Raw genomic sequence first — 57,804 nt, forward strand, 5'->3', positions numbered from 1 at the left:
ATAAACAGCTGCGCCATAAGCGCATGATACGCCCGACGTCTTATGTGGAAGTTATATGCAAAAATCATAAATAGTTTCTGAGAAAGTTTTAAGCAATAACCATATATACATGTAGTTTTTGAGACACGTCAGGAAACCCCCCACCCTGGTTTTTTTTTTTACAAAAAACTAAATATCACTAATATAAAATTTTGAATCAAAACCAAAAAGTATACAGATCTTTAGATTAATATAACAAAAAAGTGTGTTCAGTTTTAAGCAATAATCATAAATTATTTTTGAGATACGGCACAACATGTAAAAAAAACCTCCCCTTTTTTACAAAATACTCAATCACTCAAAAATGAAATTTTGAATCATCAAAAAGTATACAGATCTTTAGATTAATATAACATAGACATGTGTAAAGTTTTAAGCAATAATCATAAATTATTTTTGAGATACGGCGCGACATGTAAAAAAAAACTCCCCTGTTTAACAAAATACTCAATAACTCAAAAATGAAATTTTGAATCATCACCAAAAAGTATACAGATCTTTAGATTAATATAACAAAGACATGTGTAAAGTTTTAAGCAATAATCATAAATCGATTTTGAGATATGGCGGGACATGTAAAAAAAACCTCCCCCTTATTTACAAAATACTCAATTACTCAAAAACGAAATTTTGAATCATCACCAAAAAGTATACAGATATTAAGATTTATATAACTAAGAAGTGTTTAAAGTTTTAAGCCATAATCAAGAATCGTTTTTGAGATACAGTGCGACATGTGAAAAAAAACACACCCCTGTTTTAGTTACAAAGTGTCGTAAATCAAAAAGTTTAAATCTAATTTTCACCAAAAAGTATACAGATCATTTGACCATCATAAGAAACAACTATATTAAGTTTCATCAAATTTGGATAAATCGTTCTCAAGTTACGGTGCGACATGTTTACGCCGGACAGCCAGACAAACAGACGAACGGACACCGGACATGTGTACTTTTTTTTCAAGTAGTCTCTGAACCATGAAAATGAGGTCAAGGACATTGAACATGTGACTGACGGAAAGTTCGTAACATGAGGCATCTATATATAAAGTATGAAGCATCCAGGTCTTCTACCTTCTAAAATATAAAGCTTTTAAGAAATTAGCTAACGTCGCCACCGACGCCGCCGCATCACTATCCATATGTCGAGCAAAAACAAGCAAAAGTTTTAAAGTCAATAGACCATGGCTGTGGGGGCAGGGCCAAATAACCTCCATGGAAATGAGATACCGGTATGCCAATGCTTATACAACTGCATACCAAATATGATTGATCTACCACTTGTGATACACCATAAACTGGACCTGATCACAAACTAATACATTGTTGACGGAAATAGCATATCTATGTCTCACTTTTTGATTCCGTCAAGGAAAGACAAAAATCTTAATACATGGCTAGATTTGGCATATCAAAGAACTTCATCTATTCATTTTTTTATGAAATCATACCAAGTTTAATTTTTGGCCCTCTGGACCTTGTGTGAACTTATTTAAAAATTTGTAAGGGTTCCGCGGAACCCAGTGTCTCGCCTACTTTTGCTGTAAATCGCAGGCTCAACAAAAATGAGGAAAAAATCAATAAAAATATTCTTCTTGATACTATCTTATGATTGTAAGAAGCTTCTGTCCAAGTTTGGTAAAAATCTATGATAGTTTAATGAATATAATAAATGTTTTAAAAACTTTAACTGCAGACTGTATGTAATGTTACCCGCAGAAAAACTAAGTCCATTTAAAAGTAAAATACGGAAAAAATGGATTTACTTTTTAACAAAATTTACCTCTTGATACTATCTAATGATCATAAACAAGCCTCTGTCCAAGTTTGGTACAAACCAAGCATAGTTTAAGAAAGTTATTAAAATTCTAAAAACTTTAACCACAGAGTGAATGTAATGTTACCCCGCAGAAAAACTAAGTCCATTTAAAAGTAAAATACGGAAAAAATAGATTTATTTTTTAACAAAATTTACCTCTTGATACTATCTAATGATCATAAACAAGCCTCTGTCCAAGTTTGGTACAAACCAAGCATAGTTTAAGAAAGTGATTAAAATTCTAAAAACTTTAACCACAGAGTGAATGTAATGTTACCCCGCAGAAAAACTAAGTCCATTTAAAAGTAAAATACAGAAAAAACAGATTTATTTTTTTACTAAATTTACCTCTGGATACTATCTTAAGATCATAACCAAGCTTCTGTCCAAGTTTGGTACAAACCAAGCATAGTTTAAGAAAATTATTAAAATTCTAAAAACTTTAACCACAGAGTGAATGTTATGTTTCCCCGCAGAAAAAACTAAGTAAAATACAGAAAAATTTGCAAGGGTTCCGCGGAACCCAGTGTCTCGCCTATTTTTGCTGTAAATCGCAGGCTCAACAACAATGAGGAAAAAAATCAATAAAAATATTCCTCTTGTTACTATTTTATGATTGTAAGAAAATCTAAGTCCATTTAAAAGTAAATTACAGAAAAAACGGAGCAATCTTTTTACAAACTTTACTTCTGGATACAATCTTATGTTCATAAATAAGCTTCTGTCCAAGTTTGGTACAAACCCAGGATACTTTAAGAAAGTTATTAAAATTCTAAAAACTTTAACCACAGAGTGAAAGTAATGGTTCCACGCAGAAAAACTAAGTCCATTTAAAAGTATAATATGGAAAAAATGGATTTATTTATTTACAAAATATACTTCTGGATACTATCTTATGATCATAAACAAGCTTCTGTCCAAGTTTGGTACAAACCCAGGATAGTTTAAGAAAGTTATTAAAATTCTAAAAACTTTAACCATAGAGTGAATGTAATGTTTCCCGGCAGAAAAATAAATAAATCCATTTATAGTAAAATACTGAAAAAATGGAATTTTATTTTTACAAAATTTACTTCTGGATACTATATTATGATCATAAACAAGCTTCTGTCAAAGTTTGGTAGAAATCCAGTATAGTTTAAGAAAGTTATTAAAATTTCAAAAACTTTAACCACAGAGTGAATATTTGTTGACGCCGCCGACGACGCCGACGGAATGTAGGATCGCTTAGTCTCGCTTTTTCGACTAAAGTCGAAGGCTCGACAAAAAACGGATTTATTTTTTTACTAAATTTACCTCTGGATACTATCTTAAGATCATAACCAAGCTTCTGTCCAAGTTTGGTACAAACCAAGCATAGTTTAAGAAAGTTATTAAAATTCTAAAAACTTTAACCACAGAGTGAATGTTATGTTTCCCCGCAGAAAAAACTAAGTCCATTTATGAGTAAAATATGGAAAAAATGGAATTTTATTTTTACAAAATTTACTTCTGGATACTATCTTATGATCATAAACAAGCTTCTGTCCAAGTTTGGTAGAAATACAGTACAGTTTAAGAAAGTTATTAAAATTTCAAAAACTTTAACCACAGAGTGAATATTTGTGGACGCCGCCGACGACGACAACGACGGAATGTAGGATCGCTTAGTCTCGCTTTTTCGACTAATGTCGAAGGCTCGACAAAAATGGGGATAAAATTCCAAAAACTAAATACATGTAAGGTTAGATTCAGCATATGTAAGAATTAACCCCAAGAATTCAAGAATAAAACCCTATTGAAATTGGTCAAGAAATAAGCAATTTATACATAGTGTTAGAAAAGTAATATTGTTTTTTGGCCCCTTTTTCCTTAACAGTTTGAGCCATAATCCCAGATCCCAACCATTCTTTTTTTGGAATGGAACCTTCTAATAAAATTTCAGAAAGTACCATACACTTACAAGTTATCGGTTATTGTCTGGAAACTAGAAAAATACTTATTTTGACTTCTTTTGGGCCCCTTGTTCCTAAACCATTTGAACCAAATTCCCCCAAATCAATCCCAACCTTCCATTTGTGGTTTCAAACCTTGTGGTTAAATTTTATAGTGATTCATTAACTTAAACTAAAGTTATTGTCCAGAAACTAAGTATCTACGGTCAACAATGACATACATGTGAACTTCCCGACGGGAGTACAAAACTCCCGTTTTCAGGGGTCGCCTCCTGTCCTCCCGTCGAAGAGGAAAAACAAGTGATAATAGTTTGATTGAACAATCATAAGGTGTTGGATTATCAATTACTCTATGTGGCTTCTGTTTATGGCACAAGCCAAGGATGGTTAAAGGTTAATACCGATAAATACCGGCACTGATAGAAAAGGAATGTTGTTGTCTAAACATTTATAGGAAGTTTTATGATGGCGAGAAAAACATTTATTGTATATGAAAATACTGGAAAGAGGAATGGTTTCAGCTCAATTTGAGCTGTTTGCTACACAAGCTGACTGAAAAAATATATAAGCAAAATGATTATTTTGTACACCATTATGTGTTCAAAATGCCAAAACAACAGTTATCTCCGTCTCCAAAGACACCAGTTTCAAAACAACAGAAATATTTGACAAAGTTCAACAATGCCTGGAAAGCTGACTTCAAATGATGCCAATTCACTTCCAACAGGCAAGACCAGTGCAAAGTAGACTTTAAAATCTGTTATTGGAGCCATAATGACATTACCAGACACAGTGAGACCCCTCCTCACAAGAGTTTAAACAATGACCAGTTTTCTGTCATCATATTAGTGCTTTTAACCATGCATAGTATACCCATTGTTATTGTTTGTTTTAATTTATTATTTATTTTTTATGTTATAAATGTATAGCATATACCTCTCTTATATCTCAAGCCAATGACAATGAAAAACAAATAAAAAAAAATCATCATCAGCAATCAACAATGTAAAACAAAAGAAAAAAAAGATTCTCATCAGCAATCAACAATGTGAAACAAAAGTAAAAAAAGATTCTTCTCAATTAATCCTTAATATATATGCAGACTTTAACTAATGCCATTCACAAGGAAGATTGAAAAAAAAACAAAAAAATCGACAGATTTTTACATCATCATGATCATATGGTTAGTTTTACGCGGAAAAATATGTCGATAATATGTCGATAAAAAACCTCCTGATCTGAGGTCCAAACTCCTGACCAAAATTTCCAAATCTCCTGATCTGAATTTTACAGTCCATCACATGTATGCATTGACGACAACAATATATGAACGCAAACGCAAAGTTTTTTTGCAGTCGTATAAAAAGCACTTTTTAAACATTTTTTATTAATATCTCAAGAGAAATAACAGTTCTAGTGCCAAAGAAACGAGATTCCCGTCAATTTATATTTACCATGTTGACAGGGGATATAACTGGTTAAAAAAAGATGATCAGGAGCTTCATAAAAAATGTGGCAAGAATTATATACACGAGAGTATTAACTAGAACAAACTGACAGAAGCATAGATGGACAGACAGTATTTTTATGTCCCTGCAAAGCTTAGTAAGTCCAAATAAAATAATATGTGTGGTTCCAGTTACATCTGAAAAAAAGTTAGATAGGTAGGGATTTTTTGTTTTTATTATTTAATGGGGTTTTTTTTTACATTGAGTCTATGGGAGCATCATTCTGACTTCAACAGTGCTTAATGAAAAATAACAATAAAATCTTTAGGGTAGGCTAATTTCAAGACGAAAAAGTAGGGAAGGTAGGGTCACTGGAACCACTCATATATTTTTAGTGTTTGCGATATCAAATAAGATTGGGTTGAATTTTTACATCAAATATTGATGAATTGAATGATGGTAGTTTCAAGAAGAATATAAAATTCTGTTGGAAATACTAGTATATGAATTGGTTGGACATATTTTGAAATTAAACAAAATTTTACCAGTGTCAGATTCTGGGATACACATACATACAACGAAAATGTCTCAAAATAATCATTTTCTGCATAAAAAAAGGTCCCATAAAAATTTTGACTCTATTGGCTTGGTGACAGTTGGCATTCATGTCGTTTTAGTTTAAAGGTCAAATTTTAGTACGTCTGAAGCTGTCAAACTGAATTGTACACATGCCCCAAACACAGAATTGTAAATACATTGAGTTAGAGCTGGTAGAAGTTTCTTTAGTTTTGATATTATTTGTCCCACTAGCAGTTCACAACACTAAGTCTTCTGATACAGACAATGATAGGGCGTCTCATTGGAGGGTTCTGATCCCGGATCCCGCTTACTGTTTTGTCAGATTCCCGTATCCCACTTACACTATGTACATAAGCAATTCTCATTTTTTTGTCATTTCCAGGGTCCCGCAAGACCTCATTTCCCGTTTTCACGACGCAAATATTTGACATTCACGTGTGACGCTTACAAAAAATCGGCAATCCCGCGTCACGCTTAGACCCCAAGGAGACCCACATGATAGAGTAGGTGCGATTAGAATTTATTGTCTTAAAGAAATGCACTACAAAATAACTGTTCTTGGGCCTATTGCTTACAGTTCAAGAAAAACAGACTAAAACGCAAAAACTTAACACTTATATACAAAGTATGAAGCATACAGGTCTTTCACTAGCTAAAATAGAGCTGTTAAGAAGTTAGTTAACACCACAATTGCTGCCAGATCATTATCACTTTGTCAAGCTTTGTGGTCAAAAGTTACAGTTAGACAAAAATGGTACACCACTTTTCCAAAAATATTATAAGTAACCCTTCCCATCTCAGGAGTAAACCTTAGTAGTTATGTTAATATTTTTGACCACATTTCATGTTAGTATTTAGAATATTTTTGGCACTATTCGTTTGTTAATATTTATGTATAATTATCAGATCGTCAGATTCTGGGATACACATACATACAACGAAAATGTCTCAAAATAATCATTTTCTGCATAAAAAAAGGTCCCATAAAAATTTTGCCTCTATTGGCTTGGTGACAGTTTGGCATTCATGTCGTTTTAGTTTAAAGGTCAAATTTTAGTACGTCTGAAGCTGTCAAACTGAATTGTACACGTGCCCCAAACACAGATTTGTCAATACATTGAGTTAGAGCTGGTAGAAGTTTCTTTAGTTTTGATATTATTTGTCCCACTAGCAGTTCACAACACTAAGTCTTCTGATACAGACAATGATAGGGGGTCTCATTGGAGGGTTCTGATCCCGGATCCCGCTTACTGTTTTGTCAGATTCCCGAATCCCACTTACACTATGTACATAAGCAATTCTCATTTTTTTGTCATTTCCCGGGTCCTGCAAGACCTCATTTCCCGTTTTCAAAACACAAATATTTGACATTCACGTGTGACGCTTACAAAAAATCGGCAATCCCGCGTCACGCTTAGACCCCAAGGAGACCCACATGACTAAAACGCAAAAACTTAACACTGAGCAATGAACTGTGAAAATGAGGTCACGGTGAAATTAACCAGCGCAACTTACAAATGTATATGTACATCATGAAATATTTCAATACACCAAATATAGTCATGAAAGTTGACATATTATGTTAGAAAAAAAGACAAAAACTCAGGAAGTTTGACCAGGGAACCATGAAAATGAAGTCAAGGTCAGGCGACACCTGGCAGCTATAGATGAACACCTTACAATCCTTCCATACACCAAATATAGAAGACCTATTGCATATCAGTAAGAAAATCAGACAAAAACACAAATACTTGCAAGAATGTGTCAACAGTACACGGATGCCCCACTCGCACTATCATTTTCTATGTTTAGTGGACCGTGAAATTGGAATAAATTCTCTAATTTGGCATTAAAATTAGAATGATGTTATCAAAGGGAACATGTACACTAAGTTTCAAGTTGATTGGACTTCTACTTTATCAAAAACTACCTTGACCAAAAACTTTAACCTGAAATTTGCACTATCATTTTCTATGTTCAGTGAACCGTAAAATTGGGGTCAAAACTTTAATTTGGCATTCAAATTAGAAAGATCATATCATAGGGCACATGTATACTAAGTTTCAAGTTGATTGGACTTAACTTTATCAAAAACTACGTTAACCAAAAACTTCAACCTGAAGCGGGACAGACGCACAGACAGACGAAAGAACGGAGGCACAGACCAGCAAACATAATGCCCCTCTACTATCGTAGGTGGGGCATAGAAATATAACCATTGAAATGAGGCTAAGGTCATATGACACTTACAAGTTGGACATGTACACCTTAAAGTTCTTCCATAGACAAAATACACTAGACCTAATTTTGTTCATATCGGAAATATGGGCTTAACCACTAAAACTAAAACCTTGTTCATGGATTCATGAATTGAGGTCAAGGTCAGATGAAAACTTTCTGACAGTAAGAGGACCTTGTTAGGTACACATATATATATATATATCAAATAGTTTTCCTATTACTCATAATTTAAAGAGAAAAATTAACATCACAAAAAATCTTATTTTCTTCAAGTTCATGAGTAGTCATGTGCACTGAACCATTAAAATGAGGTCAAGGAAAATAGACATGTGACAGACCGAAACTTCCCAATATAAGGCACCTACATGTATATATATACAAAGTATGAAGCATACAGGTTCTTCCCATTGAGAAAAGCAGGGGTCCAACTATTTAAATGAATTGATCATCCAACAAAAAGGGGTGGTTCAAACTAGTAGAACCCCCTTTCTACTTTGGATCCATCACTGGCAGTTAGTAATCATGAAATCTCTGATGGATAGCTGGATATCATAAGTGAGGAAGTAAAAAAGGTTCATGTGCAGAGCACTGACAATCTCTCTACACGATGCATAAAATATAATGTTGACATTCTGACTAAATGATTGGGTTAGTAGTTTATCTTGAACAACCAAACCGATACCCCATTTTGGTAAGTGTTTTACAGACATGTGGAAAAAGCCCTGTAGTATACATGTATATAAAAAAGATCTGGTATGATTGCAAATGAGACAATTTATCCACAAGAGACCAAAATGACAGTTATTAACAAGGTCACGGTACAGCCTTCAACAATGAGCAAAGCCCACACCGCATAGTCAGCTATATATGTATAACAATGTAAAACAATTCAAACGAGAAAACTTACGACCTTATTTGCTTAAAAAATTAACAAAAAACAAATATGCTGACTTGGGACAGGCACATACATAAATAATGTGGAGGGGTTAAACATGTTAGCGGGATCCCAAACCTCCCCTAACCTGGGACAGTGGTATAACAGTACCAGAGGCAGATTTATGGGGGGCGGCCCCCCCCCCCTTTTTAAAAAAATTTGGTTGCTTTATATATAGGGAATCCCTGAAGCGTGACTGGAGTGGGCCCCCTCTTAGGTCAGTCAGTGGCCCCCACTTATGAAAATTTCTGGATCCGCCACTGAGTACAGCATAAGAATGAACTATAACAATCAGTTGAAAAGGCTCAACTCATAAGATAGACAAAAATGCAAGTGGACGTGGCTGGGTTCTTGTATATCCATATATTTCTATTTCCCAGTCACTGTTTTATGACATTGCCAGCCAAATTAATTAAACTGACAATTTAGACAACAAAAATTACTATTTTAAAGGATAAAACTCATTCAATTCAAATTAATCCTATTATATAAAACAATTTTCTTTTCAATGTCAAAATCGATTCACACGTACGTGTATGTCATACTCGGTCTACTCGAACGAATTCAGACAATTCTTTGGTTAAACCAGACACTAAATACAATAACATTATGCATATTCAATGATGCCATTTTCCCGTCTTATCTTTATTCACAAATTGTTTTTTTTTATAAAGTGATAACAAAAAGTTTTCGACAGTTACTCCTGAGAGTCACTAACCAAACTAAAATTGACATTCCGATATTGTGTAATATTTTAAATCTTGATATTTATACTGGTAACAATACTATATGCCATATCTTATCTTTAAATCTAAAGAAAGAATAAAACCTACCTTTTAGACGAAACTTTCAAAACAAATGTATGAACCCGGGTATGAACAGTCCTTCAGTTCAAAATGGATACGCCGGGAAGAGTTGCCGGAAAACTGTTACTTATAAATAGAAAATCCCGCCAATAGTATCCAACAAAAAACAGAATGCACGTGATGCCATGAACCGTGAAAAACGGGGGTTTCCCCGAATAGAGAATAATTAATCATTAATTTAATCTAATGAAATTGGCAAAAAGAATAGAGAGTAAGGAGTGCTGAAATATAAACTGAATTGGAAATATGAGAAAATTAAAGAATTGTGGGAAAAAATCGGAAATATGAGAAAATTAAAGAATTGGAAAATTTGGGAAAATTAAAGAATTGGATAAAGATATACCTTATGTACAGAAAAAAATGCAATAATGCTTCACAATATATCTATCATAAATTTACACTAGTTTTTGTTTTTGTGCGATTTTTTCAAAGGTGGAAGTACCTCAAACTTGAAAAGCTAATTTTGTTTTCTTTCATTGACCACTCAAGATTTATTAGATTTCGATCAAATTCTATTACGGCTTCTATCGGAGTTACCAATTAAATTGTGACCGTAAACCATAAAATCCGGCGAATGAAGCACATAAAAATTATGCACTTTATCTGAGACTACTATAACACATAGTAGTCTCAGACTTTATTGATAGTTGCTCCATCCATTCCTGCGATTAGTTTACTTTACTAACCTATTAGGAGCTATTATACTGCAACTTGAAGTCTTTTGATAAAAAAAAAATTAGTTAAACTTTTTATAAGGCATGGGGAAAGAATATTATCATTTTGAAATTGAGAATGGAAATGGAAATGGGAAATATGTAAAAGAGACAACAACCCGACCAATGAACAGAGAACAGCCAAAGGGCAACGCAGCGACAAAAATTCGGCATCTGGAGCTTAAATAAAAATGTGTAATGGTTCACAGTACTAATTTGTCTGCAACACCAAACATGTCATAATAAAAAATTTAATAAAGATCAAACAGTTATAGCATATATAAAAAAGAAGATGTGGTATGATTGCCAATGAGACAACTACCCACAAAAAGACCAAAAAGACACAAACATTAACAACTTTAGGTCACCGTACGGCCTACAACAATGAGCAAAGTCCATACCATATAGTCAGCTGTAAAAGGCCCTGATAAGACAATGTAAAACATAGTGTTTGTTTGAACTTTGATATTTTTTATTTGTCACAAGGTTGTTTCAAGAGAAAAAAATACTCCATGTCCTTTTTTTTTTATTAAGAAAAATGTGAAATTAGAGAGATTATTTATTAATTTTTAATAAATTCTTATGTTTTAATTTTTTCACGTTAACAGTTGTGCATAAATATTTTTATCAGTCAGGATCCGACTTCGTCAAAAATTTCTCCCAATTACACCAGCCCATTTGTACAATTGTAAAAAAAAAATTGAAGGTATTATACAGTGATGACGCACTGTCAGTTTAGATACTGAAAACGACAACGCTATAACGATCCTTACATGCAAGTTGTATTTTAAAAGACAAATATATCCAGTGCACTAATTATTTAGCAGCATTTAAAGTACTTTTCTGCCTTTAGTCAACTTGATTTTTTTTTCTAATCGGTTTTCCGGTGTAGTTTTCGAAAGTCACCGTAAAAAAACATAAAAAAAATCAATTGAATATTTCGTGGAATGGCAGACTAAATATTTTCAGAGGTTGAAGACTTATAACCATAGATAACTTATACTAACAATTTTTTTTTACGTCATGCATTTTTAAGATACACTTGAAAAGTCTGTCTGTCAAAATTTGTTATTCGAACACACCTACTATGTTGTTATGACTCATCGGAAAGGTATTTCACTTGACCGAGGTATTTCATTTTTAGTACTTAAATTTTTTAATGATATCAAATCAATCTGTAGCCAAAATATGTTAAAGTGATAGAATCTGAAGCGAGATGATGTATCAAACATTTTTGCTTTATACGTTTTCAAGGCAAAATAGTCAACTCAAAGACATCCGAAAACATTAAAAAAATGCACTTGTCAGACTTTCCCTTTATGATGAAATTATTGCCCATTTTTTAAGATTTAAAAAAAAAATGTAGTGGGAGAGATATACAACGTGAGGACACATTCCTCTGATGTTTCAGTCTCGTTGAAATCTCTTTCGGGATTTTTGTTTATGTAATACAAGTGGAAAATATCAATTAATATTTTTTTTTATATCATTGGCATTTAATTTAAAAAAAGAAACACGATCAATTGTATTGAATTTAGCTTTAATACTGAATTATTAAGTGTTGATATTTTATTCATTATATCACAGTGTTAGTGTGTATGACTCCAGCTACTAAATGCATGCCCTAAATTGTTTGCACCAGATTTAGGCGCAGAGTTAATTTGCGTCAAAACGCTGCGGTGTATGCACATTGAATGATTCATTTTGGAGCTTTAAAAAAACTATATAGTTTTTAATACATTAAAATTGTTATTTATGTATGTTAACGTTTGTTTTTGTTTCATTTCTGTGTTTCTGATATTTTGTTGTTTTCCACATATAGTAACAGTTTATGTGTTTCCCTCGGTTTTGGTTTGTGAGCCAGATTTGTTTTTATTTTAAGCGATTTATGACTTTTGAAAGCTGTATATTGGTGCCTTTATTCATTAGCCATACTGCTTACCATACGCGTAACTATAGCTACTGCAGAAATATTGTTTAAGGTAGATCATAGGTATATATTTCTTGAGATAGTCTTTATTAGAATGTTCTTATACTGGAAGATTTTGCTATGCTTTTTTCAAAAATATAACAACTATAGGTTACCTTACGGCCTTCAAAAATGAGCAAATGGCTACACTGCATAGCCAGCTATAAAAAGAACCCGAAATGACAAACGTAAACCAATTCAAACGAGGAAACTAACGGCCTTATTTATGTACAAAAAATAAACGAAAAGAAATTAGACAGAGAATGGCAATGGAGAATGTGTCAAAGAGACAACACAACCAAAGAGTAAAAAAAAACACAGACGAAGTCCACCTATTGATCTTCAACACAACGAAAAAATCCCCGGAGGCGGACTCCAGTTGGCCTTTAACAAAAAATGCGTACTAGTTCACTGAACATGGACGTCATACTAAACTCCTAAACATATAAACAAACTAAAATTAAAAAAAACTAAAGTGTGTTGCTTTTGACTATTTCTTTTAACAGAAATTTCACCTCTTTCTCGATATATTAGCAAGACTAAAAAAAAGTATGCTGACTAACAATTGACAGCTAGTTCAAAGCAGGTTATTTTGCGTAGCCACAAGTAGGTAGAAAAATACGCCACAGAATAAAGCTATAGGATCAATGCCTTCATGATGGTCATTTTTGAACAGGAACTTTAATGGATTGAGCAAACAAATTCCTGTGTCTTTTCTATGCGGTACATGTTTTACTCATTTTTGAAGGTCGTACGTTTCAGAATATTAAAAACTAAACTAAATGTTGCTATTAATTTAAGCTCACCTGACCCGAAGGGCCAAGTGAGCATTGATGGAAATGTGTTATATGTCAAATAGACAACAACCTGGCCAAAGAGCAGAAAACAGCCGAAGGCCTTCAAAGCAGCGAGAAAATCAGGCACCCGGAGGTGGGCCTCATCTGGCCTCTAGGAATTTAACACCCAAAGGGCCAAGTGAGCTTTTCTCATCATTTGGCGTCCATCGTTGTTAGTCATCTCGTCGTCGTCGTTAAATTTTGAACTTCTTCTAGAGAACAACTAAATGAAATGAATCATGGCATGCTCCTTGGAGGTGCTGACCAAGTGTTGTCACGTTGTACCTGATCCATCATCCAATATGGGCGCCAGCGGGGGACTCTGCTACGAAATATATAAAAAATCTAAAGTTTGATTTTTTTTGTTCAATCAATAATGAAAGTGAAATAACAATTCTCTGTTTGCAGCCAAAACGGTTTAATTTTGTCAAATTACGCTAAGAAACATTGATAATTAGGTTTTCACTTGCAAGTGAATGAGTCGACCTCTTTAAATCCAAATTCATGTGAACTTCAATGTAACCCCTAGCTAGAGATTGACAAAACAGGCATTGTACGTGTACTGGTTATTTAAAGAAAAAGAATGTCAACAATGAAAGTGAAACTACGGTAAATCATTTTATTACTAATTCGATGCACATAAAATCATTCTTATACGGTTAAAAGCAATGAGAAACATATATTTTTAATTTATAAAATAAAATCAAACAGACTTATAAAAATCCAATTGCACGTGTTGGTTTAATATATCTATATATTCATATCTTTATTTATGTTTACATCGCTTATATGGTCATCTGAGGTCAAATCGACAGTTAATTAGATGGCGTCTGGACTAAATTACACACAAAACGAACCTATATTTTATCTACCCCATGCTCGGTAAACTGTTTATTTTAGACTTTTGATAGTGTGGATAAATTTGTTACATTGTTATAAATCAAATATGAGAATTTGAGTAAAATCGGTGACCATGAATTTGACAGCTAGTGCCCCTTTAACATAGGACCCTATGAACAATGCATACAAATGTCTTCTTTTAGAGAATCACGAAATGGAATAAAACCAAACATGGCATGACTATTCATAATGAGCAAACATGGCATGACTATTCATAATGAGCAAACATGGCATGACTATTCATAATGAGCAAACATGGCATGACTATTCATAATGAGCAAACATGGCATGACTATTCATAATGAGCAAACATGGCATGACTATTCATAATGAGGTGCTGACATGAAAGGAAAACAAATGGACATCAAACGTTTTTAATTTTTTGAATTATAGACTTCACATAACTTTTATATATCTAGGTCCTGCCTGCCATGTCTTCAATCTTTGCTAGATGCATCAGTTTGTCTGTAATTTGGTCTCTTGTGGCATGAGAGTTGTGAACTTGTCTAATTGGAAATCATACCACATATTCTTATTTTCAAAGTGCTACAATATCAAATCAGTAAAAATACAGAATTAAAGTGACATGCCAGTTTGTGTGCGTATTTCAAAAGGAAAGTTGCTCAAAACAATCCTGTTAGACAAGTTGGGAACAACTCCGCAAACGAGGAGAAATCCCTCAACGTAATGACTATCCCTTTTACGAGGGATACATTCCAAGTGATATTTTTGTTTGTTTGTAAAAAAACACTTCTCCGAGTACAAAAAGGGCACAATCTTATATTATTTGAAGAAACTTTTCCCGAAGAACTATACATTTATTTAGTATTTATGGTCAAAACATGTCCAAGAACTTTGTTATATTCCTGGACTTTATAAAATTGATAGAAGAAATGGGTTATATGTCAAATAGACAAGAACCCGACCAAAATGCAGAAAACAGTCGAAGGCCTTCAACGCAGCGAGAAAATCAGGCACCCGGAGGTGGGCCTCGTCTGGCCTCTAGGCATATGATGTTCAGTGGTTGTCGTTTGTTTATGTGGTTCATAAGTGTTTCTCGATTTTTATATATATTACACCGTTGGTTTTCTCATTTGAATGTTTTAACACTAGTAATTTTTGGGGCCCTTTCTTTATAGCTTGCTGTTCGGTGTGAGCCTAGGCCCCGCGTTCAAGGCTTTAATGATTAACTTTTGTAAATTGTGACTTGGAGGGAGAGTTGTCTCACTGGCACTCATACCACATTTTCCTATATCTATGTACTAATTCCGTGAAATGGACGTAACACTCAACTCCAGAACATATAAATGAACTAAACTTAAAAACATACAAGACTAACAAACGCAAGATGCTCTTGACTTATAACAGGCGCAAAAATGCAGCGGGGTTAAACTTTTTTTAAAATATCAATCCCCTCTATACCTCTAACCAACGTAGAATAACAAAATACATAGCAATATCCTTATTATTAAAAATAAGTGGACCCTCTTTTAGAAAAGTTGTTCGAAATATATTGAATTCAAGTTTCCCCTTAAGTTAAAAAGCGAAGTGTTTCTCTTTTCATTTCGACAACAGCAAGATGACTCTTTGTCTGAGAGAAAGTCCTTCAACGGCGGTACTCCTAACCTATCAACCGTTGCATTACATGTAATAAAAACCATCTGGATTTAAATGAAATAAAACCGGTCAAAATTTTCAGAAACTCAAAGACATGATTACAGAGATTTTCGTTACACAATTTTTAACATATGATAGTTTTATCGTTTGAATTGTTTTTTGTCATTTCGGGGCTTGTTATAGCTGACTATGCGGTATGGACTTTGCTCATTGTTGAAGGCCCTACGGTGACCATTGTTGTTAATTTCTGCATGTGTCATTTTGGTCTCTTGTGTAGAGTTGTCTCATTAGCAACCATGCAACAGCTTGTTTTACTGTAGATCACTCACTTGTTGGTCAATAATGTGCTAGCCTTTAAAGTTTGCAAAAAATATCCTAAACGACCTGTATAATCCTAAACTAAAGTCGAGCGCACCCTAAAAGGTGCAATTCAAGAAGTGCTTTTTAATACTTTTTATTATTATTTAATATCTTTTTAAAATTCATATATATTTGTTAAAGCGGAATCATTGATAGCGCTGTATGCAATATGACTCCGAATAGTCAAATATAGGAGTACAAGGAGAACGGTAGCAGCAGATTTTTTTTAATATAAAATTCCCATATGTTTAGCCAGATGTCTCAGTTTAGCAGGAAACATATATCACGTATTACCTGTCTCTGGTTTGGCATTGAACCATAAAAGGGACACATCATCTTGATGACTGCTTACAGAGGCGGATCCAGCCATTTCTAAAAGGGGTTCCAACTATATGATCCATTCAAATGCATTGATCGTTAAAAAAAGGGGGAATTTCCAACGAAAAGATGTCCCATTATTCCGATTTTATCTACTACAGTTACTCAAATATAAGTCTTCCGGGCATTGTAAACGTGTTTCTCTTACAAGGTACCCATTTATGCCAAACAATATTGCATTGAAATTAACCTTTATATCCACAATAAACCTAAGGAATATATCAAGCTAAAATAAAAAAATAAAAGTGTGCACTATAACTTTACCATAAAGAGTCTGTTGCAAGTAACAGTTTGATTCTGGCCTTTGTAGACAAATTTGGAAAATGTACTACAAATTTAGGGTCATATTGAATAGAATTTACCATAGACATTATATAAGGGTATGGATGGGGGTTTAAATAATTACGAATAATGGGCAAACAATCTCAAGAATAGGGAAAAATTAACCCCAAAATAAAGAAAAGAGAATAACAAGCAAAAGTATAAAGAATAAAGAAAATTGCCTACAGAATACAGAAATGACGGACCTCCTATACAGACCCTCTTGAAGGCAAGGACCTCCTATACAGACCCTCTTGAAGGCAAGGACCTCCTATACAGACCCTCTTGAAGGCAAGGACCTCCTATATAGACCCTCTTGAAGGCCACACTTTGACCAATAATAGTTTACATTTTAGTCAGTGTGACTTGGATGGAGAGTGGCTCAAAGTTGTCTCATAACTTGGCATTCATATCACATCTGTTTATATCTAGTCAATTATGTATTTAGAAAATTCACCTGAATCAATGATTGATTAACTTATTGTTTCTTACTTAATGTCCAGTGGCAAATATTTCTAGATATTTAATGCTAAAAAATTGGTCCAAGAACTAAACCTTAGTTTATTGAATGGTTTTACACTGGTAATTTTGGGGCCCTTTTTAGCTTGTTGTTCGGTGTGAGCCAAGGCTCCGTGTTGAAGGCCGTACATTGACATATAATGGTTTACCTTTTTTTTTAAATTGTTATTTGGATTGAGAGTTGTCTCATTGGCACTCACACCATATCTTCCTATATCTCGTGACTTTGGACATTGAAATGAAACCAAGAATTGGTTGCATCCTGTTAATTGGTATAAAAGAAACTAATCCGAGTACAAAATCCTGAAGTATTAGAAAAAGCCAATGTCAACCAAGACCTGGCATATGAACAATATACACCTCACAAATAGTTAATAGACCATATACAGTGGCGGATCTAGGACTTTTTATAAGGGAGCACTGACTCACCAAAAAAGGGGGGTCTCCAGTCATGCTTCAGTGAATCCCTTTCGATCAACCAAATTTTTCCCACAAAAGGGAGATAAGATAGGGAAAAAAGATAGATGTACTAAAACACACAATTTTATAACATAATGAAACAATAATATGCAAATAAGATAATCAGATCATTTTTAATATTTTCCCTATACTTTATTTTACAATCAGTATGAAATGCAAGCTGACAGAAACACATCTGATGCCTAAAATTGGAAAAAATAAAATGCTTCGCTGAGTGCAGCCTGATACGACTGCAGAGGTTGAACCCTGAATAATTAGGGCAAATTTAGACACAATATTCAAGCTTGATACTGTATGAGATCCATACACATAAAAACAAGTTACTGTCTGGTAACTAGAAAAATGGTTCTTTTAGGCCCTTTTTGGTCCCTTATTCCTTCATGTTTGGGAAATCAAACCAAAACTCAATCCCAGCTTTCCCTTTTTTATATGGAACCCTAGGGTACAACGTAAGAGAGATCCATAAACTAAAACACAAGTCATTGTCTGGAAACTAGAAAAATGCCTTTTTTGGCCCCTTTTCACCACTAATTCCTAAACTGTTAGCCCCATAACCCCTAAACTAAATCTCAACCTTCTAATTGTGGTAGAATTTCAGAGCAATGGAAATATATATACACAAGTAGTTATCCTGAAACTAGAAAAATGCTTGTGTGAAATTGAACCTTTTTAAAAAAATTCATAGAGATCCATTCACCTAAAATAAAGTTTTTATCCGTAAACCAATGTGTCTTCAGACAAAGAGGAGGATGAGGAGGACGCAGACAATGATATGATACTATTATATGATCCAAAAAAAGATTTTGCGGCCATATAAAAACTTTAACTAGTACATGTAAATGAAATAACACTACATTGGCCAAGAAGAACAGTTAATAAAGGTAACTGTCTGTTAACCAGGTTTACTGTGAAGACGGATTGTCATAAAATGTTACTTATGTTGGTTACTTCATTTTAAAAGAAATAATTAAGATGTTCATCATAAAATTTATTTTGTATCTGCTTTATAAATCTTTCATTCTAATAACAATGTGCTATATGACATAATATATAGAGTTTATGTCAAGGAGACAGAAAACAACCAAGACAGACAAATCAAGACGTCTATGAGGGTCTTGATGGGGTCCTTTGTTTCAGGGTATGGCTGTCAGTGATGGCCGTTTCATCCTATGGGCATCGTGGCAGTATGGCCTTTATGTCCTGCATGGCTTCATTTCTGTATTATTAAATTTTTCAGGTAATTTTTCTCTATTTTCTATGTTTTGCCCATTATTCTCTATTCTTTATTTTTGTTTGCTCTGATTTTCACTATTTTTTTTGGGGGGTGGGAGGGATTTAATCTGCCCATTTTCCCCATTTTCCCCCCATTCTGTGAACTTCATCTAGTCTCTTGTCTATGTTATAACAGTTATGTTGGCTTTTAAATATTCATGGCTTTAACTTTTATTACATAGTACTAGTATGAAAATTGAAATTACGAACTTTCAAGTTTGAAAGATATAAACTTTAAAGTGTTCTATCAGTTATTAGGTAAATGATAATTCAATATGACTCAATGTTCCCTAGATGCTGTGTTATATTCTAAGGACAAAATCATGCAGGGGGGCACAAAGTGTTGACCCATAAAAAAAATTGGGAGTGGGGGAATAATACAACTATATTTGTTTTCCTATTATTGGGATCACACCCTTTTATCCTCTTTTCGATATTGTACACTATACACTGCAACAGCAACAAAATAACAAAATGCTTTACCTTAGGGAGAGCTTTTTACATCATTTAAACAAAAAGCATTAAATCAGACAAAAGGTCTGTCAATAAACTAAAACTTTTCATTAAAAGAGAACTAATAGGACATATATAATTTGGGATATATCCCTATTTAAAAAGATTAAACAGTTGTTTGAACTGGAATTAAAAACTAGAGGCTCAAAGAGCCTGTGTCGCTCACCTTGGTATATGTGAATTAAACAAAGACAGCAGACAGTTCATGACAAAATTGTGTTTAGGTGATTGTGATGTGTTTGTATACATCTTACTTTACTGAACATTCTTGCTGCTTACAATTATCTCTATCTATAATGAACTTGTCCGTGTAGTTTCAGTGGAAAATGTTAGTAAAAATTTACAAATTTTATGAAAATTGTTAAAAATTGATTATAAAGGACAATAACTTCTTAGGGGGTCAATTGACCATTTTGGTCACTTTGACTTATTTTTGAGTCTTAAATTGCTGAACATTATTGCTGTTTACAGTTTATCTCTATCTATAATAATATTCACGAAAATAACCCAAAACAGCAAAATTTCCTTAAAATTACCAATTTATGGGCAGCAACCTAACAACCAGTTGTCCGATTCATCTAAAAATTTCAGGGCAGATAGATCTTGACCAGATAAACAATTTAACCCCCATGTCAGATTTGCTCTAAATGTTTTGGTTTTTGAGTTATAAGCCAAAAACTGCATTTTACCCCATGTTCTATTTTTAGCCATGGCAGCCATCTTGGTTTGTTGGCCGGGTAACAAAACACAAATTTTAAACTAGATACATCAATGATGATTGTTGCCAAGTTTGGATTAATTTGGCCCAGTAGTTTCAGAGAAGAAGATTTTTGTAAAAGATCATGGAGATTTACGAAAAAAGGTTAAAAATTGACTATAAAGGGCAATAACTCCTAAAGGGGTCAACTGACCATTTTGGTCCTGTTGACTTATTTGTAAATCTTACTTTGCTAAACATTATTGCTGTTTACAGTTTATCTCCATCTATAATAATATTCAAGATAATAACCAAAAACAGTAAAATTTCCTTAAAATTACCAATTTAGGGGCAGCAACCCAACAAAGGGTTGTCTGATTCCTCTAAAAATTTCAGGGCAGATAGATCTTGACCAGATAAACAATTTACCCCATGTCAGGTTTGCTCTAAATGCTTTGATTTTTGAGTTATAAGCCAAAAACTGCATTTTACCCCTATGTTCTATTTTTAGCCATGGCGGCCATCTTGGTTGATTGGCCGGGTAACAAAACACATGTTTTAAACTAGATACATCAATGATGATTGTGGCCAAGTTTGGATTAATTTGGCCCAGTAGTTTCAGAGAAGAAGATTTTTGTAAAAGATCATGGAGATTTACGAAAAAAGATTAAAAATTGACTATAAAGGGCAATAACTCCTAAAGGGGTTATCTGACCATTTTGGTCCTGTTGACTTATTTGTAAATCTTACTTTGCTAAACATTATTGCTGTTTACAGTTTATCTCCATCTATAATAATATTCAAGATAATAACCAAAAACAGTAAAATTTCCTTAAAATTACCAATTTAGGGGCAGCAACCCAACAAAGGGTTGTCTGATTCCTCTAAAAATTTCAGGGCAGATAGATCTTGACCAGATAAACAATTTACCCCATGTCAGATTTGCTCTAAATGCTTTGGTTTTTGAGTTATAAGCCAAAAACTGCATTTTACCCCTATGTTCTATTTTTAGCCATGGCGGCCATCTTGGTTGATTGGCCGGGTAACAAAACACAAATTTTAAACTAGATACATCAATGATGATTGTGGCCAAAGGTTTAATTTGGCCCAGTAGTTTCAGAGGAGAAGATTTTTGTAAAAGTTAACAACAGACGACGGACGACGGACACCAAGTGATGAGAAAAGCTCACTTGGCCCTTCGGGCCCGGTGAGCTAAAAAATGTCAATATGAATACATATGTAACTTCAAAACAAATACGATTAGGGGCTGTTTTACACTTTTAATGAGGTGAAAGTTTATTTGTTGTTGTTTTTTTGCTCCTGGTCGAAAGCCTCACTTTAACTTAAGATGAAAACACAGCAATGTTTTTGTGCTGTGTTTGTACTGATTTTTACTATTTCAATGTCAAGAAATGAAGAGCCAATATCCTTTGCTTTTCTAATTCTGGATCTGTGGATCCAATGCTGGTGTTGACAAGGCTTAACGTTTGATATTTAATGTTTTTAAAACCATGACGCAAAATGATGGGCTTTGATTGTGATATAACTATTAATCTTTTTAACACATAACATTAAAATTTATGAAGTAACAGTTATAACTAATAAACTATGAATAATTTGTGTTGGATCGTCAGTTATGCTTCAATTATTTATAAATTGTAACTTTTTGGTAACGTTACTTTTGGTTGCAATCCCTGATCCAGGAAATATGGTTGCGTAAATTAAAAAAAAATGGTACCTTCTGGTTACAGAACATTTTGGATCATTGCTTTCTGGAAGCTTTTAGGTCCAAAATGCACCAAATGATTGTTTTCAAGATGTTATGTATGACCTTGAAGTCTATCAAGTTCTTTAATTGAGAGATTCGTTTTACTTAGCAATAAAACTAATGCAATTTTTGTTTAAATGGACCCATTGAAGAAGCATTTTCTGACCTCTTTGATATTTGATTATGAACTTGAATATAAGGCCATTATTGTTTTGAAAAAGTTATCCTTGTCCTTAGTCAGATTGAGGTCAGCCAGTATAAACTTTGATATTTCTTGAAACAATTCCATTGCTGAATAAAATGTAGTGAATTTGGCCAGACACTAAACTGAATATCATTTTTTTTACTAGAGGTTGAAACTTCGGAACATGGACATTTTTTTAGATACTTTTAAAGTAGACTAGATAATTTTTTAGTTCTTTTTTGGAATGACAATATGAGAAATTTTATTATGGGTGAATATAAGTATGTTGTTCCATAACTAGACACATTTTTCTCAATTTACCTTATAAATACCAATAAAATAAACCATAACAATAAATAACTTGCATTTCAATACATCACAAAGTTAACAATGATGTTGAAGAATCACAATAAAATAATATATAGGACTGTTCACAAACTTCAACCATGACAAGTTAATTTAGTCATTATTCATTTCTATGCTTTAGCTGCCTGACACATTTCACATTGTAATGAATTGCCTCCATTTTCATAAGTACACTGTCCACAGTTCCACTTTGGGCCACCACCTCCTCCCATTCCTCCAAACCCTTGACCTCCCTGTCCTGGAATTCCTCCAAACCCTTGACCTCCCTGTCCTGGAATTCCTCCAAATCCTTGACTTCCTTGTCCTTGACCTTGCCCCATCATTCCTCCTAGACCTTGACCTCCTTGACCCATCATTCCTGCCAGACCTTGACCTCCTTGACCCATCATTCCTGCCAGACCTTGACCTCCTTGTCCCATCATTCCTGCCAGACCTTGACCTCCTTGACCCATCATTCCTGCTAGTCCTTGACCTCCTTGTCCACCTCCCAATCCACCTTGACCCATTAATCCTGCTAAGCCCTGTCCCCCCATACCAGCTTGGCCCATCATTCCTGCCAGCCCTTGTCCACCCGCCCCTCCCTGACCCATAAGTCCTGCTAGCCCTCCCCCTCCTCCTTGTGCCATCTGATTCAGTAAATTCATTCCACCTCTTCCTCCTCCCTGTTGAAGCTGAGCTAAAAAATCCATACCGCCTGCACCGCCTGCCTGTGCCTGTTGGGCTCTCATCTTTTTTTCTTTATCTAAAATGATAATGAGATGATGCAATTACGGCTGGAATGGGAGGAAACTTGACTTAAGGCCTAAATATAAAAATAACATTTTTTGACAATTTCAAGGGTCAATACAATCTTCATGCAAACAATTTTTAAAATCTAATTGAGTTACTTATTGACACGTTTTCATGTAGACTTAAGATTTTACCTAGACTGTATATTTTTTGTTGATTTTTTTTCTGTACAAATTACTGCTCGTAGATATACATCTTGTTAACCTTGACCCAAAATGCTTTTATGCAAAGAAGAAAGGTCATCAGATAGATTAACAAACAGAAGGATTGACTGATTGATCAAACAATGATGAGGGAATAAAAATCAATAATATGCAAATATTACCATCTTACTATATAATAGTAAAATACTTACATAAATCCCACTCATTTTTTCTTAGTCTATCTTGTTCATCAACTGACATACCTAGATAAGTTAAAGCAAATTCAATGAATTAGCTACAAGGAAAAGCAAAATTTAGTAAAATAATACAAAAAATGGTGTGTTAAGGACAAGCATAACACAAGTATGGTGTAATTTAACCTAAGGATGAATTATAATGGACTCTAAAGAAGCAAATCTTATTTTAAGGATTCCTGCTTCAATTTCAAAACTCTCTATTCTTTATGATTAAGAATATTTGAACTGAAGTTAAAGATAGTGTTAATATAGTTATAAAAAAAATTGATATACTAGCTGCAGCTCACTGAGTATTCAAAAGTTATCTTTCTGAAACCAAATTTTACTATGCTCACTCAGAGATAAGTTAAAAGGCACAACTCTCTAATAGTAGTTGCAGCAGGGAACAGTTAAAAATTTCACAGGTATTTCATGGTAAGTAATACATTTGACATCTGCAAAGCCTCCCACCCCTGTCTAATTGTATGCAGAATTTCCTCTACAAGGACCAAATTATCTTGAAATTCTTCATCAAATAAAGTGAAATGTCAAAACAGGCTTACAAAGAAGTGAACATTTGTTTTAAGCACTTATATACCCATTCCAAACCATTAAATATTAGATTAGTAATACCTTAGAGCCTTTACTATGGTTTTGTACTTCAAGGGAAATAACTCTGAATGCTCAATATTTTTTTTTATTATTTAAGAATTGAATGCTATTTTTGTAAATTTATTTGGATGTAAAAGCGTTGACCAAAGTACATTTTGTATGAAGCACAGAAGTGCTTCATACTATATATGTGCCCACCGTCAACGCTTTTACTAGCTGCAGAACTGTAGCTCTTAGGTCTTTATGTTATTTTTTTACTATTTGCGGACTACGCTTTTACAACCCTATAAAGTTACAAAATGAAGCATTCAATACTTAAAATTACATTTTTTAGTAAGGATCATGAAATCGTGATTTTTATCAAGTCTTATTTAATTAGTCTGTGCACTTTATTGTGGGACCGCAAGTCATCATGAATGATCAATTTTATTTCCTAATGCAACGGTTTCAGGAATAGCATGTGATGTGCAGTTAGCCAATCAGAATAATGTATTATAATGAAACATACATCTAATGTAATTATTTTTCAATAATTTAAGGTCATTAGCAGTAGTTGAACTAGACCAGTACTTCATTCAAGGGATTATTGGTGCAAAGTTAAAGGTTTTAAAGTACCATTCAAAAACCATCATACTAATTGGGCGTAATTGAAGGGCACAACAATAGGACTGTAATTGTTGCAACTGTGGAAGTCAACATTCACCTGCATTTCGTGGTAGTTAGTAATAATGCAAAATCAAATGGTACTAATCAAAATGGAAACTTAAATAAAAAGGTTGGGAACAAGCTGTACAGGACAAACATATGGAGAAGCTGCATATAAGATTTTTTTTCAGAAAGCATGACAACTCATATAGAAATTTGAGCAAATTCTTTAAAGTTAAACATCATTTTCTTATGAGAGATGACTTGTTAAAGATTAACATAATACAGAATGCTTACGTAAAAGCTGTATTTCTCCTCTTATAGATGAATCATTAACATTAACATACTCCATTTTGTCAAGGTCAAAATTATACCTGTAAATTTTTATATAAACTTGTTATTAATCAAAATACAAATGAATATAATTATTTTTGGACCTTCAAATTCATTTAAAAATTATTGATGCAAGCTATACTTTATTGTAGTTTTAACATGGGTAGGCATTATATTCGTGATTGTTTTTGCCTGAGCGATAGTGAGGGCTAAAATGATAGGAATATAATGCCCACCCATCTTAAAACTACAATAAGGTATAGCTTGCATCAATTATTTCGATTCTGATTAGGACAATTATGGTAATTTTTATGTCCGATGTGTATATATAAGTGTATATCGTTTGTGTAGGCTATTCCATGTACCTCTATTGTTTGTTTGTAAAGAGCAAACGACTGGCACTGTGATTTTTCAGAGGGAGGAGTTTGAACATCCAACATGAACAGTGTTGTATCTGGGTCAAATATGTCAATTTCAGAATGCAACACATTACAATCATAATAAATGAATTAGTAACAAAATGTGCATCATTTAAAAGTATACAAGTGTTTTAAATTAATGAAATATATCAAATGCATGCCAATTTAATAAAATTCATTATTCAGCAGTAGTCAATATACACAAGTGCAAGCAAATTTTATTGGATTTAGAGCATGGCTTTGTTTACAAAGGGAAAGCAGCACATCATATCAGAATACTTATTTTCATCTATCAACAGGTATGAATTTCAATACAGATCTGTCCCTGATAATAAATTAGCAACTTCATAATCATTATACATAAAAACTATTACTTTAAAAATAAAAAGTGTACTCTTACCCTATTCCATGGTGCAAGGTCATGACTATGCCTCTGCGAGCTCTCTGTGTATCTATATGATTGAGTACTGTATTATTTGCCTCTTCATCAAGTGTCCTCCATACCGTAGGACTATCGTCTTTAAATTGATACTGTATCACTTTTTCTTCTGTTAAAAGTTGCATTGATGTTTTAAATTTATGATTCTATATTATGCATAAATGTAGTTTACAAGGTTTGACTGTATACCCCAAATCCATAACAATTAGCACCTTGGCATATTTGACTAAAATAGTTCAGAGGTTAAAAAACTAGGCAATCCATATTTAATTAATTGATGTCATATGTCTAATATGAAGTTGAACAATTTATTATAATATACATTGTAAGGTATTGTATTCATAATTAGGAACCAAGATGATCAACAGGTGATCTGTCAGACTGGCAGAAAAAAACTAATTTTAGAAAAGTACTTACGTATACCCCTATTTTTTCTTTCTTCTTCATCACTGAAATTTAAAAAAAAATCAAATATAACATAAGTTTAATTGATATAATAACATTTTTCATTCTTGCAATTAATATTCTGGTAGGTAACTTATGGGCTCTGCACATTCGTGAATTAATGTGTTGTTCATTCACTGGTTACATATCCCCCAACCCAACACCTTTTTGCCATAGAAAATTTAATCCCCTACCCTTATAGCTCAAACTTTTATGAAAGCATTTACACCACTTCAGTGGGTGAACTCAGGTAATCCTGAAGGGTAATTTACTTACATTATTTCTAAGTCAAAGCAGTCATCAGCACCAAATCTGTATCTTTCTCTTGTGCCATTTGGCCATTTCACCTTTTGAATATTAAAAATGATATATATGTTAATTTGAGTCTGATGCATACAAAGCACAATAATTTAAAATATATTTATACAAGAATGTGTCCCAAGTACATGGATGCCCCATCCGCACTATCATTTTCATGGTGGACCATGCAAATTGTATAAAATCTCTAATTTGGCAGTAAAAACAGAAAGATCATATCATAGGGAACATATAAAAAAGAAGATGTGGTATTATTGCCAATGAGACAACTATCCACAAAAGACCAAAATGACACAAACATTGACAACTATAGGTAACCGTACAGCTTTCAACAATGAGCAAAGTCCATACCACATAGTCAGCTATAAAAGGCCCCTATAAGACAATGTAAAACATGTACATGTTAACTAAGTTTCAAGTTGATTGGACTTCAACTTCATTAAAAACAACCTAGACCAAAAACTATAACCTGAAGCAGGACGAATGGACGCACACACCAGAAAACATAAAACCCATAAATGGGGCATAAAAAAATAATATGTCACAACAAAGGTATATATATGGTTTAAAATAAAAGTTTTTTTTTTTTTAAACAAAAGTCATTGTTACTCTTACTTGAGCTATCATTCTGTATAACACATACTATTTCACTTTAGTATTTTGTAAGCCCAAAATAAATCAGTTATCCGAATACTACTGAAAGATCAGAAAACACTGAACAGAGGCATCCCACACCTGGTTAAAAATATAGTCAGTTTGCTGACTGGTTTTTTTCTCCAATTGTCAAGAAAGATTTTAAGCTCCTTTAGTTTTCATAGAAGCAGCCAGCATTGCTAAAAATTGGAGAACTATAGTTCTAACAATAACAGTCAATAACTCTGAAAATGGGTATAAAACTACATTTCAGGGGCAATAACTCAATAAAGCATCCTGAGATTTTTTTGAAATTTTTCATTGAGATAGGACTTGGTTTGATGAATAACTTTGTAAATTTCAACAAATGACAGGTGACGTGTGATTGAAAGACATGTGTCATATCTAGAAATGTACAGAAGAACTTATGTTAAGTGTAAAAATGTTCAACTTACTGTAACCCATTGTTTTGCATGTTTCCTTACTACTATGCCTATTGATCGTCTACCGCCATCTTCATCACCTTTGTTCCAATGCACACCTGAAAATATATCAAGTTTTAAAGCATTTACTCTGATATTTTAAGGATCTAATGAATAACATATATACACAACATATTATCAGGCAGTCAAATCAAGTATATGAACTCCAATGTTTTTTTTTTATTATAACCTAAAAATTGACACTCATATAAGTTACTTCACTATCTGCAACTTTAAATCAGGTTGTTGTTTTTCTCGTTTGAATAGTTCCACGTTTTGTCAAACCAGTGGATTTTATAGATTACTATAAACTCATTTTGCTGACCTGTAGTTGTGTAATTCTTCTCTATTTGCTTTTTGGTGAATAGTTGTTGTACATGCAATTATCTCTTTATTCTAATATACAATGTTTCATAAGAGTTCATTCAAGATAAGTAAGATACAGGTATTTTCTAAATAATTAGAAAGGAAAGTTTAGCCAAAAATGAAAACCAGAGGAGCAGTAAAATCATATTAAAAATATAAGTGTTTTTAAAAGATCTTATGTATTTTCTTATACTGTGGATTCATTATTATTTGTGGGATACCAATTTTCCTGGTTTTCGTTGCCACAAGTGAACCAAGAATTTAAATGTTCAACGAATTATAAATTTGCTATTGTGTTGTATACAGACTTAGACGAAACCACAAAATCAAATATCCACGAAAATGAAACATTTCCGTGATCCACGAAAATTGATACCCACGAAAATCAATGAATCCACAGTATGACAATAAGACAGAACACAAAACATGTTACATTACATCAGACTGTAACACTACATTTCAATATATACCTCTGATAACACGGCATCCTGTATCAATATAACCTGGGATGGTTATGTCAATCTTTCTGTATATATACATTTTGTCGACCTCATGGTTTTCTGTTTCATATTTGTAGAAATGAATCTTGGTTGGTGTTTCATCCCATTTCACAACCATGGTATCTTAAATAAGAAGCACATGCAGCATAAAGTTTATTTGTACCATAAGTAAACAGTTGGGTATCTTTTTTTAAGTTTGCTTTGTTTTTGGGTTGCCATTTTAATGGCAAAAAGGAAAGACATATAAAAGGCAACTGGTCCGAGACCACAATTATTTCGTAGTGCATTTCTTTTAGAACATAAATGAAAATTAAAAAAAAAACACCTGTGCTTTCTCAATGAAATTTTAATGGGTGTTGTTCTACTTTTGGGACAAATTATATCAAATTTATAGGAACTTCATCGGCTCTAACTCAAAATATGGACAATTTTATGTTTAGGGCGTCTTGAATTCTTTTGACAGATTCGGAAGTGCAAATTTTAAACCTTTGTCAGCTGGACCAAATCAATACTTTCCTTAAAAAAAAATTTAGTGTAATTTCACGCCCTACTTGCAATTTGAGGCATTAAACATGGAGAAATCAATTTGGAAGGGGTATAAAAATTAATGGCAAGTAACCAACTGTCAACACTAGTTCGTGAACAACGAAAATCAAGGGACAACAGTTGTGGTCTTGGACCAACTATTTCTTTCCGTATATATTTTTTTATGTCAGCAAGTTAATAAGTTAATTACCTGGTATCTGCAGCTCTTAAAACAAAACAACATTACAATTGACAATTATTTAATCCTGAGACTCAAAAACTAGAGGCTCCAAAGAGCTTGTGTCGCTCACCTTGGTCTATGTGAATATTAAACAAAGGAAGCAGTTGGATTCATGACAAAATTGTGTTTTGGTGATGGTGATGTGTTTGTAAATCTTACTTTACTAGTCTTGCTGCTTACATTTATCTCTATCTATAATGAACTTGGCCCAGTAGTTTCAGTGGAAAATGTTAATAAATATTTACAAATTTTATGAAAATTGTTAAAAATTGACTATAAAGGACAATAACTCCTTAGGGGGTCAATTGACAATTTCGGTCATGTTGACTTATTTGTAAATCTTACTTTGCTGAACATAATTGCTGTTTACAGTTTATCTCTATCTATAATAAAATTTAAGATAATAACCAAAAACAGCAAAATTTCCTTAAAATTACCGATTCAGGGGCAGCAACCCAACAATGGGTTGTCAGATTCATCTGAAAATTATAGGGCAGATAGATCTTGACCTGATAAACATTTTTACCCCATGTCAGATTTCCTCTAAATGCTTTGGTTTTTGAGTTATAAGCCAAAAACTGCATTTTACCCCTATGTTCTATTTTTTGCCGTGGCGGCCATCTTGGTTGGATGACCGGGTCACGCCACACATTTTTTAAACTAGATACCCCAATGATGATTGTGGCCAAGTTTGGTTCAATTTGGCCCAGTAGTTTCAGAGGAGAAGATTTTTGTAAAAGATAACTAAGATTTACGAAAAATGGTTAAAAATTGACTATAAAGGGCAATAACTCCTAAACGGGTCAACTGACCATTTCGGTCATGTTGACTTATTTGTAAATCCTACTTTACTAAACATTATTGCTGTTTACAGTTTATCTCTATCTATAATAATATTCAAGATAATAACCAAAAACTGCAAAATTTCCACAAAATTACCAATTCAGGGGCAGCAACCCAACAACGGGTTGACCGATTCATCTGAAAATTTCAGGGCAGATAGATCTTGACCTGATAAACATTTTTACCCCATGTCAGATTTCCTCTAAATGCTTTGGTTTTTGAGTTATAAGCCAAAAACTGAAGTTTACCCCCATGTTCTATTTTTAGCCGTGGCGGCCATCTTGGTTGGTTGACCAGGTCACGCCACACATTTTTTAAACTAGATACCCCAATGATGATTGTGGCCAAGTTTGGTTCAATTTGGCCCAGTAGTTTCAGAGGAGAAGATTTTTGTAAAAGATAACTAAGATTTACGAAAAATGGTTAAAAATTGACTATAAAGGGCAATAACTCCTAAACGGGTCAACTGACCATTTCGGTCATGTTGACTTATTTGTAAATCCTACTTTACTAAACATTATTGCTGTTTACAGTTTATCTCTATCTATAATAATATTCAAGATAATAACCAAAAACTGCAAAATTTCCACAAAATTACCAATTCAGGGGCAGCAACCCAACAACGGGTTGACCGATTCATCTGAAAATTTCAGGGCAGATAGATCTTGACCTGATAAACATTTTTACCCCATGTCAGATTTCCTCTAAATGCTTTAGTTTTTGAGTTATAAGCCAAAAACTGCATTTGACCCCTATGTTCTATTTTTAGCCGTGGCGGCCATCTTGGTTGGTTGACCGGGTCACGCCACACATTTTTTAAACTAGATACCCCAATGATGATTGTGGCCAAGTTTAGTTCAATTTGGCCCAGTAGTTTCAGAGGAGAAGATTTTTGTAAAAGTTAACAACAACGACGGACGACGGACGACGGACGCCGGACGCAAAGTGATGGGAAAAGCTCACTTGGCCCTTCGGGCCAGGTGAGCTAAAAATCTTATAAAAAAGGTTCTGTTTAAAAGTAGCCTTTCAGTATTATGAATATTATACAATTACTGTCTTTTGATGAGGTAAATGTGTGGTTTTATTGACTTTTGAAAAACTGATATTCACTGAGGCCAACGGCAGAAGTGAATATCAGATTTTCAAAAGTCAATAAAACCACATATTTATCGAAACAAAAGACAGTAAATGTTTTATTCCATATTCCGAAAGAAATGAATGTAATAGAAAATATTTACCAAAAGCAATTGTAAATCAAACGTTTTTTTACCAAGATTGTACACGAAAAAGCATGAGACAATCGAGCGGTGAATATCCCTTTTCCGCAGGTGAATATGCTTATTTATTCAAAATCCAATTCATATAGAACCAGATGCTCCGCAGGGCGTAGCTTTATACGACCGCAGAGGTTGAACCCTGAACAGTTGGGGCAAGTATGGACACAACATTCAAGCTGGAGTCCGCTCTAAATTTGGATTGTGATTAAATAGTTGACACAGCATAGGTTTCTGACACAGAATGAATGTATTCAAATGAACTTAAAATTTTTGTTTTCTCTTAGAGCAATTCACTATGCTGTTGAATATTAATCCTCTCAAAAAAATGTTTGAAGAAATTTTCTTTTTATTTATGAAATTTCAAATGAGAAAAATTGAACCCAATTTTTTAATCACATCCCCCTTTCCCTTATTCCAAAACTAATTTCAATTAAGATATTCTAATGGAGTTTGCAACAATTACTACTCATTTAAATACATCATAAAATATTAAGATGTAAAAAAACTGCTTGTTATCACTGAATGGTAAAGATTATTTAAATTTATCAGTTGGTAGTAAAAAGTGAATATACATTGTATATTGTATATAACAAAGATTTAAGCTGATTCTGGACAAAGAAAGATAACTCCAATTAAAAAAAATTCTTGCAGATATTTCTTGCTTACTTTACTGGACAAAGAAAGATAACTCTTAATTAAAAAAAAAATGCTATTTCACAATATTGTGAAATAAGATATTTCTTGCCATTGCACAATACTGTGCAATTGAAAAGACTTGCTATTGCACAATACTTAATATAATAATTTTAGATCCTGATTTGGACCAACTTGAAAACTGGGCCCATAATCAAAAATCTAAGTACATGTTTAGATTCAGCATATCAAAGAGGCCCAAGAATTTGATTTTTGTTAATTTTGGACCCTTTGCACTTTAATTTAGACCAATTTTAAAACTGGACCAAAAATTAAGAATCTACATACACAGTTAGATTTGGCATATCAAAGAACCCCAATTATTCAATTTTTGATGAAATCAAACAATGTTTAATTTTGGACCTCGATTTGGGCCAACTTGAAAACTGGGCCAATAATCAAAAATCTAAGTACATTTTTAGATTCAGCATATCAAAGAACCCCAAGGTTTCAATTTTTGTTAAAATCAAACTAAGTTTAATTTTGGACCCTTTGGACCTTAATGTAGACCAATTTGAAAACGGGACCAAAAATTAAGAATCTACATACACAGTTAGATTCGGCATATTAAAGAACCCCAATTATTCAATTTTGATGAAATCAAACAAAGTTTAATTTTGGACCCTTTGGGCCCCTTTTTCCTTAGCTGTTGGGACCAAAACTCCCAAAATCAATACCAACCTTCCTTTTATAGTCATAAACCTTGTGTTTAAATTTCATAGATTTCTATTTACTTATACTAACGCTATGGTGCGAAAACCAAGAAAAATGCTTATTTGGGTCCCTTTTTGGCCCCTAATTCCTAAACTGTTGGGACCGAAACTCCCAAAATCAATACCAACCTTCCTTTTGTGGTCATAAACATTGTGTTTAAATTTCATTGATTTCTATTTACTTTAACTAAAGTTATTGTGCGAAAACCAAGAATAATGCTTATTTGGGCCCTTTTTTGGCCCCTAATTCCTAAACTGTTGAAACCAAAACTCCCAAAATCAATCCCATCCTTTCTTTTGTGGTCATAAACCTTGTGTCAAAATTTCATAGATTTCTATTAACTTAAACTAAAGTTATAGTGCGAAAACCAAGAAAATGCTTATTTGGGCCCTTTTTGGCCCCTAATTCCTAAAATATTGGGACCAAAACTCCCAAAATCAATACCAGCCTTCCTTTTATGGTCATAAACCTTGTGTTAAAATTTCATAGATTTCTATTCACTTTTACTAAAGTTAGAGTGCGAAAACTAAAAGTATTCGGACGACGACGACGACGACGACGACGACGCCAACGTGATAGCAATATACGACGAAATTTTTTTCAAAATTTGCGGTCGTATAAAAACCTACTATAATAGTTTATAAAAATGGAATAATATAGGGTTATTGCATGAATATTGGGTAATATTGTCCCAAGTAGAATTTTATATTGCACGAGCTTGCGAGTGCAATATATGTTCTACGAGGAACAATATTCCCCAGTATTCATGCAATTACCCTTTTATTGTATATAGCAATATAATATTTGAAAGTAAAAAATGAATTTATTGCACGCTAAATTTTGGTTACATTCTTTGGGAAGTATTATATTGCTATAAATAAATTTTGGTGTTTTTACTGTCTTCTGATTGGTTAAAATTATTAGTTTTATTTTCAATGTTGTCAATTTTGATGGCGACACGCCCACTCTGACGTTGAGTATTCATACGCCAACATGTGTGTACGCTTGTTATTGTTTATATAAATAATATAAAAAGTTCTTTGAGCCTTATTTTTGATAGAAATTTATTTATAATGAATGGCAATGATTTATTTTGATTTTATTGAACCATAAAACTAATTTTTGACTCTTCACATTTTACATAATCCGCTTCGCGGATTATTCAATGTGAAGAGTCAAAAATTAGTTTTATGGTTCAATAAAATCAAAATAAATAATAGCCATTCATTAAATGCAATACTAATTGATATAAAAACCTTTGTTAATAATTTGTTCAAAACACTTTTCCTTATTTGTAATATATATATTATATATATATATAAAACTCGTCTAAACATCAACCCAACAATGTTAGATCTGTAAATTTGCTTTCGCAAATTTTTGGTTCTTCCCTCGCCGGGATTCGAACCCATGCTACTGTGATATCGTGACACCAAATCGCCTGCACTGCAGCCGTCCCGCTAGACCACACGACCACCTGGGCTCTCAAAAAAAGAGCTTTCGGTGGGCATATGTTACCTTTCCTCGTCAGTTTTAATCTAGCGGCGTACTACAGTACATGATATATAAGGCATGAAGATATATATTACTTCTCTTGCAATGAGCAACCACAGTTCCATTTTTATAAGGCTCTTTATGTGTGTCTTTAAATTTGGATCCTGGTTTCACTCTTGTTCCAATAGGTGGAAGACGTGAGAAGAATTCAGTGGTATAAAGAGTCACTCTGTAGTCATCATCATATTCAGGTGGCGGTTCTTGCTCAAATAATTCCTCTGGTATTTCAATCTTATATCTGTCACGTAACAGTGTACTTATCTCTGCCTATCAAAATAAACCATGATTTCTATTGTAAGATATGCAGTGTCCAATTCAAAGGGGAAAGGAGACTCAAATATTTCCCTAATAATTACATTAAATCTTATGTATAAATTATGCGTTTCAACATATCTTGCATTGTATGGGAAGCAGTCATTTTTATCAAGGTAAAAATCAGACTCATTTTGCAAAGGGAGACAATTATGTGGAGAGTGTAAAAACAGAATTAAATTGGAAAATAGATTATAAAAATTAAAATTTTGCAGCAATTTGACCCTATGACCTCTTAACCATTTTAATATTTTAATCATCTAAAAACTGATATTTTATAAAACAGTCAAACACATTATTTATTTGAGTATTAATTACCAGATCAGTTTTGTTGAAGTAGTCATACTCTGCTGTGTGCTTGTCTAACAGTTCCTTTACATTGCCTCTGTTTTTCTGATCTCTTAATTCTGGGAGCATCTTTCCGATGATTGTCTGCAATAAATTTAATATTTTGACTTTTTTTTTATAAAAATAGATGATAAATTATATAAGAGCTAGACTTAAAACTAAAAAGTAGCAATATTGTGAGGTAAATAAGTTAACTCACTCATATTACTCAATTTTATATTATATGTAATCCAATTTTACAAATTATATGGTTTGAAATTTGAAGACCATTGAATTTTATATATGGAAATGATCACTGCTAAATAACATTGTAGGCCATATAAAAAACAAATAATCAAGTTTAAATTTATTTGCTCGCAGAGTTAAAATTGCATAAAAAACAATTCATAAAAAGTGCACAAAGGTTTTCAAGTTTGTGTTCACCAACTTAAGATATGTAAGTATGTACTTTCATAAAAAAAATAACATAAGTATCAATGTTACAGCTTCCATGTCATGTAAAAATACCTGTAGGTATCATTTATAAAGAGATGCAGTACCTGTACTTATATTAATTAATGAAGGTCATAGATGATCAAGCATCTACATATATGCAAATAAAATTACCACTGTACTAGTATACATATTTTTAAAGGGGCCAGCTGAAGGACGCCTACGGGTACGGGAGTTTCTTCCTACATTGAAGACCCATTGGTGGCCTTCTGCTGTTGTTTTTTCTATGGTGGGGTTGTTGTCGCTTTGACACATTTCCCATTTCCTTTCTCAATTTTACATTACATGGTTTGGCAAATACCACAATAGAAAGGGTAAACAAAGAGACATCCTTGTGAAAAACTCTAGATACTAACCACTCATAGGCCAGAGCTGATACTTATAAAAGAAGTGAATGTGTAAAAATATAGAATGATGACAATGTGCTCCAAATACCAACTTACCTGGTATAAATAATATCGACCAACATGTTTTGACCACAATGCCTGACCAAACTGTCCTTTTCCTTTTTTGGCAAACATTTTGAGAAATCTCTGTAAAAAGACAGCAGAATACATCATATATCATATTGAGTATGACTTTTTATAATTTTTATAATTTTTAATGCAATCTCATCTGAAGAACATATGTCCAGATTGGATGGCATATCTTATAGATCTTTGATTGATCATGAGTCAAAGTACAATTTAATAAAAAAAAAAAAAAATTGCATAAAAGCAAATAGAACAAGTTTACATTTTTATAAAAAAGCTACATCTGGAAATATATTCCTAATAACTATCTTTATTTCCTTTCCTAACATTGAACAAATAAGTATTATCAGACAAAATTAACTGGTATTCAGAATTGCACTTATAATTTAATCCACACAGTAAATTTCTCTTTTCTTGCCCAAATTTCCGTCTTGTAAATCCTAAGCAGTAGCCTTCCATACTACACACAAAAACTTTCCCTCAAATATCCTTTTTTCAATGTATATCTTACCTCTTCTGAGTCCATTCCTATTTCTACAGCGGTTAAGATAAATTTTTCTCTCAATAAATATGGCATAAATTTCATGATTCTATCTTCAATCTGAAAAATAGTAAAAATAGTACAAAACTGTCTCTACAAACTGTATATACCTCTGCAAGGTTTTATTGTGCACAATCTTAGCAAAGATTACAGCAACATCTGAATTAATGTTTCCTAACACTGTCTTTTTTATAATACAAAATTGTAGTGTGTGTTGTTGCTGTTTATTTGTAATTCATTAAGTTTTAAATAATATTTACCCTTTCCAAATCAGCCTCATTTTCACAATTACTCAAAAAGTTAATTTCATCAGTCACGTTACCATCAGAAACCATGACTACTCTTATACCATGAGTTCTTCCATTTATTGTGCACTTTTTAGCTGCAAAACAAATTAACAAAATATAAATAATACAAGAAGAAAAAGAGAAGTTCAATGCTGTAATTGTTTTAATATAATAAAGCAATTCACTATAATAGTAAAATGTGAAAAAAGTATCATGATCTATAGGTGTAATACCACCAAATCATGGTACGTCACATCCGGTTGTATACGAAAGTAGGTCTAAAAAATATTCCCTTGAATTTGACACAGTTGTCGAAAATTAACCCTGCATTTTAATGCACTTAAATTTTTCTGAGTCATAAACATGTATGTTTCCATTCTCAATTTTATGTTGGGTGCCTGAAAGCATCATTCCTTTTTGATTTGATGGTCTTGTAAAATATTTTGGAAAGTTAAGGTTACATAGTTACCAAAGCAGGTAACCAGTAAATAACAGTGTAAAAATTGGGTTGTTTACTTGCGGTGATGGTTACTTTCTTATATGCAATGAAATTTAGTGTGAAATTTTCACTGTAGCACTGGAAAGGATTAAACTTTATTCATGCAAAGTATTTCTTTGGTTGAAATAAAGGTAAATACTGTACAATTTTGTCAAAAGTGCCAATTTAACAAAGACTGATAGGGGAAAATCAATGGTGGTATTACACCTATAGCTGCTTATATCTACATCATTTAAACTCTGGTGGATAGTTGTTTCTTTTTTTTATATACAAAATGATTGAAGGACACAATCAAAACAAAATTTTCAGGAGTTATGTCCCTTATGGAAAGAACACTGTTTTTTTTTTTTAATTTAGTATCATTAAAACATACCTTTCTTATGACAGTAACAAAGTACCCCCAGCAAGGCACTCCATAGATTGGTTCTACCAGCACATACATCTATATTATCTGTCAAAAAGTAATTTTTAAATAAAAATTAAATTAAACAACAAAAGTAGGATACAAAGATTCATAATTCAGATCAGATAATATTCATTTGTTTATATTGTTATTTTTATTTATTTGTAACAAAGTATGACTGAATTTCTATTTGGATTTTAAAATTACTGAACTCTATATTATGTAAATTATTAAATTGCCTAATCTAAGCAATGCTTTCACCTATTGTTCAACCAGTTGAGTCGATCTTGATGTTATCTGTACAATATTTTATTCATCTAACCCAACCTTACAGCACGCATTTTTGCTGAAGCCTTACATCACCTAGGGTTTTTCTTTCATAAAATTACTGGTAGAGAAGAGAAAGCTATTTGTTATTCCAATGAAAATTATGACATAATGAGGGAGGAGCAATCACCAAAGTATGTTTATTCCTGTCACAATCTATATTATTCCACTGCATGTTGATTTTGGTAGCGAAATCGACATTTGATTGGATGAAACTTTGGGTATTGTATGCTCACAGACACACTATATACAAAGCAAAAATTTAATACACACTACTATACCTACCTAAACATTCTCTGATGAGTGAGTAATCATTTGTAAACTCATGTAATATACCAGCGTGTGATCCAAACTCAAATACTCCAACCATCTCTTCTAAATTATACTCTGTCGCTGTTTCTATTTCTGTAAAAATAAAAATGAAAACCAATATCATTAGGTAACTACATGCACTATCTGTCAAAACTTTAAAGATCCGTTAAAGAAAGATTAAGAAGTGTGAATATATTCTTTTATAAGAAAACAAATTGATGGGAGACTTTTGATACACATTTCAAAATTTCTTCACCTAGGTGATAACATCTAGACTATATCTTAAGACACATGTCTTCTGCTGAATGCAATATACTGACTTCTAGATGTCTGAATTTTAATGTTGCTGGGTTTCTGTATCATTGACAACATCTTCTTTTATTAATATTTCTTCAAAATATTGCATTCCGTCTTTAATGTTACAGTGACAGCATTTAATTTTTGATAGCTACATGTATGACATACAGGTGTCTTACCATCTAAAAATTCATTAACAAATTTCCTTGTTTCTAGTAAGCCACCAGGTCCTGTACTATATGATGTATCTAACAGTAGTAATGTATATAATCCTTTAGGTAACTGGTCATTCTTTTTACTGTCCACTAAAATAAACATGCATATTTGAAAGTAGACTTAAAGTTGTTTATATTACATGCATTTCAGATTTATTGAAAAAACATTTATAATCCTCATACAAGTTTAATCAGAACAAAAATTACAAAATGTATCTTCAAGGTAGGCAATTTTGTGTTTTAATACAAACAATGTTGTTTGATCTCCAAACCATATAGAAATCTGCTTTCAAAATATAGTATCAATAGACCACTTTCGAGTTCATCCGTCACCGGAAAAACCTCGTCAATTATACGCGCCTTTATCACCGTCATCTGTGCGTTTAGGGGCGTCGTCACTTCCTTACAATGTTGAGCGAGTGGCTGGAAAATTATAATTCTATATTGTACGAATTATTCGGCAAATTGAATTCTGAAAACAGACAATCAACACTGCTGTCATTAGGGAATTGTCAGTAAGTACCTACAGAGCAACCATTATTTCTAGTTTATCCTGCACAAAAACGATCACTTAGACGCTTGATGAACGTAAATAGTGCAGGGATACAGGCGAGCCCCTCTATCTGGTAAATGACGTCATAAAGGCGTGCATAATTGACGAGTTTTTGCCGGTGACGGATGAACTCGAAAGTGGTCTATTGTATTTCCTCAAAGTATATCCTGTCTAGAAACTTGAATGCCCTTGCTCTCTTATCCATTGTGGAATGTGCAAGAGAATGACTTGAAAGGAAGATAACTTTCAAGTATGTAAGATTGATATGTTTCATCAATAAATATGAAAATACACTTCTTAAACGTTCTGCATTCATTAAAAAGGATTTGCAAGTAAATATCGTGTTAATTATTATCTTTTTTTTTTAAGTTTTCAAATTCAGCATAATAAATTATCTCCCCTTAATGTAACAATTTCTGCAAAATTCAAAGAAGATTATATGATTAGTACAGTTTTCATCTGGTCTACTAATATAGATAAAAGTAGTTTCGAATCAAACTTTTAAAACTGTTTTATTGATAAATAAATTAGATAGTGTAATCTGGATATTTTCTGCATTCAATTATGACTAATAAAATTGAGAATGGAAATGGGGAATGTATCAAAGAGACAACAATCCGACCATAGGACAGACATCAGCAGAAGGTCATGGCCATTCTACACTAATTTTGACAATAGGTCTGGGAACACAGTTATTGCTATTTGATTTTTCATTGTCCACACAAATATAGTTCCTAGTGTGGACAGTGTGTTACTAGCCATTTTTTTTTTAATATCCCTTCCAAATTTTTCTTCATGTTTTATGCCTCGAATATTATAGCAAGTAGGGGGATGAAATTACACTGTGAAAAAATTTTGATTGTGAATTTTGGTCCAGCTGAAAAAGGTTAAAAAATAGCATTTTGGGAGCTGTCAAAAGATTTCAAGACCCCCTTAACATAAGATTGTCCATGTTTTGAGTTGGAGCTGATGAAATTTTCCATAATTTTAATATAATTTGTCCCAAAGAAAGTACAACACACTGTACAAATATTATTGAGAAAGCACAGGTGGGATTTTTAAAAATTTTATGTTTATTATCTAATAGAAAAGCACTACAAAATTACTGTGTTCTTGCACCAATAGTCATATGCATGTACTAGATATGTCAGTCACACCTCAATAAAAATATGTTTTATTTTCTTCATTCAAATAAATCATACTTACACGCTGCAAGTTTGTATATAAATTCTTTAACATTAGGGTCAGTGATTATAAATCCTAAAGATTTGAGATAAGCTTTGCCATTATTGAATTTAATATCTTTATACGGTACCATTACTGGTTGATAGCCAGGTACAGTGTGAGGATATGTCACTGAAAAAAAAAAAGTTTCTTATTATATAAATTCATACAAATGTTAATAGCTATTCTTTGATGACATATTAACTCTAAATAAAATGAATAAAAGTATTACTGTAATCAATATCTTTTTTTTATTTTTGAGGAATGGAGTATACATCTCATGAAAGTCTAATTGCAAGATTTTTTTTTTTTATATAAGTATACACATTGACTTCTTTTGAAACATGAATATAGATATTATTATATATTGCTACTTAACCTTGAATGTGAGTATGAGATTAATCTGTGTCAATTGTCTAGCAATAAAATGATAAAAGGTAAACAATTGAAGCAATACTGTATCTGTCAATGCTGTCCATCTTAAATCTCTAAGCTAATGCTCTGACTTCGGTCTTCGACATTACCCATGAATAAGATAATTAATAAAATTTCAAGATTATTCTCAGTCAAGCAAATATTTTATAATACTTATCAAGGCTCACCTCATAGATTCTTCAGATGATTTTTGCAAGGAACGTATATGATTGATTTTTGCACTATCTGGGGACATTAAAAAGACAAGTTTATAAAAGAATCAATTCAATCTACATCTTCCCTTAAATGATTTTTTAAAATTCATTACCTGAGAGTTTACTTTCTACAGTCATAGCTATATCAGTGTCCTCCTCAGACTCCTCACCATGATCTCCCGTATCATTATTTTGTGAAACATAACTACTTGAGGCTCCGTTCAACCTCTCATCTCTACTGGATCCTGCTGCCACATTTTTTTGTGATAAATTAGCATTTAGCAAAGATTCTTGAACTGGTACTCTATGTTGATCTGTTTCTATACTGTTTTGCCTTTGCACATTGGTGACAGGTGATGTTCTGCCATTCCCACCACTTCCTGTGATGTTATTTTGTCTAGGTTCTGTTGCTGACATATGGTTTGGTAGAGTTTTTGCTTTTCTAATATCTGACTCAGAGGAACTGATTTCAGAAGTCAAATTTGGTGTTTCTGTTTTTGGTGGTAATGTGTTATGATGTTGTTTTCTTCTGTCCTTTTTTGTCCTAAAACAAATGCATATATTTTTGAAATGCAATCTTGTTAAAATATGAATCTATAATTTATTTACTTTAATGTGTGCTTTCAGAGCTTTTCAGTATTTTTCTGTTCAACATGTGAAACAACATTTATCTTATTCCCATGGACAATGAAGATATTTTGAAAAAACAAGATCTAAGAAATGTCTAAGGTTTTGCAATTGAAAAAAACTAAAGAAAAACCAATCTAATGTATAACAAAATGTTTTAGTAGTGTTCTCCCAAGAGTACCTGAGATTATCCCCTGTTTTAACTGAATTCAAGTTGTTCCATTTCTAGTTTTCTAAGATGATTCCTGATTTTTTTTGTCTTTCCTCATATTTAGTTTATTGCCATTACAACCATTTTCTTTGATTTATTAGTTTTTAATATTCTCTTTGTATCTCTGTCTATATTTTACCTTGGACTTGTGTCTTCCTCTAAAGAATGGTCTGTAATCAGTGTTGCTCTATCCACATCTGTGTCATCTGAGCTCAAATCAGATTGTGATCTCTTTCTATAACCTACAATGATCGGTAAAATTATCAGTCTTTTCAATATTCGTCAACTTGTTAATTCAAAAAGCCTATGTATTTAGAGATTTCGTATGTTAGTCTTATTATGAAATCTCCTTTGGAGCTAATGTGTATAGAGACTTCTTGTGTCAGTATACCATTACCATATTACCTTTGAATAAGACTTTAATTCGTGTAGTTATCATGTGTTTTGGGAATTATTATTTGATAGCTTGACTTATATTTGAATGACTTTGTTAAATTTTTTACTATACATATTTAGTGATTTCAGGCCAAATGATATTTTTAAAGTACCACTAAAGTACAAATGTGAATTTTTAATGAATCATTTGATTGCTATTTTACTGACACATGTAGCTTACTTTTCATTTCATTTAAATTAAATTGTCATCTATAATCTAACTTATATATCACCTTTGTCCCGATGTATAATTATGCAGCATAGAAAGATTTTGAAGAGTTCCTGAATTATCCCTCAATCACAGAATTAAAGAGTTTCGCAAGGTACTTGAAACAATTCATGGTTAAATATTAAGGATATTGACCCATCAGAATAAAAAAACCTACTATATTAGATGGTAGTAATTCAAAATCTCAAACAGAATTTCAATAAGTAAAAAAAATAGATGGAAATGACAATTAATAAAATTGAGAATGGAAATCAGGAATGTGTCAAAGAGACAACAACCCGACCATAGAAAAAACAACAGAAGGAGGTCACTGTATGTATCATTGTGAAACTAGCATGACCAGTGCCAGATCCCGGGAACGATTTGTGGATCCTGAGGTTTTTTTTTGGACAATCAATGAATTTGAATGGAGATATATAGTTGGAACCCCACCTTTATCCTGGGTAATTCGTTTCTAAAAATGGCTGGACTCAGCCCTGATGACATAAAGTATCTTTTTGGCTTGTCTACCCATCTTAAAGTTAAAAGAGATTTTTTGGGTGAGGAAAATGCACTGGTGTTGTTCTTAATTCATCAAATAAACAGTATACATAGTATCTTTTTATCTTCCTCATGGGGAAACACATGTTATACAATTTTGGGAAAGTATTATGATTCGTTAACAATAAGTTATTTAATTAACATATAATTATTAAATTTCAAGAGACTAAAAATCAGAAAATGTTTTGTATTATTTTGAGGACCTGAACATTTTTTTTACTACTTACTGTATCTTAAGAAATAACAATGCACTTCTTATTTTAGAATAAGACAGCTTCTTAGTGACTGTGTACACATACTTGAATATTTTATGAATATTTCCTTGTTAGAAAAATATTTTTAGTTTTGGTATTTTCTTCCTTTTTCCTTAAATTGGAAATAATTCTATTATAATAATATCTATTATAACATTTCAGGGAAATTTGATATCAAAATAAGTGAAACCTAACTTTTTAAATATATTCTATCCTACTTTTGAAAACAAGAGGCTCTCAAGAGCCTAAATCGCTCACCTTAATTTTTTGGGTTAAATCTCTCATCAATGGTTATTTTGGCTTTTCAATTTATTTAAATGTTCTTTGAATCCCCCTATTTTCTTCAAAAGCAAAAAAAAAATCATTTTTTCCTATGTTCTATCTTATCCATAGGAGCTATGTTTCTTGACATACAAGGAAATAAAATATAAAATTTATACTAGATACACTAAAACTCATTTAGCCTAAGTTTGGCTGAAATTGATACAGCAGTTTCAAAGGAGAAGATTTTTTAAAGTAAGTCAACATGATGAACAAATTGTGAAAAAAGTCTTTAAAGGGCAATAACTCCTTAAGGGGTCAATTGACAATATTGGTCAAATAAACTTATTTGTGGATCTTACTTTGCTTAACATTTTGGCTATAAACAGTTTATCTGTATCTATAATAATATTCAAGATAATAACCAAAAACTGCAAAATTTCTTTAAAATCATCAATTAAGGGGCATTATTCCTGAAAAACCAGTTACCCAATTCGGCTGAAATTTTCAGGACAGGTAGACCTTGACCTAATAAATACTTTAACTTCTTGTTTTATTTGCTCTAAATGCTGGAGTTTTTGAGATATAAGCCAAAAACTGCATTTTATCTTGTGTTCTATTTTTAGCCATGACGGCCATGTTTTTTTGACAAAATAGAAAAAAAAACACAAACTTTATTTAATACACCCTACTGATCATTCAGTTGAAGTTTGGTTGAATTTGGTTGAGTAGTTTCAGAGGAGAAGATTTTTTAAAGTTAGCAAATATGATGAACAAATTGTGAAAAATTGTCATTAAAGGACAATAACCCCTTAAGAGGTCAATGGACAATTTTGGTCATATTAACTTATTTGTAGATCTTACTTTGCTGATCATTTTTGCTGTTTACAGTTTATCTTTATCTATAATAATATTCAAGATAATGACCAAAAACTGCAAAATTTCCTTGAAATTACCAATTAAGTGGCAGCAACCCAACAATGGGTTGTTTGATTCATCTGAAAATTTCAAGGCTGATAGATCTTGACCTAACGAACATTTTTACCCCCATGTCAGATTTGCTCTAAATGCTTTCGTTTTTGAGATATAAGCCAAAAACTGCATTTGACCTCTATGTTCTATTTTTAGCAATGGCCACCATGTTTGTTGATAGATCAAAACTTCGGATACAATTTATAAACTAGATACCCTAAGGAACATTCAGTTAAAGTTTGGAAGTATTTGGCCTAGTAGTTTCAGAGGAGAAGATTCTTGAAATAGTTTACGATGACAGACGACGACGGACGACGACAGACGATGACAGACGACGGACGCCAAGTGATGGCATAAGCTCACTTGGCCCTTTGGGCCAGGTGAGCTAAAAATTACAGCTAATTTCTCTAGTACTTTTACAAATAATATGGATTCTTCAATTTATCAATTCTTCATTAAATAATCTATATTCTAATCTTTTGTGTATAGATTGTTTAACAAATTTGGAAAGGAAGATTGGACCAGTACCTTCAGGGGCGGATCCAGCCATTTTTAAAAGGGGTTCCCAAACCAGGACAAAAAGGGGGGTTCAAACTATATGTCCCCATTCAAGTGCATTGATCGTCCAAATAAAAAGGGGGGTTTCAACCCCCGGACCACTCCCCCCCCTGGTTCGGCAACTGACCTTTGTTATTAGAGCATTTCTGTAAAGTATGATAGCATGACAGCCATTTCTACTGTACTGTGTGCAAGTAAAACAATAAGGTTATGACCATGTGACTTTATTTGAAGGTCACAAATTAACCCAAATTTCATGGTCTAATGAGTTTCATGATAAAATTCAGTTTTTACATTTTGTTTGTATACAGTTGTGAATGAATCTAAAACAGCCTACATACCCAATATACATCATACTCTTTTCACTTAATGATGTCCTTGTTTCAATCAACATACAGAAATTATCAAATGTATATTAAAACATATTTGTAAATAAAATATATTTGTCAACAATTTCTAACAATTTTATAATAATAAGGAAATTATAAATTAGATGAAGTATCATTTCCTTTCCTGGTAAAGATACCTCAATTGTTAATGTTAATCGACATCTTAATTCAAAAGCTGCCCCCCCTAAATCTGCCTAGTTTTGATTACATGAATGAAATCTTTCCCTCACCACCCCCAAACTCTTTTCTGTGTCATTTGGTCTCTTAAGTGGTGGATAGTTGTTTTATTGACAATTATCTTCCCACATCATCTTACTTTTATATCTAGAGTTATGCAGTACCCTTGCGGTGCTTTGCTTTTGCACCAATTGGCATTTCATTCCCACCAAAAAAATCTTTCATTTTCACCACAAACAATATTTCATTTGCACCAAAATAAAACCTTTCAATTGCGCCAATATTACAGGTAAATACAGGTAAATAGTATAAAACATATATATTTAAAAAAAAAAGAAGACTATTGATAATTAAAGTTTGTATCATTGATGTATTCATGAACTGCAGTCCATTTCAGTTGTTATAATTGCTTTGCAAGGTTTATTTCTATTTGGGGTACAAATACACTACTTGGTCTCCATTTTTCAGAACGTATGATCTGATAATAAGCTAAAAGTGTGGTCATCAAATATTACACACTTTTAAATTATTCTCCTGTTTTATGTCTAAATTGAAAATGTCCATCTTGACATCTCGGACATGTGAACACTATATATAATTATAAACCTTAGTGACTCTCAGCTTCTGAAATTAAGTGTGGCATTGAACTCACCCCAATTATAAACCTTTAATAGTGACTCTCAGCTTCAGAAATGAGTGTGGCATTGAACTGACACCCCATTATCCAGAGAAATACTGTAGAGACAAACCTGTTACAGCAATTCATGTTTAACGCTTCCGTTATTGCTTATCTGAATTACCTGTAAAATGGTGCAAATGAAGTTTTTATTTTTTGGCGCAAATGAAATATTACCTTGTGGCGCAAATGAATGATTGTAATGTTCAAAAATTGGCGCAAATGCAATGCAATAGTCAACATCAAACTTATTTTGTTGCCAATAAAAATTTCAAAATGAATATTTAAAAGAATACTACAAATCAATTGCTTCTATTTTTTTATTAACTTTTTTACACTTTTCCCTTCTTTCCTTAGACTCTTGTTAGGAACAATTACTTTAAAGCTTACTTGATAAGTTGAATTGATTTCCAGAAGCACTTCTCATACTTTTGACCCAGCTAGTTGTCCTAGTTTCAGGCTCCGAGAATATATTGGAATCTGCAGAAGGATTAGTCTTGGAGTTCATCAAATACTTCAAGTTTGATTTAATTTTAACATTTTCTATTTTCAATCTTTCAATTTCAGACAAAACTTTCTGGATTCCACTAGTTAATGTTTGGTGTACATTGTCAATACTTTGTCTAGCCATATCCATGGACTGGTGTAGAGACTTGACATCTCTTCGAAGCTTTTTAATGTCTTCCTGATTCTTAGCCGTGGCCTGAGCCATAATCGGGTATTCTTGATCAGTTCACGATAAAATAACTTCAAATTACTATCTCAAATTTATCTGGAAGGAATGCAAGGTATTAATGAAAGATAATTGCTTAAAAAATTAGATAATAAAAGAATTCTTTTGTTTGAATTTTGTTTGATATTGTATAGTAATTTAATTGTAACAAATTGTCTCTAATGGAACATAATCATTTAACTAAGAAAGGGTTTCGTTTCTTATTGTAATTTTGAATTTTCTTTTCTGACCAGTTATAATGAAGCTTTAAATCAGACTATTTTACCAGATAAAGCACAAAGTTTTACTTTAAAGCTCAATAAGAATTTGTTTTTATTCTCCTTGATCAATATATTTTTTTCCAAATAAAACAACATACCGTATAGCGGGTTATTTTCGCGGGTGTAAAATTTCGCGATTTTCATTGAATAAGGTATACGAAAAATTTTGGCGGTTATTATTTTGGCGGATTCAACATTTTTAACATTACCTTTGCATGTACACTTTTAAATTGGCGGAATTTATTTTGGCGATTTTGTTCTATCCGCGAAAATAAGCGAAAATTTACACCCCGCGAAAATAACCCGCTTTACGGTACCACAGCCCCTCAGAGTAGAATGATTGTTTCCTAACTGCTTTTTAAATATAGGTTTGAATTGGTTTTAAATTTAACAATGTCTAGCATGATATGTTATTGCATTTTGCACATGTATTCTTGATTATGTTGGGTTTCTTTTGCCTGATCCAAGGACCAAGGTCACCAGGATGTGGATAGTAATGGGGATACTAAGCTTTGCCTTTTCAAGATAATTTGGTTGTCCATGAATGGTTCAGGATTGTTTATAATGGGGAAGATTTCATACCTGTTTTCATTATCATAGTGCTTAGTTTGTATTCATTTCAAAGTGGGAACTAAATTAAACATAACATTGATTTCAGCATCGGAAGTAATAAATTGGAAATATCTTCCGTTGTCCATAACTGTGGAAAGGCAGATAATTATATTTATCAAAGTTGTACATATAATGATGTAAGTTTTTTTTTTTGGTAAGGTGCACATGTTTTTGCTATTTATAGAAAGGTCTGTTTGATTGGATATATAAGGAATGTGGGTAGAACTTCATGCACAGGTGGTTTTAAAGAAGTTTAAGTGGTCTATTGACCTGTTTGATTGGATATATAAGGAATGCGGGTAGAACTTCATGCACGGGTGGTTTTAAAGAAGTTTAAGTGGTCTATTGACCTGTTTGATTGGATATATAAGGAATGCGGGTAGAACTTCATGCACGGGTGGTTTTAAAGAAGTTCAAGTGGTCTATTGATCTGTTTGATTGGATATATAAGGAATGCGGGTAGAACTTCATGCACGGGTGGTTTTAAAGAAGTTCAAGTGGTCTATTGACCTGTTTGATTGGATATATAAGGAATGCGGGTAGAACTTCATGCAAGGGTGGTTTTAAAGAAGTTTAAGTGGTCTATTGACCTGTTTGATTGGATATATAAGGAATGCGGGTAGAACTTCATGCACAGGTGGTTTTAAAGAAGTTCAAGTGGTCTATTGACCTGTTTGATTGGATATATAAGGAATGTGGGTAGAACTTCATGCACGGGTGGTTTTAAAGAAGTTCAAGTGGTCTATTGATCTGTTTGATTGGATATATAAGGAATGCGGGTAGAACTTCATGCACGGGTGGTTTTAAAGAAGTTTAAGTGGTCTATTGACCTGTTTGATTGGATATATAAGGAATGCGGGTAGAACTTCATGCACGGGTGGTTTTAAAGAAGTTCAAGTGGTCTATTGATCTGTTTGATTGGATATATAAGGAATGCGGGTAGAACTTCATGCACGGGTGGTTTTAAAGAAGTTAAAGTGGTCTATTGATAAGATGGCTACAATAATTCCTTCCCTAGGACAAAGTTGATATCTTGTCTGTCACTGTGTTTTTTGAAGACTTTTTATATTCTACCAGATTATTTATTGATTTTGTCATCTCAACAAGCTCTTTTAAGCAAGAATCAATTAAAGGAGAGGTGGGCTTAACATGTGTCATAAGGCAGCAACCCAAAACCCAAAAAACAAGGGTGCAATTAAAGAGGTCACATTCCAGTCATAAACTATTGACAAGTGTCTATGAGCACCAGGATACATGTCACATATTGAGCAGGATCAGCTTATCTTTACATAAAATAGCCCTCCATTTTTTTTAGTGGGGTTCAGTTTGCTTTGTTTTAAGTTTCTATGTTCTTTGGTGGGGTTTGTTTTGTTTAGTTTTTAGTTTCTATGTTCATTGTTGTGTTTTTTATACTGTTGTTAATCCTTTGGTCTTTTTTCGTCTTTTGCAATGTCAGTTTATTTTCAACTTATTAGTTTGTATATATCTTTCCACTCTCTTTTACACAGGCAGTTTTCTCAGAAATTCCCCCCTTATATAACTTAATATAACACTAGTTCAAGGAGTTAAAATAGATTTGACAAATATCTGTCTGATTAATTTACATCTGTTGTTAAAATAATAACTTTGACAAAGGAGTAGGTCCGGCCTCAAATTTCAGATTCATCTAAAGAAAGTTTTTTGACACTTTTTAAACACTTAATCTCTACTTCAATTGATTCAATTAGTTTAGGTAAAAGATTTTAACTGATTTAGTCCTTAAAAATGCTCCGATTCAAGCTTAAATATGAAAAATCTATCAAATATATATATGCCAAAAAATGTCACGTTTCAGATGGTTTTTGACAAAAATAAAAGTGGCCGCATCCGTGTTCATCCTCAACCTTTATATATGTTTTGTATTACATGTATCATCAAATACAACTTATATTTCAATATTATGAATGAACACAAATGCAGCCACTTCATTTTAGGGGATGACCATTTGATATTCTGGGGGGGGGCCAGGAGGATTTATTTTTGATCGGTTATTTATTTTTGTAAACTGAGAGGACAGATTATTCATTTTCTGCACTATTGAAGCAAGATTTTTCATTTTCATTAAAGCAAGGGACTGATTATTCATTTTCACAACTATATTTATGATAGTCGAAAACATACATTTTTTTAAATATTTGTTAATTATGAATAATACATGTATAGTCAAGTCATTATGTACCATTTAATCAGAAAAGATCAGTATCCCCTGCAGAAATTTTAAGATTCAAGATTTATTTCATAACCTCAGACACATACTTGCATGACTTGTGTACAAGAGGACAATATATATACAAATATACTAAGATAATACATAGCGAGACAGGACTAACGAAACACAAATACATAGTAATAAGTATACTATAAAAGACAATTGATATAATTAGATTAAGTATTTTATAATTTTCTTCACGAAATGAATCATTTATATTCCCAAGCAATATACATGTATTGCATACAACATAAATATATAGTATTAAAGTTAATTTAGTTTGGTTTAACTAGCCTTTTTCAAAAGTATTGTTAAGATATTTTGCCGAGCGGAGCGAGGCAAAATAATTTTGAAGGGTTTTGATACCGCTGAAGGCCCAAGAAGCTATAGACCTGCTAAGTTATTTATTTTCAATACATTGCAAGTCAGGTTATTTATTTTCAAACTACCACAGAACAAACCATTTATTTTTGTGATTATCAAGGCTGAGTTATTTATTTTCAAAATCCTCCTGGCCCCCCCCCCCCAGAATATCAAATGGTCGTCCCCTTAGACGAAAAATTACAACTATAATTATTAAACATTATCTTGAATTTTATTCCTAATTCGAAAGTACATGAAAGAAAGAAAAAATATATTTTGTTAAAGGATCCAAATTTTACCAGAGACATATATATATATATAGATATAGGAAGATGTGGTGTGAGTGCCAATGAGACAACTCTCATAATACATGTTTATGTCTCTGTTTATGCTTATATATTAGTTAGTTATCTTGAATATAAAAAAATCCTTGGTGTTGATTTATTATCTAATATAAATCAATTATACTTCCCCGACTTACAATTACAATAATATCAAGCTAAAGTCAACTTACTCATTATATGCCTGTTTAAAAACAAAACCGAAAGTAGCGTCTTGAAACAAATGTTTAATTTCAGTCTAGATATTTTTACCTTGGGTTTTTATGTGTCCATGTCTTTCAATTCAAGCTTACATAATTCATATCGATGAAAAGTTCCACAATCGTCTTACACTATGAGCATAGGTATTTTGTCGGGTGCAGACTGTTAAACATCGATGGAAATTTTCTGTCTATTTTTAGAATCAGTAGCGATAACTCATCTCCCGCCATTTTCAGTTCACTTCAAAGTCAAATTTTACGCTAAACTTGATATTCTCGTGATGTCATACTGTTACTTTAATTAAATCCAAATTCATAGTCTTCAAAAGGGCGAGCAGACACATACAAATTTATTTTCTAACAAATCGTTTTGTGCCTCAGGGAAACGACCATAAAAAAGGGGTACCCGGTTATGTTTTCCCCCCAAAAAAGATAAAAACAAATATTCTTATCTCCATTTTTATGACAAAAAAACATGTTCTAAATCCAAATTTCCTACACCTTAAAGTGATACATTTTGAAGAAGAAGAAAAATGAGTGAAAGGGAATTGTTGTCTTCAACTTTATATTTTTTTCATCAAATTGGGGATCAGAATTTTTTTTAAGAAAAAATCATACCCACCCTTTTTGAAGTCAAAAGGTTGTTCCCTTACAAATAATAATTTTTAAAATGATGGGGCAAAACTCAGTAGTGAAAAATCGTATTTTCAGGTAACTTACTTCTTTAAGCTATTATCTAATCAGGGGCGGATCCAGCCATTTTAAAAAGGGGGGTTCCCAACCCAGGACAAAAGGGGGGGGGGGGGGGGGCAACTATATGTCCCTATTTAAATGCATTGATCGGTCAAAAAAAGGGGGAGGGGTTCCAACCCCCAAATCCCCCCTGCTGGATCCGCCAATGCTAATGGTTTTTAGTCATGTTGAATTTCTTGTAGAAATTAGGATAGCTGATAATCATTAGTTTTGGTTGACAGTTTCTACCTATCTATTATAGAGAAATAAGACGAAAGCTCTAAAAAAAAAAAAAAAAAGAATTTTAAGGCAATAATTCCTATTAGGAATCTTCTGATGGTTGTTCATCTATTAAATTTTCCAAGATTATTGACAAAAACTTTAAAAAAAGAATCAAAATTATAATAAAAGTACAATATAAGAGACCAAAATGACACAGACATTAACAAATATAAGTCAATGTACGGCCTTCAACAATGAGCAAAGCCCATACCGCATAGTCAGCTATACATGCTATAAAAGGCCCAGATAAGACAATGTAAAACAATTCAAACAAGAAAACTAACTACTACAAGAAGTTATTTGTAAATTTTGGTACAAATAGTTGGGCTATAGAATAGTTATTGACATTCTTAGCATCAATATAAGGGTTTCAAAATAGAAGGCAATTGATGATTTTCAACCTTAAGTTCTGTTTCTAACCATGACAGCCATGTTGGAAGATTGTCAGGGGGGAACACAAGCCAACCTGATGTTTGACAAAGCTCATTGGTCAAAAGCCAAAAGTAAGAAAATGAGTATTGAAATCACTTGGGAGCTCCTGTAGTTCCTTCTTAGGTCAGAAGGTCATGTTTCAGAATTGCCTCGGGTCACTAGATAACTTTAAAGCATACTAACCAGTTCTGAAATGATCTGATTCTTGGTTTTGAACACATTTGAGATCTGGAAATGCAAGGCGACTAGCAACTTTGTGTTTTTTGGCAGATGACATTGTGACCAGACATTTTACCATGGTGGGGCCCTCACCCTCATATATGTCACACCGTCGTATTTATGTGTATATTAAATGGTTATTCATCAGTTCATTTATTTCATTCATTCATTCATTCCATTTTCTGTTTCATCGTACTCATTATGACGATTGACTGAGACTGACGACATTTCTAATATACGTCACTGCACAATTTCATATACACGTCACTTTACACCTTAACGAGTTAAATAAAATAAAATATTATTGCACGAGCCCGGGAAAATATGTGTACGCCTTATTTTTATATAGAGATTTAGGATTTCATTAATTGAAAAGCCGCCTTTTAAAGCTGATGCTTCAAAGCTAAAGCAATATTAACAGTAATAAAAGTGGTACTAAAGTCACTGTCTGGTATATAAGCCATTACGTTAATTTGGTATATGTCAAGTTCACTGTGACATATATTTGCTTGGAAGACTTGAAATTGGCACAGTGTGAACTGCACATCCCTAAACATGAGACTAGAAGAAAATATTCTTACTTAGATCGTTGCATGGTTTTAGAATTTGCAGCATGTCATTTGAAATAGGCTGCTTTATATAAGTTTGCTGGACTTTTTGGGTGATGTAATAGCTCTATGGTATTTTTAGCGTAAGAGGTAAAATAGTCATAATTTAGCATAATTTAGCAATATGCTGAATTGTTTTGTCATTCTTTGACTGCATACATTATGAAAAAGCTTTTTTATAAACCCAAACTGAAATGCTTTATTTAAGTATGAAGTAAGGTTTTGATTCTACAAATAAGAAAAAAGATGACAGATTGTGTATACAAATGTTGAAGGCAGTTAGTTGACTTATAGATAGATGTATTTGGACTTATGTCTTTTCAGTGAAAATTCTTCAAGGAGCATTTCAGCAGTTGAGGTAAATATTAACATATAATTTGAACTGTGATACTGGATAACTAAAACTTACAGACAAATATGTCTGTGCCAATAGAATATCTATGCTGTTCTCATTATACACTACTGAAATAAAATGTTGTTTAAGACGAAGGTAAGGCATTAATTGAATAAACTAAACCAGATTGAAATAGATTTAATAAATAGGTAAATTAAATTGATATCACAGACAACAATCCACAGACAGATCTTAAAAGAGTTTCTTAATAAGTTACATATAGGATCATAAATAAATCTTGAATATGTTTTAAAAAAATACACAATAATATCATAGCATTTTCTAATATTTCAAATACATGTACAACCCTTTTATTCTGCCATAAACACTTAAGTTTATTCAACTCCAATTTTCAATATATCTAATTATCTTTTTTTTTATATTGAATTATAAAGACCCAAGCTTCAAGTTATAAATAAAGTTGACAAAATGTTGAAAACAAATTTGAAACATCAAATGTTAAGTCTATTCCACTTGGGTTAAAAATTCTTGTATATTTTGTTTGATGTTTTAATAATTAATGTAAACAATTCATATAAATAAAATACATCCTTTCTGAAAAGAAGGTTCTCACACATCATATGAATTAGCTTTCCTAGTTGAAATATTTGAAATTTAGTTATCTTAAGCAAATGGAATAGTCTTCAGACATTATTTCTTTAAATTTCACAACACAAAAGTTTTTCATCTTATACAATTTAAAATCTCCCTGCTTTAAAATCTCAATATATAACAATATTAAGGGTTGGCACATTTAACATGGCTTTGGTGGGTATAATATACATATAACGGACACACACATACATTGGTGGTACACATTTACAATGGACGGAAATCAGTGCTACACCAAAACATGTATAAAACACACTAAAATGACTAGAAACTATAGCACTACTATGTGTAAGGGTTGCTAGATCCATTAATATTTTATCTAAAAAACACATGTCAAATGAACAATAATATTTCTCAAGTGGAAGAGATACAGAGAAAAACATGGAAAACTGTCAAACAACAAAAAGACAAATAACAGTCTACAAACACTATTTGGTACATAAAAATATTTATTGTGGAGTTCTTTGAGATGTTACAAAATTTTAAATGTATGCTCGGTATGTAAGGACCATAGACTTGTGGTTTATTCTAAAAAAAATGTTAGCTGTTTTGAGTATTTTCTTAACTTTTAATGGCAAGGGAAGAGTTCTATCGAGTCAACAAATATCACCATCCCACCTGAAATGCCTAAATGAATTGGTTTTCCCGTTTGAATGGTTTTACATTAGTAGTTTTTGGGGCCATTTATAGCTTGCTTTTCGGTGTGAGCCAAGGCTCCGTGTTGAAGGCAATATATTGACCTATAATGGTTTACTTTTATAAATTGTAATTTGGATGAATAGTGGTCTCAATGGAACTCTTACCACATCTTCCTATATTTATTGAACTGAGACATTCAGTCTTTCAGGTGTTAAGCCAGTACAAAATAAAAACATAAGAAATGATTTTCATGATTTTGGAATAAACTTCATCATGCAGGCTAGAAACCAAACCTTTGAGAAAACAAGGAATATAAAATGTCTTGAGAGCATAAAAACCTAATGATTTCAGGTTGTAAGGATATAGCATTGATAAAACGTTTATATTGAACTTCTGTAAAATAAGATTGGGACTTTCTTCAGTGTCAAAATGAAAATGATTGTATGTATTTTTATATTCTTAAATAAACCTGCAATACTTTAAGCTGTTCAAAGTTAATAAATAAAATTCATATGATTGCAAATACATTTCACTGTTGATCAGATGATACCAAAATGATATAGAGGTTTTCTTTAAATAAATGCCTTCCTACACATTATGTAAAAGAAACATATTGATATAATATGAATAATGGAAATGAGCACATGGTCAAATAACCGAGAGCAGGCAGACCTGTTCACCTTGCTATTATATTAAAGGTCAAATTAGTTGACCTCTATAAAACCTGGTTCAATCAAGAAAATTCAATGTTGACATTAGTTAATCACTGATAACATGAAAACAGGACAAAATATGCGATATTTGTCAGACAGATAATGTCTAGTGTCTAGCTCTTCAATTATTTTAATATCTAGCTTTAAACAGATAATAATGGGTGTGTATCTATTTCTCTCACATTCTATAAATTTCAACTCAGATGAGACAATAACAGTTTTTGATTATACACATACTTTTACACAATAATTGGCAGGTTTCTGTTGTCATGGTTAACAATGAGCAAAATTCAATAAAGTATCAAATAATAAATACAATAATCATGATAAAATATTTCAAAAAAATTATTAAAGATATATAGGCAGTAAGTAATATATCTTATTTATAATGACCAATTTTCTTCATCAGAGAATAATTTAAAATCTCTTTCTCCATGGTTGCCAAATTAAATGTACTTTAATATCATATCTTGAAATACATTATTTGAATTATGACGAGGCTTTGGTTTGATATATATTTAAAATATATTTTGACAAATTTCAAAATTATTTGTATGAATCCACCGAGTTGTATGCTTTTCCCCTAAATTTCACTTTCAAAGGAGTAGGTCTGGTAAGACCCTTTTTTGGCCCCAAAATATGGCAGTTTTACAAAATTGTTAAAATGTAAACTTTTAGTTATTTATTGGATAGTAAAATGGTTCTGCTACATAAATATGGGCTGTTTTTGACAATACAATGCACATATATTGGGTACTAGCACCATAAAGTCATGCTAAATTACTGAAATCTTAATAATTCCAGGATTTTACTTAAATTTTAGACGGTTTCCGTGTAAAACGAAAGTGGCCGCATTCGTGTTCATCCAAAATATTGAAATGGAAGTTGTATTTGATGATAATACATAACATATATAAAGGTTGAGGATGAACACGAATGCGGCCACTTTCGTTTTTGACAAAAAACATTTGAAAAGTGACATTTTTTCGCATATTTGGTCGATTTTTCATATTTGAGCTTAAATCGGATCGTTTTTAATGACGAAATAAGTTAAAATCTGTCACATAAATTAATGGAAACATATGAAATAGACACTTAAGTGTTTAAAAAGTGGTCAAAATCTTTCGTCAGATGAAACTGAAATTTTAGGCCAAAATCGGTCCTTACCGGACCTACTCCTTTTCTACCAAAGTCTAATGCATAACTGGCTTGTACAT

General features: G+C 32.5%; 1 protein-coding gene across 4 annotated transcripts; it reads right to left on the reverse strand.

The window, feature by feature from the left end:
- Nucleotides 1-18,927: 18,927 nt before the first annotated feature.
- On the reverse strand, nucleotides 18,928-52,140 carry LOC134714537 (uncharacterized). 4 transcript variants are annotated; one of them, XM_063575861.1, is made up of 22 exons: nucleotides 52,009-52,140; nucleotides 47,590-47,971; nucleotides 42,848-42,950; nucleotides 41,984-42,414; nucleotides 41,224-41,373; nucleotides 39,429-39,554; nucleotides 38,926-39,045; nucleotides 38,284-38,361; nucleotides 37,385-37,506; nucleotides 37,095-37,184; nucleotides 36,554-36,643; nucleotides 35,589-35,702; nucleotides 34,994-35,225; nucleotides 29,082-29,234; nucleotides 28,219-28,304; nucleotides 27,089-27,159; nucleotides 26,786-26,817; nucleotides 26,330-26,477; nucleotides 25,475-25,551; nucleotides 23,897-23,947; nucleotides 23,015-23,494; nucleotides 18,928-22,981 (listed from the first exon to the last, which is right to left on the reverse strand). In XM_063575861.1, exons 2-22 carry the CDS (start codon nucleotides 47,909-47,911, stop codon nucleotides 22,863-22,865), a joined length of 3,195 nt encoding a protein of 1,064 aa, XP_063431931.1. In that variant the 5' UTR covers nucleotides 47,912-47,971; nucleotides 52,009-52,140; the 3' UTR covers nucleotides 18,928-22,862. The 4 variants fall into 4 exon arrangements, with proteins under 4 accessions (XP_063431931.1, XP_063431930.1, XP_063431933.1 ...); XM_063575860.1 differs by having other exon boundaries at nucleotides 18,928-23,494; XM_063575863.1 differs by lacking the exons at nucleotides 47,590-47,971; nucleotides 52,009-52,140 and adding an exon at nucleotides 46,299-46,385 and having other exon boundaries at nucleotides 18,928-23,494.
- Between the last annotated feature and the right edge of the window lie 5,664 nt (nucleotides 52,141-57,804).

This window comes from Mytilus trossulus, chromosome 4 (assembly GCF_036588685.1).
Source record: "Mytilus trossulus isolate FHL-02 chromosome 4, PNRI_Mtr1.1.1.hap1, whole genome shotgun sequence".
In the NCBI taxonomy this organism is placed as follows: Eukaryota; Metazoa; Mollusca; class Bivalvia; order Mytilida; family Mytilidae; genus Mytilus; species Mytilus trossulus.

Bases quoted from the DNA above. Each gene is read 5' to 3' on its own strand.
- LOC134714537 (XM_063575860.1), bottom strand. From the start codon at position 47,911: ATGGCTCAGGCCACGGCTAAGAATCAGGAAGACATTAAAAAGCTTCGA. The intron at 42,951-47,589 runs GTAAGCTTTAAA...CGATCATTGTAG, and splicing joins AAATCAATTCAACTTATCAA to GTTATAGAAAGAGATCACAA. The intron at 37,185-37,384 runs GTAAATATTATT...ACTATTTTTCAG, and splicing joins ATGAGGCTGATTTGGAAAGG to ATTGAAGATAGAATCATGAA.